Source organism: Telopea speciosissima, chromosome 6 (genome assembly GCF_018873765.1).
Source record: "Telopea speciosissima isolate NSW1024214 ecotype Mountain lineage chromosome 6, Tspe_v1, whole genome shotgun sequence".
NCBI classification, from domain to species: Eukaryota; Viridiplantae; Streptophyta; class Magnoliopsida; order Proteales; family Proteaceae; genus Telopea; species Telopea speciosissima.
In genome coordinates, this window is record NC_057921.1 from 47256650 (window position 1) to 47328434 (window position 71785).

The 71785-nt window shown below is 38.6% G+C and overlaps 4 protein-coding genes and 3 non-coding genes across 7 annotated transcripts; 6 read left to right on the forward strand and 1 right to left on the reverse strand.

Moving 5' to 3' along the window:
- The first annotated feature begins 849 nt into the window (after positions 1-849).
- LOC122665847 (endoglucanase 5) lies at positions 850-6551 on the forward strand. The gene is made up of 10 exons (XM_043861981.1): positions 850-1059; positions 1377-1589; positions 1709-1909; positions 3749-3835; positions 4189-4353; positions 4531-4654; positions 4790-4953; positions 5390-5723; positions 5901-5993; positions 6170-6551. Exons 1-10 carry the CDS (start codon positions 850-852, stop codon positions 6457-6459), a joined length of 1881 nt encoding a protein of 626 aa, XP_043717916.1. The 3' UTR covers positions 6460-6551.
- Positions 6552-11150: 4599 nt separating this feature from the next.
- LOC122664383 (nucleolin 2-like) lies at positions 11151-26793 on the reverse strand. Its single transcript, XM_043860176.1, has 22 exons — positions 26646-26793; positions 26514-26562; positions 26253-26416; positions 25983-26114; positions 25699-25784; positions 25438-25477; positions 25226-25363; positions 23915-24043; positions 23650-23766; positions 20933-21007; positions 20345-20428; positions 20130-20246; positions 19921-20019; positions 19740-19820; positions 17019-17078; positions 16835-16926; positions 16643-16757; positions 15550-15638; positions 15368-15458; positions 15198-15289; positions 12331-12647; positions 11151-11211 (listed from the first exon to the last, which is right to left on the reverse strand). The coding sequence occupies exons 1-22, from the start codon at positions 26667-26669 to the stop codon at positions 11186-11188; spliced, it is 2217 nt and encodes a 738-aa protein (XP_043716111.1). The 5' UTR covers positions 26670-26793; the 3' UTR covers positions 11151-11185.
- An 11358-nt stretch (positions 26794-38151) lies between these two features.
- On the forward strand, positions 38152-43128 carry LOC122664858 (glutamine synthetase nodule isozyme-like). Its single transcript, XM_043860885.1, has 13 exons — positions 38152-38254; positions 38335-38374; positions 38477-38580; positions 38687-38735; positions 38818-38924; positions 41010-41097; positions 41292-41420; positions 41528-41602; positions 41700-41753; positions 42074-42111; positions 42242-42401; positions 42631-42691; positions 42975-43128. Exons 1-13 carry the CDS (start codon positions 38181-38183, stop codon positions 43055-43057), a joined length of 1062 nt encoding a protein of 353 aa, XP_043716820.1. The 5' UTR covers positions 38152-38180; the 3' UTR covers positions 43058-43128.
- A 6751-nt stretch (positions 43129-49879) lies between these two features.
- Positions 49880-49951, forward strand: TRNAD-GUC. The gene has a single exon. It is a non-coding gene; the product is annotated as a tRNA-Asp (tRNA).
- Positions 49952-50676: 725 nt separating this feature from the next.
- Positions 50677-50748, forward strand: TRNAD-GUC. Its single transcript has one exon. It is a non-coding gene; the product is annotated as a tRNA-Asp (tRNA).
- A 336-nt stretch (positions 50749-51084) lies between these two features.
- TRNAD-GUC lies at positions 51085-51156 on the forward strand. Its single transcript has one exon. It is a non-coding gene; the product is annotated as a tRNA-Asp (tRNA).
- A 3666-nt stretch (positions 51157-54822) lies between these two features.
- Positions 54823-56887, forward strand: LOC122665848. Its single transcript, XM_043861982.1, has 3 exons — positions 54823-55365; positions 55474-56439; positions 56807-56887. Exons 1-3 carry the CDS (start codon positions 54823-54825, stop codon positions 56885-56887), a joined length of 1590 nt encoding a protein of 529 aa, XP_043717917.1.
- The last annotated feature ends 14898 nt before the right edge of the window (positions 56888-71785 follow it).

Sequence of the window (71785 nt, forward strand, 5' to 3'; positions counted from 1 at the left end):
TGTCTTAATTGCAATGGCTTGAATCGCACCAGATATTATTACTAATTCTCTCCATTTATATACTTTTTGAATATTACTATCCACAGCCTTCATTATCAAAGATTCATTAAAAAATTTTATAAATAAAATAATTGTTTTAGAAAAAAGAACTCTATCCGGGAATATGCACCATGGGGGCATAATGACCGTCCCTCCTATAAAATGTGCAAATGACGCTCTGTTTGATGCCCCGCATATTCTCTCATTGATCTCTACATGTACATTAGAGCCACGCTCCCTAACAGTGAGCACTTCCCCCTTTTCTTTTTAGGGGTGGATGATCGTGGGAAGCCAGGCCGGCTATGCTCCATGTAACCCAACTACTACAATTCAGAACAAACAAGAACGGTTTTTGAAGCATGAGCGGTGGTAGTGTTGGTTGTAGCTGATTTTGACAATTTTCAATCTCTTGGAAGGGCCATGTGGCCCCTTCTTTATATTTCTTGCTCCCACAATAGAGTTGGTCAACTGATCCAACGGCCATGAATTTATTAATAGGTTGACCAAGTTGTATGTTGTGTTCCTTAATACCATACAAGCTTGCAACAACCTATCTCTTCTCCCATTCATCTGAAATTAAAAAACAGAACAATACATGAAGACGTGGGTAGCTCTACTCTCTCATCTCTAGAACTGAACGTGGAAGCTACCACTCTTTGTTTCCCACTAATGGCTCTCATTTTTTTTCTTAATAATATGATTAGAGATTTCTAGTTTCTTTGTTCTCTCATATAAACCAAACCCACTTGGACAATTTCCTCTGCTACACATCCATACCTTCCAAAGGGTCACTGAGTTAAAAAACGAATCATGAAGACTCTTACAAACTTTGTCTACTTAGCCATTTTCGTCGGCCTATTGGACTCACCGGCGATCAAAATTGCGGCAGGATTCGATTATGGAGATGCCCTTGTTAAGAGTTTGATGTTCTTTGAAGCACAAAAGTCTGGTAAACTACCAGCTAATCACCAAGTCAACTGGAGAGGGGATTCTGGACTCAGTGACGGGTTTCAGCAGCAAGTGAGTCTCTCTCTCTCTCTAATGGGGGTTTCTTGGGGGAAGTTTCGAAGTTTCGAACTTTCTGGGTTAGGGTTTTCTTATATATTGCAGCTATTTTTCGAGAGATGTGAGAAAGGGTTTGTATTTTTGCTTCAAAGAAATAATAGAATCGTACTATGCTACCGTACCGTAGATGTAGCCTTCCTTCTTGAGGGTGAACCACGTATAATCTTGTCTTGTGTGTGTACGATTTCTCTTTCTCTTTACATTTCTTCTGCAAAATTGTTATTCTGTTGCGTTATTTTTCTAACAATGAGTTGGGAATGCAAAATTTGCAGGTAGATTTGGTGGGAGGGTATTATGATGCAGGTGATCATGTGAAATTTGGACTACCAATGGCTTTCACAGTAACAATGCTTGCATGGGGAGCTATTGATTTCAGCCATGAAATAGCTGGTGCCAATCAAATGGGAAACACCTTAGATGTCATCAAATGGGGAACTGAATACTTCATCAAGGCTCACTCTCAGCCTAACGTTTTATGGGCACAGGTAAGAAGAAGAGTCACCACCGAGTCACCACCGAGTTGACTCATTTGATTACATGAATGAAATATAGATTATTAGCCCAATTGGTTTAATTATAATTATATGAATTAATAATGTGTTAGGTTGGAGATGGTTATTCTGATCACTATTGTTGGGAGAGACCAGAAGACATGACGACACCAAGAACAGCTTACAAGGTAGATGAACAACATCCAGGGTCTGATGTTGCAGGAGAAACAGCGGCAGCCATGGCTGCAGCATCATTGGCTTTCAAGCTTTACAATTCTACGTATTCAAGCCTCTTGCTAGCGCATGCTAAACAGGTGCGAGTAGATCACGCATGGCATGCACGTCTAAGCAAGACGTGTGTACGTGGCATGCACCTCCTCGTTATTTGAGAATTATTCGTTCTAAAATAAATAATTCGGATGTTATTTTTAATATTTGTAGTACATGTTTATTATATAAATAATATAAAAATTGGGATAACATTTGTTTCATTAATAAAAAAATATAACAAAATATGAAAAATCATAACCAATGAGATCTCTTTGATAAAGATAAACTTTAGGGTGATATGCAATTCTTGATTATATATATATTTTTTGGGAAGTAGTTTTGAGTGTGGCCTACGCCAGCACTCCCATGAGTCTATCTCTCTCCTCCTTAAAACAAGGGGGTAGAGATGTCTTTTCACATGGGGAGGAGAGAGATAGACTCATGGGACTGCTGGCGTAGGCCACACTCCCGGACAGAGATCTTTTTCCCCTATTTTTTTTAATAAACCTTGACTATATGATTTGATTAAAACATTAGGTCATTTTTTTTTACCTAATATTCAACTTAAGACATTTTGAATTGATCATGGATATTTAATTGAGTTACGTGTGCCAAAATATTTGTTCTTAACGATTCTATGGTTCTAAACCATCAACCAAAAAAAAAATAAAAATTAAGGACCATTTTTTTGTTATCCACTTCTAAATTCTAACAAAAAATTCTAACCAAGAATTTACATTGTGGATAATTAATTTTTATCTTTTTTAAGTAGTCATTAGCTAATAGTTGTTTAATTCAATAAATAATTACCGAATCCCATAAGTTATGATGGGTTTGGATTTTGGGTTGGTTATATACCAAATTTTAATTTCAAATTCATTCATTTACTCTCCCATATATAAGTCCATGTACCTTTCTTATGCATCTGAATTTTTTTTAATGATTTACTTTGTCGTATGAATTTTTATTTTTTATTTTTATAACGTGGAACATCTGGGGACCGACCTCATGACATTGTCCTGCGTCCTTTACCAGGCGAGCTAGAGTTGGGTTCACATTCTCGTACATGAACGTATGAGAATGGGCTCCAACCATCCAGATGGCATCCACATGGTGGGACCCACACATAATGGATTCCAACTTGATGATTGGAACCCATTCTCGTACATTTACGTGACGAGAATTGGAGCCCACCTCGCCCAGCTAACACCCCAAGATATCATAGGACTAATTTTATTTGAGCTGAAACTTGATTTGTAAGCTAGGGACCTTGGATTCTAGGTTTTCTAGTTTCCCACCAAATTTCAACTATAGCAAAAATAGCTGCTCAACCAACAAGAGTATGTCCTCAAAAAAAATTTTGTTGGTGTGGGCTGCCATGGATTTGGGTTGAGCACATTGTGACCATACTTTGAAGGATTGGATCAGCATTCGTCGACCAAAATTGGAATCCACAAATCTTGGTTCCGGATTGCAATTATGCCTAGTTTTTAATGGATTTGGGTCTTTTGTAGCGCGACATAAAGTGTAGCGCACCATCTGACGGTCTAGAGTGTTTGAGCACGCAGCCCAGCACACAGGTGGGGTGTTGGGAACTAAGTGTTGGGCTGCGTGCCCAAGCACTGTGGGCCATTAGATATACGCTACACTCTCTGTCGCGTTTGAGAGGAACCCAATGTATTTTTAATCAGTCATGAATACATTTAGATCTTCAATTTTTACCATTTTTTCCCTTTCTGTTGAGTAAAATGGCAACAAAAAAATTTCAATAGAGCAAAATTATAAGAGTGATAAATCAAAACTCAAAAAATAAAAAAATTTAAGAAAATCTTTGCTTCTTCTTCCCAATTTTATATGACGATCTTGACTGAAACGCATTGCAGCTTTTCTCATTTGCTGATACTTTTCGAGGTCGGTACGATGACTCGATCACATGTGCTCGAGAGTTCTATCCCTCATCTGGTTATTCAGTAAGAAACTATTCTTTCTCCCTCCATTCTTTTTTAGTATTTTGCTTAGATTGCTTCTTGTGTGATTGTTCTATCTCTCTGCATCTGGTATATTTCAGGGTTTCCAAAAAAATTTAGTCTTTTTGGCAAAATTTAAATTTCAACAAAAATGGAAACCAACACAGATTTAGCTAATGACCTACAAGTTTATTTATTCCCTCTTTACCAGCTCCAAAGAACTAATCCTTATATAGGGTTTCAGCTAGGGTTTTAGTATTTTCAAATACATCCTTCCTCATCTTATTTGTCTAGAAATTCTCTTGCACTTTATTCAACTTTTTGTTTCTCATTAAATAAGTGCTTATCTGGTGAAGGATGAATTGTTATGGGCTGCTACCTGGCTCTTCAGAGCAACAGGAGACCAATACTATCTCAAGTATGTCTCTGATAATGCTGGTGCCTTGGGTGGCACTGGATGGGGTATGACAGAATTCTCTTGGGATAACAAATATGCTGGTGTACAGATCCTTCTTTCTAAGGTATATAAAATTACTTCTCTTCAAGATATATAATTATACTGTAATTCCTTCTTTCCATTTTGATCATTTCAAGGACTACTGTGCTTGATTTGATTCCCCCCTTGTTCTTGATAAAGGATTACTAATTCTGCATTACTTCTGGAAATAATTGATCTAAGATTCAAAGTTCTAATGCAGGTATTATTGGAAGGGGCTGGTGGCTATTACAGTTCTACTCTAAAGCAGTATAAGGCAAAAGCAGATTTTTTTGCTTGTGCCAATCTGCAAAAGAACAATGGCTATAATGTGCCTTTGACTCCAGGTACTCACTAGTTTTCTAGTACCAATGAGCCCTTTTTGATTAATTAGCCCCTTTGAATGGTGAAAGAAAAGGGTGCAAGTCTCTTGATCTTGATTTGGATATCTGATTTTCTTTTTCTTGGCTTGCTATTGTTAGGGGGCTTGGTGTATTTGCACCAGTGGAATAACTTGCAGTATGCCTCATCTGCTGCATTCCTTCTCGCAGTCTACTCTGATTATCTTTCTGCAGCAAATTCTGTGCTAAGTTGTCCAGGTGGCCAAGTCCAAGCTGATGCTCTCATGAAGTTTTCTCAATCACAGGTATTAGTAGTTCCTTCAGATTAATTTGGTCTTAGAAAGATTAACAGCATCTATCGAGAACTCGCAACAAACATACTCTCCATTGCCAATGATGTTGTGATTTGAAGATCAAGGAATGGACCTGAACTTTCAGATTCTCAACTTCTATTTCAGTTAGGATGATAAAATTTCTCCTTGAATTGAGCTTTTGTAGAGTTCCATATATAATTTCTGCCTAGAAAATTCAATTGATATGGTGCCAATGGGTTGGGAATTAAGTGAATCATCCAGAAGGTGAAAGCCAAGTTATAGAAAATTTCCCACTTAATTGATTAATAAACCCACTAACAGGAAGAAAGAAAAAATCATTCTTACTGTTAGTTCAGAAACATGATTATGGTTCATCATTTTTGTTTTAAAACTAGTGACTATATTGTATCTGCTTCCACATCCTCAGGCTGATTACATTCTTGGAAACAATCCGAAGTATATGAGTTACTTGGTTGGGTTTGGAGAGAATTATCCAGCTCATGTTCACCATAGAGGTGCTTCAATTCCTTCTCTATATTCTCTCCGATCTACCATTGGCTGTGTCCAAGGGTTTGAGGAATGGTATAATCGTCCCGAGGGAAACCCCAATGTTTTGGTTGGAGCTCTTGTGGGAGGTCCAGACAAGTCTGATGGCTTCCTTGATGAAAGGTCAAATTATGAACAAACAGAGCCTACTATTTCTGGTTCTGCTCCTCTTGTAGGCCTCTTCTCCAAGTTGCAGAGTCTCATAGGAACTTCAGGTTGGTGAACACAGTTTTGATATTCTTTGTGTTTCACTTCATTTGTTCAAAATGTCCATTACAAGCATGCATTTTCACTTTTGAGTCTCATGACAGTGCTACTAGTTAATTTAGATTCTTAATCCTCTGTTGAGATAATGGCATATTATCTAAGGCCTGCTCTCCTTAAATTTTCAGGTTCTTATCACAAGCCATCACCAGTGCCCCAACATAAACCATCGCCAGTACCCCACCACTATACAGCACCAGTACCCTACTATGGAAAATCAAGTAAGTAGTAGAATAATTTAACTCAAAGATTCTAGGAGGTTCATTAAGTGATCAAAGTCTGAACATTTCTAAGCTATTTGGTAATGTTAGGATAATTCTAATGATTCTTTACTAATTCCATTAGTTTTGTATTGGCTTGATTTTAATGGGTTTGGATATGTCATGACTTCTGGCAGAGGTACCAGTTGCATTCCTTCACTCCATAACTGCTACCTGGAGGATCGGACGAATGGCCTACTATCGCCATAAGGTTGTCATAAAAAACACATCCATGAAGCAAATCACATACCTTAAACTGGCTTTTGAAAACCTATCAGGGCCAATATGGGGCCTTTCGGCAATTGCAGAGAAGAATGTGTATGAACTTCCTCATTGGATCAAAGTATTGAAACCTGGTTCAGAGTGCATCTTTGTTTATATTCAAGGAGGACCTCAAGCCAAGATTTCAATTTTAAGCTACTATTGATCACACCTGAAGAGGATTCACACTCACATATAGTGAAAGGAAATAGAATTTTCATGGTTCTATGAGGTTCATATACTGTCAAATATATAGTTACTAGGTCTCCACATTTTAATATCAATGAACCTTATATTTTCTCTTGCTTAAATTGTGATGAAAATTTTGTTCCAAAACAATGTAAAATGTCCTCTTTTAGTTGTACTTTTTGAGTGTTCATTCCAGGTTACTTCAAAGTTGAAGGTAAGCCTCAATAGACTAAAGAGCATGACCTAATCTTTGAGTCAAATACTTGGCATTTCTAACAATTGTCTAACAATTGTCACTACATTTGGTTAAGTATTTAGGAATATTTAACTTGTTCCTTTATACAATTTATTAATTAAGTTGAACCAAACTTTCCAACTATGGCCAAGATTGAATGCAACAGTTAGTTGAAACTAGTGATGTAAGCGGATCGGATTTAGCTCGGATAGTGCTATATCCGCATCCGCATCCGCATCCGCATCCGATTAGCTTTTGGACGGATTCGGATAGTGCTAAATGGATACGGAGACGGATATGGATCGGATATTTTATCGGTTTACATGTAAATATAGCTTTTTGGATAGCTATAGCCTATCCGTATCCGCATCCGTTTAGCTTTCGGACGGATTTAGATAATGCTAAACAGATACGGACACGGATACGGAAACGGATTTCGGCTATTCATTTACAACCCAAGTTGAAACCCCTGCAAGTTGTTCCAGGTCCCAAGAGACCAATGCTTGAGACTCCTATCCTTCTTCCCCTTGACCAGGCCTTACTCCCACTCCTCTCTCTGATATTAGTGCTTCTGTGGTGGTCTTGTAACCTTAGGACTAGTTACACTTCAAACCAAGACAAAAAGAGCTGTAACAACACTTGGAGAGAAAGAAAAAAATAAACTTTACCTTAAGAACCCAGCTTGCTAGTAAGTAGGCTTCTCAAGTTAAATAGTTCTAAGCTACTCTGATTATTGAGCAAGTTCTCATTCTCCCATGGTGAAAGAGAAATTTTTTAGACATAAGATCTGGCCCTCTAATTTAACCGAGGAAGGGTATTTTAGACTTTTGTGGCTTCATAAATAAGGGCAGGAGTAAATGATTCTCTTTACTCTGGGTGGGTGACGAAAACCTTTGGCTTAAAATATTTTACAGAAATGAAAAACAATGTAAGTATTAGAAAAAGAGAATGTCTTACCAAAATACAACAACATAACCTTATCCCAACTAAATGGGGTCGGTTACATGGATCCTCACTCTCCAATCAGTACTATTCGAAATCATACATGATATGAGGCCTAAGCTCTCCATGTCTTTCCTCACCACTTCTCTAATGGTTATTTTAGGCTTGCCCCTGCCTCTTTTAGATCGTTCAATCCATAGTTAGTAAGTTCGGGAATCGTAATAATACGGGAACGGATACGTACGGCAGTCAAATGGACTGTACAGCAATAATACTTTTCAAAAAATCCAAAGCAATAAAACGCTACGGCAATAATATGGTATGTGTTTAATACGGTTATTGTGTAAAAATCCGGGAGCAAAAATACGGACATATATTCACTATGCAACAGGCATGTACACTCACTGTAATTATTATTTGTTGCTAGTGTATCTCATCATTGTTAACCTATTACTTTGTAGAAAGAATTTTTCTTGGTAGGTTTTCTATTTGACAATTCTAAAAAAGATTGTAAATGTGAAAACACCTGAAAGAACCAACAGTTCCTTGTAATGGAATTATATCCTGAGTTATGTTGAAATGCAAAGTCTGTACCTTGTAACAACAATTTATCAATAGAAAAAAAGTTAGGTTCTTTTGTTTATGGCAAATCTCTCCATTATCATCAATTTAATTGTACATGGAGCTAAAGACAATAGAGAAAGGCGTGGATAACAGCAGGTGCATCATTATATATATAAAATTTCTGACGATTGATAATTGTACATATATCAACAGCGACAAGCAGCAATTCATGGAGGAAAAGGGCAAATTTTTTAAAACAAACCTCACCACTTAACCACTCACTCACACACCCATGACCCACCCCCACGAGGAGGAGAGACATTAAGTAGTATTTCACTATTTCCGCACACCACGACTCGTATCTGTGACATTCATTGGTGAATTCTGACCAGAGATATGATCCAGTGTTTTAAAACCCAAAAAACACTCCTCAACTTAAAACTCAGAGATGGAAAAGAACGGAGGGGAAAAGGATTCTGAATAAAGTCACTCTTTACTGGAGCATCCCAACGCCTCCATTGCACATGGCCATGTCACCTCAAATGACATTCTCGTAGCTTATCATGTATTGAAACTCATAAATTTGCTCTAATATAGTCATTTCTTATTTTATCTTTCATAGTTTTGCTACACATCTCAACACCCTCATCTCCGCTGCACTCAGTTTATCTATTTGGTGCTTATGAACTACCCAACATTCAAAACCATGGTTGTTCATATGACAGTCCTATAAAATTTTCTTTTATTTAAGATTAAATACAGATACCTAAAATAATCACTTTGTGGAATCTCCCTCTCATCAATATTCACTATCTCATTAACCATCCTAGTGTGACAAAAATCACACCATATACTCTGTCTTGGTTCTACTTTATCTTTTTTTGTTCTTTTTTTTTTTTTTTTTTTTTTTTTTTTTTTTGTAATTGGTTCTACTTATCTTAGAACCTTTAGATTCCAATGTTTATCATGCAACTTGGCATTAATCCCTGCTTTTGACTCATCCACCAAAACAATATCATTAACAAAACACATACACCAAGGAAACTCATCTAGAGTGTTTATAATTAAATCTTCCATGACAAGTGCTAACAAATAAGAGCTTAAAGAAGACCCTTGATGTAATCCAATTGAAGTTGGAAATTCGCTACCTTAACCCCCCCCCTCATCCCTCACAATTCTTATGCTAGTAACCACACCATCACACATATATGTAATTATGTTCACATATTTACTTGAAACTCTTATCTTCTCCAATATATTAACTCTCAAGGGATACACTCACATGCTTTTTCTGAATCAATAAAAACCATATGGGAACCCTTCTTGCCCCCTCTAAATGCTTTTATTAGTCTCCTCAGAAAATAGCTTCCATCATGAATCTTCCTAACATAGAACTAAATTGCTTCTATGAAATAATAGTTTCTTTTCTGAAGTGGTTTCAATAACCTTCTCCCAACGTCATAGTATGACTCAATAGTTTTATACTACTATATTATTACAACTCTAAATATCATTTTTGGCAACCCAACCACAATTTGGCATCCAAACCACAATGTTTTTCCTCCATTAACATGACATTTTCCATGTACTCATAATGCAATACGATGTAAATATTTGAGAAACAACTCCATTATTTGCCACATGGGTTAGTCCATGTAAACAGAGGACCACATAAACATCTCGTTGGTACATTTCAATTTAAAATGTGTAGAAGCAATTTATATTTCATATTCATTACCATTTGATGACATTTTAATTGGGAAAAAAACAAAATCTGTTTGGGAGCATGGAAACTCTGTTTGGGAGTGTTGTCTATGACAACTGTATTTCTCTCCTCCCCATATGAAAAGAAAAAGAAAGAAATAATATTCATTTCCATTTGACGACCTTTTAAGAATTAAGAAAAAGAACTATGATTGGGTCGTGGAACTTGGGAATACTAGCGAAGGCAACACTACGGGACAGAAAACTACTTCCCCAATAAGCAAATTTAAACTTAGAAACGAGATGTACGTGGGATCATTATCAAAAAGACATTTTATTTCAAACAAGTTTAATTTTTATTATTAAAATAAAACAGAACGAAAATGACCATCTGCCTCAAATCTAAACTAGACATGAAACAGAACGTAAGTCATTGATCCAGAAGATAAAACACACAGCTTCCGCTAATCTCAGTTAAAAGGGCATCGTAATGGACCACGAAGGTCAGCGAATGTCTTTATTTCAGTCCCAATTACGTTCAATCCAAATTACTATACAAACCAATTCTTTCCCTTTGGGCCTTTGAAGCCTTTTACTAATAATATTAGTCAGGTCAAAAAGCATTTTTATGTAAAGATTCTCCATTTTTTTTAGATGGGAGCACCGAAACTAAACTAGCTTTTGAAGCTCTATATATCTACCAGTAGTTCAAAATGATTAAACCATGGGAGAGGGTTCTCCTACCTAACAGCATATGGGAGAGTATCATGCCCTTTTGGGGGTAGAAGCCAGTGTACCATACCCAGTGTCTCAGAAAACCTTTTCCCTTGAACTATATTTCATTTAATGGGAAAAAAAAAGTGTGCAGGAATGTAGCCTACAGCACTTCAATGAGTCTGGAGTAAGGAGTCTGGACAGAGTTCTAGATCAACTCATCATATTCAACAAAACAGATTATGCATCAACATCTTACCAAAAGATGGGCAAAAGGAATAATCTAATACAAAAAGGAGGTAACACGATTCAAAATCCTCCTTATTCTCTACTCATCATCAAATGTTTTTTACTTCCCTGCATTAGAATCTATAGCTCATTTAATTAATTTTATAAAAAAAAACCCTCATTCAATCAAATCACGTTTAACAAAGCATGGCTCTGATCACTTGTAATAGATAAATAAAAAGAGAACATATCTATCTAATCTAAATCTAACAAAAGTCGGAAAGGAGGCAAGACACTTCAAAATCCCCCATATTCTCTAATCATCAAATGTTGTTTTCTTCCCTGCATTAGAATCACATAATGAGAACCGATTAGGAAAATAGGCATCAAGTAACACCAAAGGAACTTTTGATAACAGGTTGAAAGGGGCATCTAACGATATAGATATTAACAGGCCCACTGGTATGAATAGCCGATTCGATGAACAATAAAACATCATGAGCTAGACATGATCACTTCTAGAATTTGGTGAAAACTCTATTTTTGAACAAGATCATAAAGTGGGAGAAGGAAAAAACACGATTAAAAAAAACAAATCACACCTTTTTTGGTTTTTCATTTATTATAATCAAGTTATACTGATTTATACCATAGTAATATATAATCCAAACTCGTCTCAAAGAGATCTGTCTCCCCCCCCCCCCCTCTTCTTATCCTCTGCGATACCCTATTCTGCCATTATCAGTCCCTTCCTGCCACAGATACTGCCGAAGGTTATCTGGCATTCAGGTTTTGTCTCCACCACAAGATAGTGACATTAATTATATTCTGTTACTAAAAAAAATCACCTGCTGATATATTTCTGTTTTTCTGCTCTATGGAAATATCTCCCTCAGAATTTAGATTTGAAAACCTGTTCTCTTTTCAACTCGCTGCTATACTTTAGATGTGTTGAGAACCTATTATCTCTGTTTCTGGTTTCATTCCTTGTTACTCAGACTTGAATTTATTTATTTTGTTATCTGTTACTCGAACCAGATTTGATTCTCTATTAAGTTTACTATTCCATTTCTCTATTTAAACCTGCTTTGTCATAAAGCCTGCTGTTAGCCATCGTATATATCAGTACATCTTTGGGCTATTTTCATCTGACATCCATATAACCAAAGAGCGTGAAGAAGTGAATACAAATGAGTTGGTCAAAGAATTAGACAACCTCATGGACATATAAAAACACAAATAGGAAATGAGAAAAAACATTAGCAGTGGTATGAGAGCATAATCAAATTTAGGAACACAACCACAACTAGCAAAGGAAGAGAGACCAGCACAAGGACAAAGGTAGAGGGGGGAAAATTAATTAGCATCAGCTAAGCTCAGACCAGCACTACATGTCGCAACAGGTTCCAAAAGGTTCCAAGACATGTTTTAGAATCTAAGATGCAATTAAGAATATCTAACCTGTGCCAGCAGCTGCCAAGTTTGGCTTATTATACGGTGTGCCACGTCCTCTGCCACCACCTCCTGAACGGCCACCACTTCGGCCACCTCCACGAAAACCTCCAAATCGACCACCACCATCTCTACCACCACTCCTTCCGCCACCATCTCTACCACCACTCCTGCCGAAACCACCTCTTCCGCTGCCACCACCATCACGGTTATCAGCCCTTGGCCTTGCTTCTTCCACTACCAAGGAATAACCTTCAATCTCAAATCCATTCAGTTCTAGAGCTTTGGAGAAACTATCCTCATTAGGGAAGTCAATATAAGCAATCCTGCACATGAAAGTTTTGGACAAATTATAGTACAAATTCAGAACATAGCATTTTTTCGTATGCAAAGAACCACACCCAGTACAAAAGCCCCACTACAAATACTAACTACCAAATTAAAATACTAATGCCGTATACCCCCATTGGACTAAAATTTGGGCCTTATAATTGAACCCATTACAAATAAAAAAATTTAAAACAAAAGCCCATACCCAAGTACTATCAGGTCCTAATGTTAAACCAAAACAGCATTAGGTATTTAGATTTGTTGTGGATTAAGTGGCTATCGGAAGGGATTTATCAGGTTACACTTCGTGAATTCAATGAGTGCTCACAGGTGAATTCCTACCTCAATCTTCTCTTCTACTTTCTTTCATATTTTCTCCATTATCGGGCCAATCTCAATATAATGGGTTCCTAAAAGCCTTTAGATGATAGATTTCAGAAATCTAGAAATATCCAGCACAGCAGTGACATAAAGAACCAGAATTCAGGAGGAAATTAATATAACATTCAAACAAAAATTCTAACCTGTACAGAAAGCTTGTCGAAGATCACCCTAACAGGTAGGATTAACAAAGGATCAATCTACTAAAATATGATGGTCAGATCTGGAGTTATGTGTGTATCCTATTGACAATAGATCAATAGGATTCTTGAAGTTGGGGTTCAAGCAAAGCAACGAAATCAGAGTTTTAAAGGTCCAGAGCAGGAATTAATAAAGGATCAATAATAGGAGAAGAATATCAATCTGAACAATAAACAAAATTTGATCTATAAATAGGCTGAAATTGAGATTGCTACATGAAGATTGATTCTAAGATAGCAAAATTTGATCTACAAATAGATCACTAAAGCATGAGGTGTGGTTATTGTACGTATGATCAGGTTTGCACTCCATGGAGAATTGATGGAGAAATACAAAATCTGGAATAAATTAAAGGGTAAAAGAACACTGCCTGGTCGTGCAGCCCCTGCATCCAGAAACAAGAGCGTGCATAATTACCGCCCAATCCCCAATGAAATAAAAAACAACCACCTATGTTGATGCCCCTGCGCACTGATTGTCCTCCACACTGGTACAGAGGCTATGCGACTCTTGTTCTGAAATAAAACAGGATAGACCGAACAAAAAATAATATATATATATATATATATATATATATATATATATATATATATATTCACCTGACCAGTTGATAAAAGTAAAGTGCAGAAAATTGAAATCATGAATCCACCTGACACATCTAAATGCACAGATCCAACACTCAGAAATCCACTGAGCCAGCCTAAAATCTACACCAATTGGGCTGAAAGTTGCTTCTTCATTCAAATTCATGTAGCCCATGTAGCCCTTAACAAACTTATATAAAAGGCTAAAAAATACTAAAAACATAAAGAAAGGCAGCCCTAAACCAGTCCTGCATGAGTAAGGTACCATGACTGACTAGGAACTGACCTAAATAAGGACTAAATTAATGTAGTAGATCTTGCATTCCTACCTCCTATCCATATTTTAGGCGCATTAAAACGACCCATTACAATGATACCCATTACAATGATACCCATTAACATGTACAAAACCCAACACATGGCTTATTTCCACTTTGCACTGAAATAAGCACCATTCTGTTTTCTGCCAATTTTCCAGATCATTTTCTACTTTATATGAACCAACCCTGCATAAATTCACTTCAATTTGGTACACTTTCCATTACTGCCGTCTGCTCTGTTTCCCAGTGTCACAAGGTCTGCACACCTGAAATCTGATATCAGATTCCTGAGATCATTCATAGATCAGTAGAGTTCCCTGAACACTTGACCAGATTATTGGCCCATTTTGACTTTTTAATATGCTGCTATAATATTCTCTCAGCTGTAATTGCTCTAGTTCATTCGGTACTGATGATCCTGTGTTTCTACAAGTCTCCTCTAGTCCTCGTTGGGACTAGTTTTTGCATTACTTCCCCAAACCCCTTTTACCAGATTCAAGAAACCATCCATCAGCAATTCCAATCCAAAGGCCCCAAGCCCTATTACAGTATTACCCTGATCAGCCACCCATAACATGATTACTTTTTAACAGAATTTCCATTTCTGAAATCAAATTGCCTCAGCTTCTTAGAATCCTGCCCTTATTTAAAATCATATATTGGTATATCCCACACTTTTACTGCTACCATAACCTAGCCATAAACCCATGCCTACCACCCTTTAATAAAACTAGCTCTATCTGGAAAGTAATAGCATAACAAGCCTAGCACAACTCAACTCAGAAAATCATAGAATTTTTGTTTTCTCCAAGGAGGAAAAAGCATTATGAGGATTGCTATACATTATCTAACACCATAGTCATACTTCTACAGCAGAACGGCAGAACCACCTCAAATCATTACGGTCTATGATCTCATGTGCCTATTTATTATGAACAAGCCCAGCCCTTTGAGTTGCCTTGCAAATTCCCAAGCCCAACCGCAAGATGGAAAGTCAAATCAAAACTGAACCGAGCAAGTAGTTGGACGGAAAAATGGATAAATGGAAATATGAGCATACCCCTTGGGAGCACCAGATTCATAATCTTTCGGAATAGACACCCTTGTAAGTTCTCCGCAAGACCCAAAATGCTCTTCCAGTGTGCTCCGAATCTACAGTTTGCAATAGAATGAGAGAAAGCCAACTCATCCAATAAAAAAGGCTGGAGGTAATGTGCTACATGATTTTACCTGATCCTCTCCAACAGATGTATCAAAACCTCGTACAAATACAGTCCGACCCTGACCTTTACCTCCTTTCTGGTATGAGTTGCTTTCTCTGCTGTCATATGATAAGGTCAAGTAAAATTGAGATAATAGTAAAACAGTCTACCTAGTAAAGAGACGGTGGGGGTATAAAGAGACAGCAGTACCTGTTATGTGGGGTATAGGAGCCCCTCTCAAAAGCTATGTCAAGTCTTACAGGTCGACCCAACAAATCTTGACCATTCAGTTCAAGAGCCTATAAAGGCAAAGAAAATGTTGCCAAAATTAACATGTAGAAATTAATTATTTATTTTGAAATAGATAGAATGCATTAAATGCACAACATAATAAAACCACGTGCAAATGGTTGAAGATAGCAGACATTCGTTAGGCAATGTTCAAACATGGTAAGCAATTGAAGAAGAGATATTCGATCATTTTTCAAGGACAACAGTTTTGAGAATTTCCAAGTTGCTAGCATGTTTCAATTCATCATTTCACACCTTACTTCTTTCTGAAGGCCTTTTTACTCAACAACCAATTCTGGGCAGAGGAGCACAATACCAATAAATACCAATTCTTTACCCCATTATGACTTCTGCTACCTGATTGGCTTCAGACTTCAACATAAGAACACTGATAGCTTATCTTTCTTTTGCAGGAAAGTTGAGGCATGAATCGCTTAAGCTTCAGTTTCTCGTTGAAGGCTCTGATTCTTCCTCTGCTGAAACCAAAATATTTTGGTGAAATTTCAGTCCATTCAAGGCTGCAATTTCGGTAGTTGTTTCGTTTTGATTTTGCTTGAAACTCACATATTTAGCAAAATTTCGGTTATTTCAACGCAATTTCACACATTAAATGTTTGACCACTGATCTACAGCAACCAAGCAATTTTAGACACAACAAGACTGTGCAAACCAGAAAAAGACTTTGCCACAGCAAAGATGGTGGCCAAAAGCACAAACCTAAGTCACCAACCAAATTACAAAATAGAAATGGGTGAAATACCATAGCAAGGCTCAAACTCCCGCGAACACAGAAAATTGAGAACAGCTATAAAATAATAGAGTAAGATTTGGGGCCCCACCACCTCACATACACATGCAAAACACCATTAGACATTTATTCTGAGAGTTAAATAAAATGAACCTAAACTATAAGGTAATAATGACTGGCCATGAGATACAATTACATGGTTGAAAAGGTTTACCATAATCAACTTAGGCCCTTCTAGGTGGGGAGAGGAAGAGGGACACTGACCTTCTTTGCTGCTGCTTCAGTGGCAAATTCAACATGGCCATATCCCCTAAATTGATCTTCTTTAATTGCAAAACGCACATCAACAACTTCCCCAACATCTTTGAAGAACTCTTCCCTTTAAAAAAAGAAGGTGAATATATGAAAAGAAGATACAGAAAACAAGCATCCTATTCAGAATTAAAAGATACATACACGTCAGCTCGTTCAATACTGAATGATAGGTTCCCTGCAAAGAGTGTTTTTGACCCAGTTGTTTCAACATTGGGGGTAGTTGGAGTTTTTAGCTGCACAAAATTCAGAAAGAGTTTAGTCCAGATTATATAGAATATCTCAAGATGGCTTACAAAAAGTATGCAAGTAAATTATTTATGTATACCACTTTCTTCTCCTTGGGTGTTACAGCATCTATCATCGGTTCATCAGTGTTTTGCTTGATCTACATAAGGTCATTCATTAGTCAGCAGGCTAAACACTAAAAGCATGAAGCAGTCCAACTGTACAATTAATCAAATGAGGCTCAACAGGACCCAAAATAACAAAACCTAGTTTTCTTCCTAGGGAAGGCCATGGGTTTTTGCAGCATAGCACTTCTATTTCTTTTTTTTTTTTTCCTTTTTTTACAGAAAATTTTGATTAAACAGAAGACCATACCACAGATTACAATTAAAAGAAGAGCCAGTTCAAAGTGCATGACATCGGAACATCAAGTTGATGCAGTTAAATCACCTAAATGGTCTTATTTGGAAATAAGTTTTGGGTAGGGTTATGTATGGGTTGGGCCTTAGATCCCATGTGTTGCGTTGTAATGGACGACTTCAATGGACCAATAATATGGGTAGAGGCTAGGCATACGGGATTAGTTAAGTGACTTTAAGCTAGGCTGGATTAGGATTCTACAAATCCAGTCCTGTTTTGAGTCAGTTTGATGTATTTCAAGGTTCCATGTGCAGCTGCAGGAACAAACCCCAAAACCAGCCGAGTGTAGTTGTAGGATTCAACAGCTGTGAGAGGCAGCCTGATCTGATGATGTGGCAGGTTTTTGTTGGCTTGATGAAGCATCACATAAGATAGTCCCAGCCCAGAGAGAAGCTTGAAGATTCTAGAAAACTGAAGATTGCCCTTGAAGACGCTGGAAGAACCTAGGATCCGATTAAAGATTATAAGTAAGTGTATGTGGCTGATCAGAAAATGGAGGAGATTGAAAATAGAGAGATTTGGGTTGAAGCTGTGAGAGACAGCTCCGTGGGTGAGAGGATGATAGGCTGGGAAAGCTGATCCTATTCCCCCTTCTTCACATGTACTAGAAAAACAGCAATAAAAAAAAAGAAGAGTTTCAGTTTAGTTAATTTGGTTCCTTTTATTGTATTGATCCTACCGCAATTGATCTCCCGCCGGTTTCCCTAGTTCGAGGTCGAGTTCTGCATTACGGTTTCCTTTATTATTTTTTTTTCATAGTCAGTTTAGGTTACCTTATTAGTTAAGGATTGGGTTAGGCCTTTCCTTTTTAGGGTCAGTCTGTTTTTGAGTTTTCAATACAAGTTTGTAAGAGGTTTGAGCATTGTATACGAATTCGATTAATGAAAAGTTGTCTTCGTTGCTCTTCTTTTCCGTTGGTGAAGAACCTTGTGTTTGATCAAGGCAGGTAGATGTTTATCCTTCCAACCACCTTGCGGTGTAAAGCCCGGATGTTTTCTCTTGCTATTGTTCTTCTTTCTCCATTTCTTCTACATTAAAGCAAGTGTTCTTTTGAAATTCCCTGCAATTCCTAGTCTGATTGGGCATTCATATACAAGGGTTGTGACAAGAATTTCAATTGAGAGAATCAGGCCAATAGATCCACATCATATTTTAATCAGTTGTTCTTCAACCTGAAGAAACACTTCGATCAGAGTCTGGTCCAGATCAGACCTGCCGATCTGAAGTTTTACTGAAATCCCTACTCTGCCGACATCTATTTATTGAATTCTGCCATTCAAATACTGAGTCAATTTACTGGTTTTATTATTTTTCATTGTTGAGATTATTAATATAAACTCAAGATCGATTGATCAACATACTCCTCTCTTCTGAATTCGGTTTCAAGTGGTGAAATTACTGATTTACCCCTCTTAGCACAACTAGGACTTCCTCATTTTTTGATCCAGACCTTGGATCAACCTAAGAATTATTTTCCTCGTTTATTGAACTCTATTTGAGTTTGGAGACTATCTGAGGTATTGATTGTGATCAATTTGACTTCTCCTAATGGATTTTTTGTGTTTGTACTCTGTTTTGGTACTGTTTTGATCATTCAATTACAATTCTACATTATAAGTACATCAATGATGGCTGTAACTTCAAATTCTATCTATTTATTCGGCACATCATAAGTTTCAACTGCCCTTATCAAAAAATTTCAGCATTAAATTACAGTCCTTCCCATTTGGAGTAATCATTCAGCTATAAAATCCAGAACCCTTCCTTCAAGAAACTGTCCAAAAAATTTGACCTCTTGGGGAAAGAAATAATAAGTAAGAACGCAAATAAGCCTCATCAAATCCACTGACTCAACCAACCTCCAGGCATATAATCTAAAAGTCTTCCAATCTCCAATCAAAGTTATCTAGAACTTTGGAGACTGCAAAATGATTTCCTATCAGACCCAGGCAAGAACATTGAAGATCAACATGCAAACTGTCACAAATGCTGTGAAACACATGTCCTATATTCAAGTTTGTCTATCTTTCGCCTTCCAATTGGAACTACAAACCACATGTTGATAGGTGTCATCTCGATAAGACCATAAACATGGATTAGATGAGATCCATCATTCAAGTCTGTCCTTACACTACTTGGGAGACAAAAGCATAAGGGCAGACTTGAATGATGGATTAGATGAAGTATTGGCAAAGAATAATGTTTGGATGTAGGAATGACAAGGGACGATGTTTGGATGAATGAATGGCAAAGCATGATCAGATCATAAGCAGTGTGGAATTTTTAGTGAAAACCAAGACTATTGGATTCACCATTCCTTTTACTTCCCATATTTTGGAGGGAAATTTTCTTATTGAAATTTCTGTAGTAAGTGCAGAATTACGGTAAAAACACTGCTTACATTGTTCTTTGGAGTCTTAACAGGTTGTTCCTCCTCACTTTCCTCTTCAGAACTGCTGCTATCCTTAGATGGTTTTGATGGCTGGTGCATATGAGGTTGTAATGTCAAAAAAAATCTCACTGATGAGTTCACAAATTTAAAATATCATTTTGGTAAAACATTACTTTACACGCTCCCTCACCTTCTTCAGTGGAGTTTTGGCAGGTTCTTCCTCCTCACTTTCCTCCTCAGATGAATCATCCTCAGAACTGCTGCTTTCCTTTGTTGCCTTGGCAAGCTGCTGGAAAGACAGGAGGCAATAGTAACATAAGGTTTGTGAAGCGCAACAGTAATGACATCTTCTAAATTAAAATAATATTTCATATGCTTGCACTATCAAGATTCTCTAACCTTTTTTACTACTTGTGCCTTTGAAGGCTCATCATCAGAACTTTCCTCTGAGCTCTCATCACTGCTGCTTGCCTTCTTTAAAGGCTTTGCATTGGGCTTCACCACATTCCCAGTGGGCTGCATAACAGAGCATAAATACATAATCACTTTACAAGGATTAAAGGAACGAAGTGACATAAAAGAAGTGATCAAGATTTAAAAATCTGGCAACATACCGGAACTTTCACTTTTTTCTTTTGAGGTTCTTCATCACTGTCTTCAGAGCTCTCATCCTCACTCTCATCTTCCTTGGAGGCAGTCTTTATTATTTACCCCAATTTGTGGTTTGAAACATGCAAAGTTGGGATATTTCATTATAGCATCAAAATAGCACCAAAATGATTGAAACAACCAACAAATTAAAGTAACCTAAAACAGAAAAAAAAAAAAAACTACAGTTTTTCATATGAAGCACGTGTTTTTATATGAAGCACTTCCCAGGTTCTACTCTTAATCACAATATGAAGTTTGATAAACTAAGGAAAATATTTTTTTATTTTCCTTTTTGGGTGGGGGACACCGGTACCATTTTATGATGACGAACATTGATAGAAGCATTGCACATACTAGACAACGTAGTTTCATGACTTTCATGCACAATTTAACAAACTATTTTTTCCCAGGATTCAGGCACTAGGTAGCAGCAAGTTACATATTAGAAGATAACTACCCGCCCAGTGAAACATATGAACGGAAACTTACTTAAATTTATGCAAAGATCAAGCTAAATTTCTCAAGTTCAAGAAACCAGGCCTGTATTTTACCTTCTTTGATGCTTTTGTATCAGTGGTCACAGACTGTCTCTTTGCAGGAACAGAAACCTTGGCAGGAGGTGCCTCCTACATAAAAATTGACCAAACTTAACTGAGAGACCTTATAAACAGGAACGCATGAACCAGAAACAGAAAATGGAAGCAAGGATGCCTTCTTTTGCCTTAAAACATTATGGGAAAGATTTACATTTTGGCTTCATCTACCATTAATATACTAAGAGAAGTGGTCCCACGAACTTAAAATGTAACCGTCGTTTAAGACACTAGCAGATAAAGCGCATGTAGAGGCTGACATTAGGGCCAATGGGATCACAAAAGGAAAAATAACCATATCCAAGATCTGGGAATAGACCATTCACATTTCGAATATGGGAATTCATAATGCACAAGTCTAGTAAATAAGCTCAAGGTGCAAAAACCATGCACTCTTAATAGAGTTTCATAGGTATAAGGGCAGGAAAATATCCTCCAAAAAGTGTTCAGCATGTGTATAGAAGGCAGCTTTCCAACTAATCATTCATCTTTACCCCTGTAAAAAGCATTTCATTCACTAGACACTGTTACTCGGTTACTCCATTAACCTTCATGCATTAACTTGTAACAAAATTTTCCTTACATGGTTTCATGCTGCATTAAGATCAGTGCTAAGTTCAAACTCTCAGCAGTACCTATTCAAGGAAACCTGCCCCAAGAACCCCATACAATGTATACATGTTACTAGCACAATGATCAATAAAAACTTCTGGCCATAAACATAACAACAAAAAAAAAATAGAAAAGAGAATACACATCCTCTTCCTCAGAGTTACTTTCTGAATCTCTCACTGGATTCTTCTCTGTTTTTTGCTGCAGCTTTTGACAAAGATGGAGAAGCAGCTTTGACCATGTCTTGTATTCAGACACCAATATTACTCAAAGCAAATAAGGAACCCAAAAGCTGCCACTAGGTGATGTAGATCGATGGAGAAGAACCAGCCACACCAATAGCCTACCTGCCAGGCCATATCGAGCAGCCCATGGTCCACTTTAGTGGCTAGATTTAAGACCATATTTTCCAGATTGGGTGCTGTCTATGTATCCATCGATCAGCACCAATTCTGGTTTTTATTTTTAAAGTTTTAGTGGGCCTGGGCCTGGGCCTGGGCCCATAGCCAGCTTGCAGGTAGAAGAACTGTGGAAGATTTACAGATTTGGTGGAACTACTTCTGGCCTTGTATGAATAATTTTTGGGTGACAGCTGACTTGCATGGAAGATCTCTTCAAGAAGATTTCAACTGGCTTTTATTTTAATTTTAGGAGGCTATTTAGTTCATATTTTCTGTAACTAGATTCTGCAAGCAATGTAGATTAGTTTCTATTTTCATGAGATCATATCTTGTAATGAACCTTCCCCACGCAGGAGGGTTTTTCAGTATATTAATAAAGGAGGAGCTCTTTAAGAAACACTACCCTTGTTCCCTCCTCTTCCCCTCTTTATTTTCTTTTATTCTCAGCTTCTACTTTCATAATTTGTATCTGGGTGATAGTGTGAGTCTGTCAAGAACCCTTTGAGGTCTGTTTGATCTGCTGTTGACACTCTTAGGGTTCTAATGTATCAAAACTACCAAGAAGATCACTTCTGCTGCTCATTGAAATTGTCAAGTTAGAAATCAAGTCTCAGCTGCTGCAACCATGCCTGCAGTTTCTCTGTTTTAAGGTAAAGTCCAGCAATCAAACTTCAGGCATACCTCATCATCTAGCCATCGGATTGGGCTGAAATTTTGGAGGTTTAAAAAACTACACTTGTGCTATCATCAACCTTACTTATAGTCTGATCTTATCTGTGATTAGAAAGTTCCCAATAGTTACTAATTCTGCTACACAGTTCCTATTTATGTTCTGCTGCTGTATTGAAGAACACAGTCATCTGATTGTGGTGAGTTTTTTAAGTTTCAACTCCTGGTACCAACCTCTCTTTGACTGGAATTTAGGGAGCATTTTGCCTTATAGAAGAGACATACTGGTAACCTCTAAATCTGGACTTTAGTTTCTATTTTGTGTATTACTGATCTGGAACATCTGGCCATTGGAATGAATTGTTTTTCACATATGCTGATAGACTCATGGAGTAGTATTTCTGTCCATATTCTGGTGCTAATCTGTATTGTGGGTGGGAAGATTTATTGCTTTCTAAATTTGGTACTTAATTTGTAATTTCATCTTGTGGCTATAACTTGGAATCCAACCATGGATTCTCATCTTCTTTTTTGAGGGATTGAAGTCTTGTACCACTGTTAATTACCTACATGTCACCTAAGTTTGTTGTTGTTCTGACCACTACATTGGGAATTTCTTTTGGTGGTTATCCTGCTGGTTCTGAGAGCCTTCCGATTCTGTAATTGGGTTCTGATCTCTGTGGTAGTATTAACTTGAATCCCATCACTAGGATCATTCTAGTTACCATGCCTTTGACAAAAAAATAATTGTCAACCACACCTACCTCATCCTCTGAAGAATCACTGAACTTCCAGTAGATTCTTCTTTTTTTCATCGTTGTTGTTGGCCCAGGCTTACCTTTCACTGGAAATGGTTTCTTAAGACCTTGGGCAACACGTTTCTGCTACCATTTGCATTATGGTTGTTAGACAGCAAACAATCACTACATGGTCCAAATCAGACAGAAGGTATTCAACATAGCAACTGTAAAGTGATTCAAGAGAGAAAATAACCTCATCCTCATCAGAATCACTCTCCGAGGAACTGCTACTCATATCTGCTTTCTTTTTAGAAGCTGGGGCAGACACTCCTGATTTCTTTGTTTGCGCTGTGATCTTGGCTTTAGTTTTCTGTTTATGCAAAGAAAATTAAAATTGAAAATTGAAAAAAAAAATTGCAGGAATAAATCAGATATCATTAAAGACCTAGGTGAAAAAAAGAATACAGCTTTAGAACAATATGATTTATCCAAAAAGGATAAAAAGCATGAAATCAGACCTCATCTTCCTCAGAATCACTCTCTGAGGAACTATCACTTGATTCAGGTTTCTTCTTGGGGGCCACTGCTGGGGTACTCTTTAGAGCAGGAGTTGGCTTACTGGCTTGCTTAGCAACCTTTGGAGCTTTCTACACACACAAAAATATAAAAATCCAAGTCAGTAAACATACAGATACGTGCTTCAGCATCAGGTATAGACCAGAACAACCAAGGGAAGAACCCCAGTGCCAGGCCTTACACTGCTGTATGTTAGGCAGTCATCCGGTGTTGTGTAACAGTACTAGGCCTATGGATGATGGTCAAGATGATCATTTGCCAGAAGTCACATAGTTTCGAATCGCACAGTTGACATAACTATTGATTAATATAAATGCACACATACCTCATATTTATAAATACATACAACTCACTTTGGTGTAACCAATAGGAAATTTTAGATTAATACCAGCAAATTTGAGAAATTCATGCTAGACCTAAACTCAACCTCCAATAACAAATTTTACATGTCAAATGTCAAGGCTATATAAATCTATAAACAGATTAAAAAGACTGTCTAAGTAATAAAACAGGTGTATTGTCTATCTTTGCCTAGGAGATTTGACTACACTAATGTGGACTAAAGATGTCCGACATGCAGGATATAAGCAAGACTAGGACATTCCAATGCATTGTAAAGCTTCGAGTTTTAACACTGGTTTTTGCATGATACAATAATGCTACCAGTACATACAGCAGGAAGAAAAATACAGGATAGTCATTTTCCTTGTCCACTATCCATAAATTAAAGAAAGAAAGAGAAGACTTGTTACACAGCACTAATTTCATAAGCTCTATAGAAATGTGTTTTATAATTTTAACAGCAACATATTATGTTCATCTTCCTCCTGAGGATCTGAACTATCACTTAATTCATCGTTCTTGCCAGGAACAACAGCGAAGCCATTATTAACAGCAGCTGCTGGCAATTTATTAGAAAAATACAGGGTAGTCATTTTCCTTTTCCACTATCCATAAATTAAAGAAAGAAAGAAAACTTGTTACACAGAACTAATTTCATAAGCTCTATAGAAATGTATTCATTATTTTAACAGCAACACACTATTTACATCTTCCTCATGAGAATCTGAACTATCACTTAATTCATTGTTCTTCTCGGGAACAACAACTGAACCCTTATTAACAGCAGCTGCTGGCAATTTCTTTGTTTGGGGCGTAATTTCACCCAAGTTTTTCTGGGCACATCCAACCAGCTCTAAGTTTAATAAATTAAAACAGATAAATTCAGAGGGAAGAAAAACAGAAACACTCACATCGTCCTCATCTGAGCTGCTATCTGAATCAGAACTGTCACTTGATTCATCTTTCTTCTTCAAGCCAGCTGCAAGGCCATTCTTAGCCACAGCAGCAGGCAGTTTCTTAGTTTGGGGCGCAATCTTAGCCCCTTTCTTCTGCACGTGCAAACCAGAAGAAGCTTAAGAAATCAAATCATTCAGACAAAACATATTCAATTAGAGACACTCACATCATCCTCATCTGAGCTGCTATCTGAATCAGAACTGTCACTTGATTCAACTTTCTTTTTCAAGCCAGCAGCAGTGCCATTCTTAGCCACAGCAGCAGGAGGAGGTTTCTTTGTTTGGGTCGCAACCTTAGTCACCTTCTTCTGCACGAGCAAACCAGAAGTAACTAAGCTTAAGAAATTAAATCATTCATACAAATTATATTCAATTAAAAACACACATCATCATCCTCATCTGAACTGCTATATGAATCAGAATTGGACCTTGATTCCTCTTTCTTCTTGGAGACTACTGCATGGACATTCTTAACCTTAGCAGCAGGCAATTTTTTTGCCTTTGCTTCAGTTACCTAATATAATTATGTAATTATATTGCATAATACAAGCTTGCTTAAAACTATAATATAATAATAAAACAAAAAAAAAACGCATGAAATAAAATATATAACAGTCATTCTCCATATTGTGACTAATGGTATCTATTTAAATTTAAAACATTAAAAGAGACAAACTTTAGGGGGAGAAAACAGAACCAGTGAAATACTCACATCATCCTCATCAGAGCTGCTATCTGAATCAGAACTTTCACTCTCACTGGATTCCGGTTTCTTCTTGGGAGCTGCCGCAGGGCCATTCTTAGCGGCAACAGCTGGCAATTTTTTGGCCTTCACATTGGGTTTCTGAGATCACATTAGTTAAATACGATAGCAAATTAACAAAATGACAATAAATAAAAAACTACGATGGTTACCACAAAGAAAACACAGAAAAAGAAACAGATATAACAAAACCCAAAGAAGAAAAAGACCAGAACAAACCTCGTCTTCGGATTCAGATGAAGAGTCATCAGAGCTGCTTGTTTCCTGCTTCTTCTTCTTCGTCTTAACCTCAGTCTTCTTTTTCTTTAGAAGCTCTTCCTCAGCTATCTTCTGCTTCTTGGCACTTACATGTTTCTCCAGGGTTTCCTCAGCATCCCTCTTACCTAATAACGAAAAATAAATAAAAGACCCAAACATAAACTCATCAACATTAAACGATTCAGAAACAACAAAAGTGGTTATCAGATGAAACATTCATACCTTTCTTAGCTGATTTCACAGGTGGGGAAACAGAGACAGCTGTAGCAACCTGCGAGTAACCATTACGTTAGCAATCACCAATCGGCAAAACACAATCATAAGACATTACGAACAGGACACCGAAACTATAACCTGTTTAGCGGATTTCTTCCCCATTTCGAACTATTGCAGAGAAGTAGAAGCTTCAGTGGTTCGACAAAGACTGAAGCTGCTCTTAGGTTTTAGGGTTTTAGAAGAGAAAAAGAGAGACGAGAGAAACAAACTCTGCCCCGCCTTTTTATATACGGCGAGATGGTAGAGTTTTAGGGTTCGCATTTCTCGTCCCTTTAAATGGAATAATAAAAGCGTGATGAGTTCTTAGACCTTACGTGTAAGGAGTGAAGAGCGGGTGAAAGATAATGGGGCATTTGACGCTAAACCCAAGTGCTCGCATAGGAACGCATGGTTGAGGGCCTGACGGCTGAGGCATAGTAATTGGCCACGGCTGGTGGACATGGGCTAGAGACCTAGAGTCTGGACTGTGGCTTTGGCTGTGGCTGGTCCATAGTTAGCGAAAACAGGAACATCGTGAAAAAACGAACGATACAGGTTTTAAACTTGTAGATTAACAAAAAAAAAAAAAAAAAGGCAATATACTCATAATTGAGAGAGTATTACCTAGATGCATACATCTTATGTTTAAAACAACCATAGCATCCAACATTAATACATATATATATTTCATAACCCATTATGAGTGTCAAGAACCGATGTTGGAAGGAAGAAGGGGATCCAACTTGGCGATCCAACTTGGCCTTTTTGCTAGAGAAGATCGTCAAGTCTGGGGTGCCTGACAAATGGTCTTTACTCAATGAAGAGAGCCTATCATCTTTAATGTAACCAATAGGATTCAGTGAGGAATTCCATGGCTTTGTCATCGGCACATAGAAAGTGGAAAAACACCCTCGATTCGACATGGAGGAAAATATGGTCGAGCCCCACCATGCCAAAAATAAGGAGTTTCCGGTGGCGAGCATATTCAGAAGGCCTAGCAACAAAGACGGCCTACATCGCAAGCAAGTGCTTGTGGAACTATTGTGTCAGCGATGCGGGAAGAGTAACAAAAGTGTTAATCGCATTATTTTAGACTGTCCTTTTGCGCGAGCAGTTTGGTTTGGGTCTAGCCCATCTTAGAGGCCACCTCTTCAAGAGCCTATACTCTCCGAATAGTTGGGGTTCAGACAAGGATATCGGTAAGCAACAAGCGCAAGCTATTGTAGGCCTAGCGTCATACGTATGCTGGTTTCTTTGGTTGGCCCGTAACAACCTCATTTTTAAAGGTAAATAATGGTCTCCTAGTGAAGTTATTCAGAGGGCTCACACCAATTTTAGAGAGTTTTGTAATGCGATCATTGTGGAAAAGCATTCTTGCACTCCAGAGGGCCCTAGAAGAACCACCCAAGCTCATTGGTGTCCTCCCCCCCCCCCTCCCCAATGACTATTTTAAACTCTATGTAGATGCATCACTCAAAGGTAGTACTGGGGGTCTGGGCATTATTCAAGATTGCCATGGTCGGATTTTGGTTGCAATTTCTGAGCCTGTAGAGTTCTCATGTATTGTTCAGGGTGAAGCTATGGTTTTAAGAGCAGGTCTCCTTCACTCTATATCAGAAGGTATCGACAATCTCATAGTGGAATCGGACAACCAAGAGTTGGTGCTATCCCACAAGTTCCCATCCTCAACCGAGGCTTGAGATCTCCAACATCATCCATAACATAACCTCCTTTTTTATTACATGTTCCTTCCACCATATTCCCAGATAGAAAAACAGTGTGGTTGACTCCCTGGCTAGGAAAGCTTTGTCCACCACGTGCAGGACATCTTGGCCACTTTCCTCCTTCTGGCTTTCTGAGATTTGTAATCCAGATTCCTTGCGAACGTCACACTCTAATAAATAGTCTTTTTTTAACCAAAAAAAAAAAGTTTAAAGATATATCATCCAATATCATCCAACGTCAATTCCAACATACATCATTCAAAATATATCATCCAAATCGATTCCAAATTAATACAACATAACAAAAAAACATGTCCGAAATCCAAAGTCCATGTATATCATTCAAGATGTCAAAAGAACTTTAACTATCATTATAACATGCCCAAGGTCAATAATAAAGCTTCAAACTATTAGAAGTAGACCCTCCAGCAGCGCTAATGTTAGGGGTGTCAATGGGTCGGGTTGGGCCGGGCCTGCCTAAACCACGACCCGACCCTAGAGGCCTTAACCCGACCGACCTTGTCGTGGTCAAGAAACTCTCACCCGACCCGACCACGCCGGGTCGGGCCGGCTCGGGTTGGTCCTGATTTATGGCACGATCCACGTGTCTCATTAAACCATGTTTTTGTAACATAGGATCTCAACCTATGGGACAACTAATAAATATGTTGAAAAAAATGGCGTGTGTATAAACTCTCTCTCTACAATTGTAACGGTGTCCCCTCAATAGGCCTGGAAGCTTATAGGGGCTACAACTAAATAACAATCATGTCAATGACTCTTTTTATGGTCCTGATCAAAATAGTAGATGATCTACTCTTTTGATGGGTTCCCACTTCATGATGATGACAAAGCTATAGTTATCTCTCGTACAATTCCTTCTCTTTTTTTTGTCAAGAGGATCTAAACCGACCGCGACGCCGGGTCGACTATAACTAAACCCAAACCGCCTGGGTCAAAAATCGGGTGTGCTTTATTGACACCCTAGCTAGTGTTAGGTGGATGTGGATCAAGTTCTTCATGTGTCAGTTCAAGCATCTCGGTCTCCAACTCAATGTTTTACTCAACTAAGTCACCACGTTTTTCTAAACCAATGGGCCTCACATCTTTAAATACTTGGCTTTCACACTTATTCCTCATCATAGAGTTCCTCTTGATGTACACCAAATCTTCTAGCATTTATGGGGCCAATCTATTTGTATTATTTGGTTGTACTGCATCCCAAGCACTCCAATTATGCTCACAATGAAACAAGCTACAAGAATGGCTCAAGATTCTACAAGCAACATTTCGAAAGCATAGAAAATTCACCATCAACAAATTGCCACCAAATCCATACAAATCATCACAGATAAACAAATATAATGATGTTATATTTAATAGAAAATAACATTAAACTAATTAACTAAGACAACTACTTGGATGGTTAGTTTTCAACATTGCATGCCCTGTTAAATTGAACAACTTTGGGCTCTTCATGCGATAATCAACTACTTTATACATGAATTGTGCACGATCTTCTTGAGGAAACATGGTGTCCAAAACAAAATCATGTGCATCCAAAAATATAGATGCATCAATACCATCATACATAATAGAAGGATATAAAATTGCAGCAAACACATGAACATGGTGAATGGTGTTCTTCTCCAACCTAACTTTAAACAAGTCCATTATGGTTACGTAATTCACTCCATTCTTCTCCATAAATTTCTTTAATGTTTATTTTGCCCTTTTTGTTGCTTCATATAAATAACCTACAGTAGAACCCTTTGAATCAACAAGGTGAATAATCCGAATAAATGATTCCATTAGAGCAACAACTTCCTTTGCCACCTCCAAAAATGTATATGATTGAATAATCCTAATAGTTCTCAGTGCCATTTCAGCTCTGTTGAACTGAAAAACTCTCCATTTAGAAGATGCAACTAAAAGCCTCAACTCATTCTTAACTACAATAAGAGATTGAAGTATCAAAAAACATGTAGCAAACCTTGTCTTGCAAGGTTGCTTGATCTCTCTATTATTGGTGAATTGCTTCATCAATGCTATAATATCTATGTGCCTATGAATATAATCCCCTACGAGTTTCTCATCTTCAATAATTTCCTTCACCCATCTAACGTGCATGTGAATATCGTTGAAATTAAAGCAAATTAATCCTATGTGCAACACAATTTGTTCTATATATGATGCCATTTTCTTGTCAACATATCACCACAACAGGAAAAAATTAGCACAACTATCTGAAACAAACTGCACAACGTTTTTTGGCCAATTGTTTCAATGACATCATAAATTTCATTTAAAAGAATGTTGAAGTCAATCTATTTATACCGCATGCAATCGATACATTTTTGAAACACAGCACCCTAGTGAGTATGTAATCACATTGACCTAAGACCTCTTCTTATGTCACCTTGAGCCATTTGATCGGTTTCAAACGATCAAGAGGATTGATAGGCGTCGATTCGGCATTTGACCCACAGAATGCGGGTGTGACATAGGCCAATGGAACTGAATCTTATCCGCAGCTGAAGCGTTCGTGCATTGCATGGGATCGTGAATTTGCTCCGTTGTGGTGCAATCTACACGTTTTTATGTGTCCACCTAATAAAATCCCTTGCGTTAGAATCAATACTGTTGCGCTTTGCGTGCTTCAACTATGCCCTTCAGAAAAAAATCTTGCAATGTGGCCACTTTCTAAGATATTCATTTGGCATAAAAATTTATTGTAAATTTACATTTAAAGCTATAAACTTTATGATATTATGTTTGATCCCGCAATGTGGCTGCTTTTATATTACAAAAATGCCTTATATACCCTTCTTTTTTTTTGGGTGGGGGAATTATCAGCGCCACCCTCTGAGCTATCCTATTATATTAATGCAACCCCAGTAAGTACCAAAATATCAATTCTGGCCCAAAAACTAACGGGGTTAACTGAGCGCAATAAAATGACTAAACTACCCTTTACACTAAAAACATAAAAAAACTCAACCCCAACTAAATTCGTACCGTTTGAATTCATGTGAAGGAATTAGGGCACTGGAGCTCCATCTTCCATCTTTGCGACCAGCACACCGGAGAACTTGCAACCACAGGTTCAAACCCTGCCTTAATGATCTCCATTCTGCCTTAATACACCCACATACACACACTGACACACCTTAAAATCCCTTGTTGTACCTAAGAACACCCACCCACACAACCCTTGCTCTGCCCCTTGCTTTACCTGAGAACATACTCCTATTGGATTGTGAATGGTGCATTAGGTTTTTTTGGATGCTTGTGATGATTGAAGTTTGCTGTAAGGGCAAACTTGAAAAGGAGTTGCAGATGTGAAAGGGGAAAAGGATCTCAAGATTGTTGAATGGATGTGTTTCCTAAGGGGTTGATCATCACATCACCACCTTCAAAGTAAATTACTCCCTTTCCTTTAACAGATTGTCATCATGGAGGTGAGATCTCAATGTCCAGGTTCTGAAAGGAATTGCCACTAGTCCTTCCAAAATAAGCAACAATTCTTCTCGGTTGGGCAAAGAAAAACCCCAAAGAAAAACCCTTGATTATCAAGAAAGGGAGGGGGAGGGCAAAAAAAGGAAAATTTACGAATACCCCCTGTGATATGGACTTATTGTCGATGCATCCATCTGTACGAGTTTAATGTGAGTTCATTTCCACAGCACCACTGCCTCAACTTGAATGAATGAGTTTTTCATTGTCTTCTTCAACGAAGAACAAAGAACCGATTCCTCTCTCATGGGAATGATAAAATAAAAAAAGAGAATCGATTCATCAGTTATAGTGGTCAATAAAAAATGTAATCTCTCCCTCATCTCTAGCTAACTCCGCTGTTGACCTTTCTAGGGTTTCTACTTTCTAGAAGTTTAGCGGTGTCCCTCTATTGAGTATTGATCAGGTAGTCTTCGATCTCCCATCCTTGGAAGGATTTGGAATTGCAGAAGAAGAAAATGTTTATTCGATCTGGGCATTACCGCCTGAAGACGTGAGCCAGAGGTTAAAGGCGATGATGAAGGATTTGGAATCGGAGTTCAGAGGTCCTGAGTTTGAGCCACACATCACTGTCGTCGGAGCTATTCGCCTCACCAAGGCCGACGCCCTTCAAAAATTTAATTCCACCTGTGAAGGTCTGAAATCTTATACAGCTCAAGTTGATTCAGTGGCTATGGGTACTTTCTTCTCTCAGTGCGTCTTCCTTCTCCTCCACACCACTCCTGAGTACTTTCTTCAGACACATGCTTGAGTTCATCTCGTATGATATCCATAGAGGTCATTAATTGAAATTCTTCTTCTCTGATTCGTGCTAATTCTTTCTTTGCAGCATCCAATTCTCCAGTAATTGGCTATAATAACCTTGAAGTTTGTGGTTCCTCTTCCCTTCCTTTATGGGCTTCAATATCACCTGGTTTTTTATTCTCAACCCTTTCTTTCATTGCCTTTAACTAGTTTCAATTCATTTTGTAAGACATCAACATCTGAAATAGTAATGGCCAGTTCGCTCTCCAGTTCCTTTGCATGGTCTAGTTCTTGGGTTATATCCTTGATTCTATTTCTGATTCCTTCCGATTTCTCTAACAACTGAAGAGTCCTTTACTTCTCTTTGGGCTTCAATTGTTCCAAGTTCTTTTACTGCTTCTATCCTAGCTAGCTGAACAAGTACTTGCTCTTCATTAATTTCGTCAATCTCTTTCATTAATGCTTCCACACTACTTGAATGTGAGCTCAATCTCGAAAATGAGTCTTCAAAGTCCTTGTCTACCCGCAATTTTGCTTCCATGACAGAATCCCTCTCAAGCTTAACCCTACTCAATTTTTGATTTCATGATTCTATTTCTGATTCCTTCCAATTTTACTGTTATTTCCTGTTTCATGCGAAACCCTGTTCCAGAGAGATGTAACAATCCCTTGCATCTTGAGTTCGATCTCCCTCCTCACGTCTCCTTTTGGCCTGAGAATTGGGTCAAAGGAAGCCTTTCCTTGGGTGACCAATCCCTAGAATCTCCACCTATAAGGTCTCCTCTATTGTGAGAACTCCAACCAGTTGCAGGTCTGCATCTGCAAGTACCGTCAGTGAAGATTTCAGAGGTTCTCTACTCTGCCAGTAAGGTGAATTTGTGGGTATGCTAATACCTGAGTTTTAGAGAACCCTTGGTTGTGATTCAAACCTCAAAGCCCCAAGTCGATTTGGGGTTGAGGAGTGAGCATTTACACATAGGCGTTACAAGTTTGAGGGTTCATTCTCCCTTCATTAAGATTGCTGGCAAGGAGAAGATGAGCTACCTAATCTTAGCAGGAAGGACAATATGGTCAGTTTAGTTAAAATTCTAACGTTTTTGTCCAAAGTTAATGGTTTGGACTAACTTATCAATTAATATAAAAAGTGGGGGAGGTACGAGTAAAGAGTGTGTACAGATGGATGCATCGGTAATAAGTCTATATCACAAGGGGTATTTGTAAATTTCTCAAAAAAAAAAAGATTAATCTTTAAGTTATGGACTTCTATTTTTCTTTTATTTGCTTTTAAGGAACCTCGAAACAATGGGCATAACCGCGTGAATCTATTGTCTCTCACAGAAACTCAGAGGTAGAAAGAAACAAAAAGTACAACTGAGAGAAGAAGAGGAAATATTCAGTTGTTCTCATTTGGGTACAGCCTGAAATTATGAACAAATTCGAATCCACACACAAATACACGATATTAAGAAAGAAACAAACTTTCCCAATTTGATTTGATAGAGAACAAAGGAAATCCGCCCATTGTCTTCCCCAACTCACTTCTTTATGGATTCAAATCTCAAGAGTCCATATATAAATAATCAAATGGATAGGAAGGGTTGTGTGGGTGGGTGCATGGAGCAGAATTGCAGAGGTGAGTGTGGGCAGTTGCAGAGGTGAGAGGTGATCAAGTGAGTGTGTGCAAGGGTGCAGAGATTAGAGATGGGCAGTGGTGACTAGTTGCGGAGATGGGAAGTCTTCTTCGTTCGACTGAGGAAGAAGAAGACTAAGTTCAATTGTTTTAATGGGAAGAGCCAAATAGTCTTAAAAGAAACAAACTAACCTGCTGACATCACTAATTAATAGTAGAGGTGTCAATTTTGGACCAGAACCGGTTATTGGACTGAAACCGTCCCGCTAGGAACCAGAACTGACCCCCTATATAGCTTATTGGTCCGGATCTGGTCTTAGTGATAAGTTATTGGTCCGGATCTGGTCTGGTCCCTGGAACCGTTGGAACTGAAAGAAATGCATATACTTGAACTTCTCTTGCACCATTTTGTCTGATTTAAAATGTTAAAAGATGATCTTTGCTATTTTGACATACAATTAAAGTGACTTTTATTAAACAGTTGTTGTCCAATTGCTATTAGAACATGACCCAAGACTAAGCAAGACACTTGGCCCCTCAAATTCTAGTATTCTACCCCTTTCATATCTGTTGCACATAGAGGACACACACCGTAGTTAATGAATTGCTTTTGAAAGATTCTAGCTTGCTTGAGATTTCTAGTTCCAATGGAGAAAATGCTTTACATTTGGCTACTCAACAAGGGCATGTTTGGATCCGTTTAGGAACCAGAATCGGACCACCCATTAGTTAATGGTCCTGGATATCAGATTTGGAACCGGTGAGCTTATTGGTCTGGGTTTGCTATTGACACCTTAGAACCGGAACCGCTAGAGAAACGGACCGATAGCCCAGAACCGGACCAGTTGACACCCCTAATTAACAGTTAAAAGACTAACCCCGTTAATTTTGGGGCCAAAATTAATATTTTGGTGCTTAGTAGGGTTGCATTAATATAACGGGATAGCTCAGGAGGTGGCGCTGATAATTTCCCTTTTGGTTTTTTTACCATGTGATGTGATTATTTGAGCCTGCCAACTCACCAGTGATATAATTGTTGCTCTTTATTATTGAGGTTGATTCTCGTAGATTTCATAATTCGTGACAAGGATACAACCCAATATACCATACTTACCATGACACAAAATCCCTAATGAGAAACCAATCATGCCCTTCACAGAAAGGCCAAATTTGTTTAGAGGGGACTTAGGTGGGGTAGGAGATTTGGGGAGAGAAACTGTGCTGATGTGACACTTCAAAATCCCACCCCAACCTTTTTTGGTTAATTTGGGATGGTAAACTTGCAAAAACTCAGAGGACATCATTAATTGTTTTGTCTACTGATGTGACACTTCAAAATCACACTTCTTTGCTATCCAAAGTCCCACCAAATTGTTGGGACATTGTTCACCGTTCATTGGAAAAGTAACTTTTCCTCAACATTTTTATCCAACAAAACCCCACCAACATGTGGGTCCCATCTTTTCAACAATCCCACCCCACCTTCCCCTCTCAACAAACGGGGCCAAAGGGAGTCAACTTGGAAAACCATATGGAAAATTATTGTATCATCCACCATGTGATAACTTACCCAATCAACTCCATGGACAAGAAAATTATATAATCTTGATGTTCTCTGCACTACAGTGCAGGCAGCACCCAGACACATGGGGACAACATTTCCACTATTAAGGGGGCGTGCAGTCATTTCACTCACCCTCATGTATTTGGGCGCAACCTACGCCCTCGGCACAGAGAACATTTTCCCTAAATTTATCTTGCAAAAATAACCATAAAACCTTTTCCCACCATTGGATAGAAATGTTGAGTTACAAGGGTCCATCCATGGGGTCTAGACTTGGAAACTACTGTGATTAGGGCTGCAATAGGGTCGGGTTGGGCTGGGCCTTTTAAAACCCCAACCCAACCCTAAATCCCCTTAGCTGGGCCCAAGCCTAACCCGGCCCTGTCTCAAGGCCAGCAAAATCCAACCTGACCCACCCTTAGGGTCGGGCCAGCCTGACCTTGTTTGGCCCTAATCTAGGGAGGAAGGGAGATGCACGGGCTGTCCAATCTAGGAAAAGTGAGATAAATGGGCTAGCCAGGTTGGGAGAAGGAGATGCATGGGCTAGCCAGGCTTGGAAGAAGAAGAAGAATAAGAGAGAGAAGAAAAAAAAAAAAGGAAGAGGAAGAAGAAGAAGACAGGGTCGGATTGGGCTCAACCCGAAGCCTCAACCCCGACCCAGCCCGACCCTGATTTAGGGCAGATAATTCCTAACTCTGACCCACCCTTAGGGCCAAGATATCTCAACCCATACCCTATTTGGGCTCAGGGCGGGCTCGGGCTGTGGTCAAACTTGCACCCCTAATTGTGATACGCATTAACCCATGAACCTCAAAATCCCTATTTTGATACATAATCTATGATAAATGATTGAGAATTTAAAAATCCACCACCCCAATACACAACATACAATATAGATGGCCAAGTCTCCAACTATTTAAAAGTCATGTACCACTGAGTTGAGAAGAAGGGTTATGAATAAAAAAATTGATAACCAGAGACCATTCTGTCCTAATACAACCATGCACACACATAAATGGAAGACTAATAACTGTACTAATATATTAGAACTACCATTAAAACCAGATAGTTGGCCATTCTGTCCTAATACAACTATGTACGCATAAATGGAGGACTCACGCAAGTGTAGGGCATTTATATGCGATAAATCTCCATGTGAGCTGAGATTTATATTAACTTTAGGGCCTAATGTGGGCATTAATAACAATAGAATCTTCAAAGCACATCAGAAATAGTTGATAGAAACATGAAGAAACATGACAAAATCCAAAAACCTATCGGATAAGACAGAGAAAGGAGAAAGGGATCCATGTCAAAGCATGAGCTAATGTTAAAACAAATCAATCAGGTTAGAGGAGCAGGAAGCCGACAACAAGTGCAGGGGGGGTTCAATCTAAGTGGGATCAGAGGAAAGAGAGAGAGAGAGAGAGAGAGAGAGAGAGAGAGAGAGTCGATGATTGAGGGAAAGCTAGGGTAGCGAAGAGAAAATCTGGAGGAGTTGGGTGCGGATAAATCAGAAAGGGAGACAATAGAGAAAATAAAATAAAATGAATTAAAATCGGTGGGTTTGGGTAGGAGAGATCAGGGATTCGTGTTGGTGTTTGGTGCTGAGTTTGAGTTCAGGCGATGGGGTAAGAGAGACAGTCGAAGGGTAAAGGAAATCGATGGGTAAAAGAAATCATTGGGTAGAGTCTGATGAAGAGGCCTTACAGAGAGAGAGAGAGAGAGTTGGTGGGCGTACAGGAAGAATTCGACGATGAGTTTGGAGAGTACTCGGTTCAGACAAGGAGATCCAACGATGGGTTTGGGGTAGGAGAGATAACGGAGAGAGCCGAGAGGAGCCGTGGGGTGAAGGTAGTGGATGAAATAGGGGGTATACTTACCTGTGAGGGACCTCACCGACCGCCGCTACCTGAGGAGATGGGGGAGGGAGTCGACTGTTGGCGAGCTTGAGAAGAGAAGACGATGGAGCTCTCTTGTTTTAAAAAAGATCAGGCACAAGTCTATCACTTTTCCCAAATTTGTTTCATTTGAAGTGTTTCAGAAGTGAAGAAACAAGGTTTTACATGTTTCGACATTTTCTGTTTTTTGTGTTTTTTTTGACTGGTTTGTTTCACTAGCACAGAAAAACATACCGGTGCATCCAAACGGTAATTTCACTGGCACAGAAAAACACAAAAAACAAGAAACAAAAGTGTTACCAAACGGGCTCCCTATCCATCCAATCAAACACTAATTTAAGCAAATTAACTTTCGCAAGTCCGGGACCGCATCTTCTCCCCACCAATAATTTCTGCCCTTTTCCTATTCAAATTCATTATTTTTCGCAGTAGTTTTAGGTTTCTTCCATTCCCTCTTTAATTCACTCTTTCCCTACTTCTTTTTCTCCTCTATCCATAGAAAAATTCCCCCCTACGAAAGCCCTTGCCATTCTCTCTCTCTCTCTCTCTGTCGCCATGTCTCTCCTCAATGATCTCATCAACCTCAACCTCTCTGACACTACTAAGGAAATCATTGCTGAGTACATATGGTAAATATATCTGTATTCTCTTTCTTCTTCTTATTTCTCTCTGTTTGATCTTTCTGACATTTTCTTCTATTTTCTTGCAGGATTGGAGGCTCTGGTATGGATTTGAGAAGCAAAGCAAGGGTGGGTCTCTTCCTCTGTTCTTCAAGTTTTAATCTTTTTCTGGTTTTAATCCATTTGGGTTTTTAGTAATGTATTAAGTTTTGTTGGTTATTATGATTACAGACACTGCCGGAGCCGGTGAATGACCCAGCGAAGCTTCCAAAATGGAATTACGATGGATCAAGCACCGACCAAGCTCCCGGAGACGACAGCGAAGTCATCTTATAGTAAGTCAATCTTTCCTTTTTTCTTTCTGGTCAATCAATCGGACGGTGCTTGTACTCTTGGTTAGATAATGATCTGATTTGATTCGTTGGCGTTGTATTGGATCAGTCCTCAGGCGATCTTCCGTGATCCATTCAGGAGAGGAAAGAATATCATGGTAAAGATTCTTCCTATACAAGAGATTGTAATTTTGAGAAGATTTTAGGAGTATTATTGTCTTTTGATGTGTTTGGAAATAGGTCATGTGCGATGCGTATACACCGGCGGGTGAACCGATTCCTACGAACAAACGGTTTAATGCTGCCAAGATCTTCAGTAATCCCGCTGTTATTGCCGAGGAGCCCTGGTAAAGTAAAAGCCTTTTATGTATCTTATTATTCCTAAAACACCCTTTATTAAATTGATATGGTCATTTGGTGGTGGGTGCTTTTCTGGTCATTTCGCATTTACTAAGTTAACTATAGTAGATCTTAATAATCTTTAGGGCTCATGTTCTCTGTGCCGCAGCGCAGGCTGCGCGTAGACACATGGGCCTGTCACTCAGGGGGGCAGGGTGGTCATTGCGCCCACCCCCATGTGTCTGGGCACAGCCTGCACCCCGGCATAGAGAACTTTCCTAAAATGTCCCTTATTTTTTGAAAACTTACTTTGTTTGGTGGGGCTATTCTGGTCATTTGAATTTAGCATGTGACCTGATTCTAAACTCCAATGTGTTTGCTATAGTTTAAAAGCATGGGTATACTAGGCAGAAAACTGCTTGATTGGAATCTTTGTTGTGGATTCTTTGATACAAAAGATTTTCAATTTAATAATATTTTTTCTCTCAGAGATCTGATCAGAGGATGTTATCCTCTACAATTCGTAAAGTGCGGCATTCGGCAGTGCTAGGTGGAGATGTTGACACTTGACAACTATCGCATCCAACTGTCCGAGCTCATTCATATGGACGGTTGGATGCAATAGCTGCCAGGTGTCGACATCTCCACCTAACTGCCGCATTGCCACACTTTTGAAGAGGATAATTTTCCCTGATTAGATCCTTAGTTGTGGAAATGTTCAAGTCAAATGTCCATGTCCTCAAAACTAACACTGCCTGGTTTGGTCTGATTCATTAGAATTTAAAAAGGGCAAATTGCATACTTAGATAAGAAAAAGGTTTACTAAACAAGTAGGTTGAACTACTTTTCTTGTAATCTTTCTTGTTTTGTAATTTTTTTTCCTATTCTAGTAGATCTAGGAAATTGTCCCCAAAAAAAAAAAAAGATTTACGGGATCTAAGAAGGGTCATATGTATGTCTAGGCTTACTCTCACTTGGCAGAGAGACTGTTTCCCAACTTGAACTTGAAACCACTAGGTCTCAATGGAGCAATCTTACCGTTATGCTAAGGTCTGCCCTCTTTGATCCATAAGAGTCTAGTATTTTTTTTCATGAGTATAATAAGGTTGTGTTTAATTATCTTAAATAATAATGGAAAAGGAAAAGAAAGAAAAATGTAATGGGTCGATTTTCCTTTTCCTACGGAGCCTTGAATGACATGCAGAGGGTATCGGGAACAATATAGGAGAAGTATCCACCCTGTACTATAGGGTGGGGGCAAACATTTATGGCCATTGATTATTGTACTTTTATGTACCCACGGTTTAGGAAAACTTTTTTCTTAAATGTATTTCCCTTCAAATCAATTGAATTTGATTGCAAATAAAATGAATTTTAATAACTAATTTTGATATGTTTTGGAGTAAGTTACATAATCATGTAAGATAATGATTAAAAAAAAATATCCATTTTATGGGTCGATGTTCTCTGCGTCCAGACACATTGGGGCGACATTTCCACCATTTAGGGTGACAGAGTGGTCATTTTGCCCACCCACCAGCCTGCGCCCCCAGCACAGAGAACATTTTCCCTTATTTTTTGATGAAATTAATAACGAAATCAAATATGAGGGCGGGCCTTGGTGCAACGGTAAAGGTTGCTTCATTGAGATCAAGTGGTCACAAACTCACGGGTTCGAGTCTGGAAACAGCCTCTCTATGAAAGCAAGGGTAAGGCAACGGTGAAGGTTGCTTCACTATGATCAAGTGGTTATGGATTCGATCCTGGAAACAACCTCTTTGTGAAAGCAGGGGTAACGCTGTGTATTATGATCCTCCCCAGTCCCCACAGTGACGGGAGCCTCGTGCACTGGGTATGCCCTTTTCAACCCCAAGTCTTGCAGCTTTCAACCCCATTTTGAGCAAGTTAAGACCAGCTCCCAAAACACTTAAATTAGCATAAAAAAGAGTCCAATAGAGCACCAGTTGAACATATATGTTCTAATCATTTTAAAGAATTTTTGTGAGAACATAATGGTTATTAGAAGGAGCTTTGTTTGAAAGCAGGTTTAAAATTCTATTGCCCCTAACAGTTGCCTTAACCTGCTTTTATAGGTATGGCATTGAACAGGAGTACACTCTCCTCCAAAAGGATACAAACTGGCCCCTTGGATGGCCAATTGGTGGCTTCCCTGGACCTCAGGTATCAATATGTGAACTACTCTATTCTTTGACAATAGTTCAAGTTGTTCATTTACTCAAGTTTTAGTTTATTAAACTTATTGGGTGAATCCACAAACAGGGTATTTTAACTTGTTGCAGTTGGGGTGGGTTTCCAGTTCTTGAGGGTATTAATAAACTGTAATACCATCATAAGCTTCTGTTGGTTCTGTGTAGGGACCTTACTACTGTGGTACTGGAGCTGACAAAGCATTTGGGAGAGACATTGTAGATGCCCACTACAAAGCATGTCTCTATGCCGGAATTAGCATCAGTGGAATCAATGGTGAAGTCATGCCTGGACAGGTTAAGACCCAGCCTCTTTACTTTGGCAATTTCTCTTTCTTTATATTTTAGAACTTCAATTTGTCCTGTAAATTATGCATAATAATGGTATATTTGGGCCTGAACAGTGGGAATTCCAAGTTGGACCAGTTCTTGGGATTTCTTCTGGTGATCAACTATGGATGGCTCGCTACATTCTCGAGGTTTGTTAAATAAGTTCACTAATATTTTATTTTTATCAATGATTATGTGTTCTTCTCTAATTTTCATATTTATTTTCCTATTTGCTTTGTAAAACAGAGGATCACTGAAATTGCAGGAGTTGTTCTTTCATTTGACCCAAAACCAATCAAGGTCTGGCTTTTATCTTCTTTAAAAATTTTAACACCATAGATAATCACTGCATCATGTGTTCTTCAATCACCCCAGAGATTCTTTTCCATATTTTGAGAACTTAGTAGAGTTCTAAGAAGTCTTTGATTAGAAATATTTGAGATTACACACACACACACTCACTCTCTCTCTCTCTCTCTGTGTGTTTGTGTTCATATCTATAACCCAAAGGTCTATAGAGCTGGACATGGACTCAATCAACCATAACCCACCTTTCATTTGGGATTGATTCCATTGTTTTTATTTTTTATTCTGATTCTTATTATAAATATGATAATTAGGGAGACTGGAATGGTGCTGGTGCACACACAAACTACAGGTAAATGATTTTTGCCATTTTGTGTATAGGAATGTACTATCTAAAAACTGTTCTACTTCTAAAGTGCTAGATAAATTTTGAATTCTGAGTGAATTTTCTTGATTTTGTTTGTGAAATTCACTTTGATCAGCACAAAATCAATGAGAAATGATGGTGGAATTGAAGTGATAAAGAAGGCTATTGAGAAGCTGGGTCTGCGACACAAGGAACATATCGCTGCTTATGGAGAGGGTAATGAGAGAAGATTGACAGGTCGCCATGAGACTGCTGATATCAATAAATTCTCTTGGGTAAGTGTTTTCTCTGATAAAATCACTTTATATTTCAGTAACAAGGAAAATTAACTTCAATAAGCCATTTAACTTGGCTGATTCTTTCATGTGATGTCCCTAAATTGTCAAGAACACATTTTAAAAAGAACACAAGTGATGTTACATACAGTAGTTGTGATTATATATGACATTCTCTGTTTCAAAAATTTCTGCTAATTTATTTGAATCTTTATTTGCCAAAATGCAGGGTGTTGCAAACAGAGGTGCTTCTATCCGTATCGGTCGTGATACCGAAAAAGCTGGGAAAGGTATAATGTTGTCATTTGGTCTTTTAAGTAGAAATGATGATAATGTGGAGAAATTTGAAAGATTCCTTCATAAGAAGGTCTAGTGGAGCTCATTATTTTTGCCTTTTTTGAAGAGCTGGCTTAGTCCCAAATTGATCTACCCAAGTGATAAGAACACAAAATATTTATGAGATTGATGAAACTTGAATTTGCTCCTTGTTTTTTTTTAAAACTAATAAGTACTAATCAAAAGAAAAAACTATCAAATGTTTGATATGAGTTTTTGTATTATCTGTTGTTGCAGGATATTTTGAGGATAGAAGGCCTTCATCAAACATGGATCCCTATGTGGTTACCTCCATGATTGCTGAAACCACCATTCTTTGAAGGCTTTGGAATGAAATAGAAATTTATGAGAGGGAGGTGTGTTGAAGGTCCCTTAGTTTATAATGCATGAACTGGTTTTATTTTAATTCTTTAAGACAGGTTATTTGAATTCATCCATGAATGTGTGTCATGGTTGAGGTTTTTTTTTCCAATTGGATAGAAGTTTGGATATTATATATAATTCAAGCAAAGTTGAAGATGCATTTCTCAAACTCAGCCTTGACATTCTTGAAATAGAAAATAACTAAAAAAGAAAGAAGAACGTTGCATGGTCGTATGGCTCCTACTTTCAAACGCAAGAGTGTATGAAATTACCGTTTAGCCCCTCTTGAAACAAAAAATTCAGTCCGTGTTGATGCCCTTATGTGTGCTCTCATTGGCCTCGATGCTAGTGCATGGGTTACATGACCAAACAGTGATCTCTTGCCTAAAAATTTTCTTTTTACTGTATTCTGAACTCTTTTTTTATTTTTATTTTAAGTAATAAACTCGATTATTCACCGGTCTAATCTTTCTAATTATGACCAATTACATTTCCTTTTTAAGAAAGGGAGAGGGATATCTCAAACATGGGGCGCGTGCAATGACTGCCTTACCCCCTCTAGGGCAAGGTGCTCGGGCAGGGGTAAGGCGGTCATTGCACGAGCTCATGTGTTTGCACTGCTCAGGCCGCTACGGGTAGCGCACCATATATTATCTGAATTGGGGACTTTCACACTTCTTTTTGGTTTCAACACATTTATGTGTTCAACCCTAAATTACTAATTACACGTTGAGATATCCCTCTCCCTTTTTCAGGCAAGGCACTCTGGCAAGGGTAAGGTGGTTAATGTGCGCGCCGAATGCGTCTACGCCCGCTCAGGCCACTACGGGCAGCGTGCCATAGAAGATTTGGATCCGAAAGTCCCTATTAGGCTGGCAAGCAAGTTTGTATAACCATGAAACCTCTATGCTCATTTAACTTATCTGATGGCTCAATTTGATTTTATCCAATGGTTCTGTTTTCTTTAGTTTTTGTTTCCTTCTTTTGGGTAAAATTTTTCACATTTCAAATTCCATAGAAAATTATTTGAACAAATCAACCAAATATGCGCAAAAGAGTACTACTTTGAAAAAATCAACCTAATTGCAAAAGCATACACCAGTTTTAATGAAGAAAAACCTTCCAAGGGGAAATGGCAAAAAACCATAGGACGTTGTTAGGTAAGAACTTCCACTATAATACTAATGGGGTTACAAGATCATCTCCCTAAATACTATTAGATGCTAAAAAAACATCTAGAATAAATATCTCTTAGATTACAAAGCAACTCACCAAATAAAAGTAGATTCACAAGATTACAATACTCTCACATCAAAATCTGTCGTGATAAGTACGGAAGAAATTACAATATCTTCCCTTCTTCCCTTGGGAGAAATGTTATGCCACAATGCAATAGAGAGAGCACATAACTTTCATCCATAGAAAACCCCGAGCTGGAAAAGATCTCACTAGAAGTCTTTGATTGACGGAGTCGGAACTCAAAATGGATTTTCCTTTATACGTCCAAAATGCCTCTCACTCTCCCTCTTTATATAAACAAAAAGTATAAGCTGTGACATAAGGCCCCATTTGTTTAGCGGAATAGTTTGCAAGGGGTGGGAAAGTTGTGGTAAAATGCTGACATGACATTGCAACAATCCTACCCCTGGCTGTTTGTTTGCAAGGGGTGGGAATGTTGAGATAATGGAGGGAACATAATCATTTCCATTGTCTGCTGACATGGCATTGCAAATCCCATAATTTTTCCACCACTTGACTTTACCAAGTCCCATGAAATACATGGGATTTTGCAACTTTCCCATGAAATGCTACAATAATCCATCAACTCTTTGATTCCCCAAACACATGGGATTCATCCATCGGTAATCACACAACTCTCCCACCCCCATAAATCTCCCTAAACAAATGGGGCCTAAGAGTATATAACTTAAATGCCTCTCTCTCACCATGTCACCACTTATTGCCTTAACTCTTTATGGTGATAACGTGCTACAACACGCCTCCCAAATGTACCCCCATTATTGTGCAATACCCTAAGCACATTGATCAAATCCATTGACCTTGGTTAAAATGGTTTGAGGTATATGTATCGGATTGTCGAAACTGCACAATTTTGAAGGTGATCAATATCGATACCTATTTGATACTGTATCAAGAATAAATTTATCTGATAAAGCCAATCTATGTCAATATCGTATCGATTTTGAAGGTGATCCCCAATTGGATAGCGTCCACTAAAACCATGCCAAAGGAAAACTCGAATCTTTTTACAATAAAAAAATGTACAAAGGAAGAAATGATGAAGCAAACCAGAAAGGCATTGGAAATGAGTGCTTGTGGGACTGCTTCTCCCTTAATCATCGGAAATGAATTACGTACCAAGAAAGATCACCTCACGTCATTTCTCATCAATTCTTAAGAGTTTGTCTAAACAAGAGATTATGGCACAGCAGGGGAGAGTAACACGGGCAGGGTTTGCCGATCCTGTGCTTTGACCCCTTGTTCATGGGTCAAACCTACATAGTAAGCCAATCCCGGGTCATGCTGTTATTACCATAAAAATATAATGGGAGAGAGAATGCCATCCGGTCATGTAGTGTACGTTGCCTTTGTACCAAAATACAGGGATGAGTGAAATGACCACTGCACCCCTGGTCATATCCATGAGATGGATCAATGTTAATTTATTTATAATTAGGCTTAGGCACCCGCAGGCCGCAGTGCATGGTTGATGGTTGTTCTAAAGGTTTTTTTTTTTTAAATGTTAAGAAATAATATAAAAAGTTTTAACTTTACATAATCCTATTAATAGTTTAGTAATTTATAGAATTACAAAAACCAAATTGATCAAATTTGCTCTTGGAAATAGAAGAATAATATGGTAAGACTACTATATATTAAAATTTGCATTTATAAAATAATGTTACTCAAAATAATCCGTGTTTAAAACTTAAAAAATGGTAAAAATAAAAAAATTATTTCAGTTATTTTAAAAACTAGTATTTAAATTTATAATTAAAACCCAACATGTGATGAGAATTAAATAAAGAATACTGAAATTATGAACTCTAGACTTAAAATATGTAAATGGGAGAGTTTTCATACACGGCCGTGCATGTGCACGGTTGTGCTTTTAACTGTTGGATGGACATGATCGTGTATAGTATACGGTTCCTCATCCCCATCCAACAGTTGCAGGCATGGTCGTGCACCTTACACAACTGTGCCCAAAACCTTTTGCCATATGTAAAAATAAAAAACTAATATAATTTGATAATTGATATCAAAATTTTCATTTTAAATTTTATATGACAAGAAAATTACACTAAAGTTTAGCACTAATAAATATTTTCTTAGCAACATTGTAAAAAAGATAGGGTCAACTATGTCCTTTTTATATACTTATTTTTTTTTTAAAAAGTCATTTTTGTGAGGAATGAATAAATGAATTTAAAATATAATAATGATATAAAATTATAAATTATAAATGTAATTTAATCAGTCATTAATAAGTGTGAGAACAATGATCCAATTTTGTTTTTTTTTTTTTTTTTTTTTTTTGGTTCGTTTTTCAAAAGAGAACGACACATGTTATCAATACAGGGCTGAGCGCGGCCCTGTATTAATATATATGTAAAGTGTGAAGTTACGGTGAGCCCAAGACCACCATCTAGTCAAAAGAAAGCCCAAGTTAAGTTTAAAGTGTTTATGTATTGCCATATTGCCTTCAAAGTAAGTCCAAGTATATATATATATATATATATATATATATATATATATATATATATATATATGTATGTATATACACCCCAAGTTCCTTGACTTAGAAAATCTCAAAACCTACTGTATGAGCTACTTTTTGCACTAGAGGGCCAATCAGGGCCGGGCCAGACTCTTGTAAACCCTGCCAAGACCGGGCGGATTGAGGGTTTGTTAAGCCCTGGCATGGCCACGCTAGACTTGGGTTTAGATTAAGGCCCCTAGGGTTGGCTAGGGTTTAGGGCAAGCCCCACTCAGCCCGGCCCGTGGACACCCCTAATATTCAACCTCTTTTATATAGGATTGTTGGTCCGTTCCAAAGCACTTTTATTTTCGAACGTCAAATCATTGATAACTCCATTGTACCTCAAGAAGCAATAGGATGTGTTGCTGCCGAGATCTTCCCCAAGCGGTCTGGTTCAAACCTACACACAAGACAATTGGGAGATAGAGCGGATAAGTGGCCCGAAGCTGGTTTCGGGAATGACTCTCCGATGCCTAAGTCATATCTCAAAGTAAAACAACAGTTAATGGGGCCGGAGACAGAAAGCTGATATTAGAGCTAGAAGATGAAATCCTATCCCAAAATACTCAAGGAATGAGGTTTAGTCCTTAGAGTCCTCACCTGCTCAGATCGAGGGTGGCTTCCTTATATTTTATGTCGTCTCCAAATGTCCTCCCTATCCTCAAAGTTGCGTGTTCCTTAAGTTTATTGGGGGTCAAGGTAGGAACCATTAACTGAATTTGTCAGTAGCTGAGTTGGCATTGTCAGCGATCGTGCTTTTTGTAAGCCACGTTTAAAGTTCCTCACACATGACTCTGGCGTGTAGTTACGGTTGAGGGTCCAACTGGATTGATTGGTTCGTGTCTGTGAACCGTATCTTGGGTGTAGAAGATGAAATGTGCTTTTGCTTTCAAGTTAAATTTATTAAAAACTTTTGATAGAGTCAAATGGTTATTCTTGGTTGAGGATTTAGGGTGATATGGGTTTTCTGTAGAGTGTTATCTATATGATTTGAGGAATACGTAAATAGATCATCTTTTTCTACTATTCTAATTAATGGCTAGAGCTGTGATTAGTTGTTTATACTCAAAAGGAAAGTCTTAAAGCATTGGTATCATCTTACACCTTACCTTTTTTATATTAGCAATAAGATTTCTTTCCAGGTTGATTGTTAATAAAATAATTAACGAATGATGGGTCTTTTAAACGGTTTGGATATGGCTTTATTGGCTTACCAATTATAATCTGACCAATTAATATTGATATGGATATGCCAAAAATAAATCGGATCATATACGATATTAGCTTATATATATTTTTTTGGTAGAAAATGAATTTATTGATGAGAAAAGCATGAGTCACTCGGTGCTTCACTCTCGCAGAGGTGAAGCAACCAAGGAGTAGAAATAGGTCAAACTGTCATACATGCAATCGACAGAGCCTTCTTTGAATAAATTGGAGCTCAATTCCAGATAATAAATATCATTTTCTTTAATTACAACTACATCAAAACCTTCCATACTTGAAAGAGAATCTCAAACACGAGACCAATTAATACACAGTGGTGATGTCGCCAGCCAATGAAGCAAGGAGCTATTGACAACTAAGCTGTATCTTTTAAACAATTGGCACATTAATTAGAGCTATATATTCAATGAATCGACTTGTCAAAAAGAGGAAAAGAGAAAAAATAAGAGAGAGATCATCGGCAAATGCTAAATGAGCTAATTACCCTTTTGCAGCTTAGAATTAATTCTCTATGAGTTATCCGAATGAAACTCCATTAAAGGTGAGATTCTACATAATAAATAGGGTAAATTACATTTGAGGTGTTCAATTTTTGATAAAAAATCGTTTGAGGTGTCTCAAGTTTTAAAAGGAGCGTTTGGGGTTCATTGTGGTTTACTTTGATCATATATTAAATATATTTTCACATTTATCCTTCGTCTCCACTCCAATCCTCTCTGCAGCCCTGCCCACCATGCCACAATGGTCCTTCCTCCGATAACCTACAACACCCTCTCCCCTCCCCTCCCCTTACCTTACCCCATCCTTCCTTGCAACACTGCCCACCATGCTCCCCTACCCTTCACCTCACCCGGCTCTGCAAAGCCCACCGCCCACCGCACACCACACCCTCATCCCCGCCCGACCACCCCAACCCACTCCTTTTCTAAGTGTGTGCACCCCCTATTGCAACCCCTTAATCTCAACCCCTACTCTTCCATGCCTGCCCACGACGCCCCCGATTGTTTTGGTTTGTATTTTATAGGTTGGTCGGTTATGGGTCCTGCAATCAAGAAAAACACTAGAAGAAATATAAGAGAATTGAAAGGTTGTGAAAGTGAAAGGTGTTACAACCCTTGAAGCGACTCTTTTTTCTTCATTTTTCCCTTCTCCGTTCCTTGATTTCCTTGTTCATTCACGGAATTTGCTGGAGGAAAGACCACCGATGAGTGTGTCAGCGTGCAACCCTGCGTGAGGGATTAGAGTGGGGATAAGAGGGGTAAAACCACTGAATTCAAATTTTTTTTTGCCAAAACCCAATTATGGCATTGAACAACATTGAGCATTGAGCACTGAGCATGAGAATCACAAGGATCATGAACGTAGGGGTGTTGCAAGTTCCCGGGGGAGTAGAGGTCAGATTGGGTGGGGTTGGATGAAATATTAAAAGGGTAATTTAGTAAATTGACTTAATTTGGGATAAAACTAAAGCTCAAAAGAACCTCGAATGTTCCTTTTAGAAGTCAAGGCATCTCAAACGGTTGTTTTTTTATCAAATATTGGGTATCTTAAATGTAATTTATCGTAATAAATATATCAACTTTTTGTTGAAAACAAATAAAACTTTTCTCATTTGTGTGTAAAAATTAATGGAGATATACAAAAAAGATGTATGGGCAAAGCTAATAAAGCAAATAAATTAAATCACATCAATGACAAAGTAATATATTAGAATTTTTTTAACGTAAAAAACCGTTATAAGGGAAAAGGAAAAACTGATGAACAACTTGTCGTTGTAGTATAGTGGTAAGTATTCCCGCCTGTCACGCGGGTGACCCGGGTTCGATCCCCGGCAACGGCGATTTCATTTTATAATTTGAATGGCCACCCCATGAAAAGTTAAATTCTTTTACTATTCATCCTTTTGTGTATACTCCCATTGACCCGCATTAACACATCACCACTCTCCCAAACTCAAAACTCTTTGTTATCCTATTAAATATATCAACTTTTTGTTGAAAACAAATAAAACTTTTCTCATTTGTGTGTAAAAATTAATGGAGATATACAAAAAAGATGTATGGGCAAAGCTAATAAAGCAAATAAATTAAATCACATCAATGACAAAGTAATATATTAGAATTTTTTAACGTAAAAACCGTTATAAGGAAAAGGAAAACTGATGAACAACTGTCGTGTAGTATAGTGGTAAGTATTCCGCCTGTCACGGTGACCGGTTCGATCCCGCACGGCGATTTCATTTATAATTTGAATGGCCACCCCATGAAAAGTTAAATTCTTTACTATTCATCCTTTTGTATACTCCCATTGACCCGCATTAACACATCACCACTCTCCCAAACTCAAAACTCTTTGTTATCCTATTAAATATATCAACTTTTTGTTGAAAACAAATAAAACTTTTCTCATTTGTGTGTAAAAATTAATGGAGATATACAAAAAAGATGTATGGGCAAAGCTAATAAAGCAAATAAATTAAATCACATCAATGACAAAGTAATATATTAGAATTTTTTTAACGTAAAAAACCGTTATAAGGGAAAAGGAAAAACTGATGAACAACTTGTCGTTGTAGTATAGTGGTAAGTATTCCCGCCTGTCACGCGGGTGACCCGGGTTCGATCCCCGGCAACGGCGATTTCATTTTATAATTTGAATGGCCACCCCATGAAAAGTTAAATTCTTTTACTATTCATCCTTTTGTGTATACTCCCACTGACCCGCATTAACACATCACCACTCTCCCAAACTCAAAACTCTTTGTTATCCTATTAAATATATCAACTTTTTGTTGAAAACAAATAAAACTTTTCTCATTTCTGTGTAAAAATTAATGGAGATATACAAAAAAAATGTATGAGCAAAGCTAATAAAACAAATAAATTAAATCACATCAATGACAAAGTAATATATTAGAATTTTTTTAACGTAAAAAACTGTTATAAGGGAAAAGGAAAAACTGATGAACAACTTGTCGTTGTAGTATAGTGGTAAGTATTCCCGCCTGTCACGCGGGTGACCCGGGTTTGATCCCCGGCAACGGCGATTTAATTTTAAAATTTGAATGGCCACCCTATGAAAAGTTAAATTTTTTTACTAATGATTCTTTTGTGTATACTCCCATTGACCCTTTCTAACACATCACCACTCTCCCAAACTCAAAACTCTCCCCTTTCATAAACTAAGGGAGATAGGGTAAAATCAATCACTAATTGGTATGGCCATATTTTTCCTTTTCCTTTTGTTATGCGTCACATGGATTTGGTGGCTAAATTTGGTTGCGCTTAATGGTAGAGGTATTTTTTTGTTTTTTCACATTTGAACTGTGGAATCATTCACTCAATCACATATTTAGTGGAAGAAGTAGACTCAAAAAACAGTTTCATTTCTATGGAATATGAGGTGGATAAATCAGGTCTCCACTCATTTAAAGCTTGGTACAACATTAGTCATGCCAGTTAGGTTATTTGAGTACAACAATATACTTGTACATGGAGAATCAAGCCAGTGTGCCGGCCACCTAACAACAAATCTTGAAATAATTCATGGCATTAGGGAATTATGTTCACTACTCAAGGTCTTAGTGGCTCTCGAATCCTTTTGGTGGCCCTTGATTTTTAAAGGATAAAGTTTTCCTTCATAGTTCGATGAAGGTTCACCCCATCATCCTAGGGTTCACAAATCTTTATAAAATTTTAGTATAAATTCAAAAATAGCTTCTCAATACTTTCTTCTACGTCATTTGAAAACTCGTGGTGAATGAATTTCCATTCACCCGTGCTGAAGGAAAACCCAATCCATTTTTAAATGTTTCATTTTGCCATTTGATAAACTTCTTTTCAATCAAAATGGAATTCTAAGTGACAAATAAAGATTTGAAAATCTAACAGAAAAATAAAACTTGGGAGACTATTTTCCAATTACAATGCGCACTGAAGCATCTTGGGGGTGTGATTTCTACATTTCATAGGGGATAGGGTGGGGTGGACGGTCATTTCGCCCCTACTGTGTCTAGATGTGGGCGGTACATTTCCCCATAAAGAACTTTTCTCCATAACACTTATTCAAAAGAATTGTTTAATTGAAAATGCAACTACGTAGGAAGGTATAAGATTGAATTTGAATCAAAGATTTGATAACTCACCATTACCAAAAGTATTCCTTAGATATCCTAATGATGGGAGTTGCATTTTCATCTTTTCATATGGCACAACATGTGGACAGCCCATAATCCATATTTTACCCCTAAACAAAGAAATTTTACTTAGAAAGTGATATATTGCCAGATCTTTCATTTTTGCCCCTTTAATAGTGATATATAGCATGCATGCTCATGTATGCTCATGCATGTCTTACTCCAACAACTAGTGTGTACTTTTTCATGGTCTTGGATATTTTTTTAAGCTCTATTTAGCCTCAGAAAATTCTGATTAGGCTAAAACTTTCCACATATGCAAGGGATTATGGTCAAATTACCCACATCGCCCTCTCGATGATAGAATTTAGGGTAAATTACATATACCTCCCTTGTACTTTGGCCTAATTACACGTTCCTCCCCTTGGTTTTCTCACCTTACATTCGATCCCCCTATAGTTTTCCAAAAATTACTAATTCCTCCCCTGCCGTTAGCATCTGTTTGTTATGTGCTGACATGGCGTAGTTAGATTTTTTTAAATACCCAAATTACCCCTTGGCCATTGTGAGATGACCCATTTACCCTTTTGATGAAAATAACAAGGGAAAGGGAGAAAGACACTTCCAATTCCAAACTTCGTCTTCAACCTCTGACCCATGAACTCTCCGGCGACGATACACCAAACCATCTGCCAGTCGTTTGATGATCTGTGGCTAGAGAAGAAAGGCGCGGAGAAGGTATGTGTGAAACCCTAATTTCCTCTTTTGATTTCAACCATTTTTGCTTTCAAACTCAATCTTCTTCCTACATGACCTAAAATTTCTTCCATACACAGGTAGCTATGGCTAATGCTGGTTTGGAGAATGAGATGGGAAGTTAATTCCTCTTCTTCCATACATCGACAACCTTGCCCTAATTCCTCTCCTTCAATCGATTTGAAGTGTACCATACCGACAGCTTACTTGCCCTAATTCCTCTCCTTCAATCGATTTGAGGTATAGCCCTAATTCCTTTGTTATACTTTTGTTGATGTAATACAACCAGAACTTGTGTTTGTAAATCCATACATACATATGAATAACTATACAATAGGCTGAGGCATAGACCCAAGTTTTACATGCTATAAATCCAAGAATTGTCATCAGATTTATTTGATATTTTGTTTAGCAGAAATCCTTAAGTTTATTAGTCTCTTAATTTTACACTTGGATGCTATTTATTTAGATAATTCTTTTAGCAAGTTTTTAAATATCTGTTGACCCATATCATCAATGTTGAATTTTTTTGTTTATGCACAACCCTAGTAATGGATGTAATATGCAATATTGAATTTACTTGGCAAGATAAATGGGCACAGAAGAAGGTTGATCTAGATAGGTATGGCTACCTGGACATGCTATGTGACATATACAATACAGTGCTTAAAGAAGTCCCTGTGGGTCGTTCAGTGAACTTCAAGACTAACTGTGTAACCCCAAATAGACAAGTGATTGAAGTGAATGATGATTACACAGTGTACAAGATGTTTTCACTATGTAAAAAGTCTGCTTCAGTGAATGTTCATGTCCATAGTCTTGTTGTGAATGAAGAAGTTAATGAGAATTATACAATCAATGGCTACAGCAACTCAGTAGTGAGCAGAGAAGAAAATGTTGAAGAGAGTGAGGTTTATTCTGTAATTGATAGAGATGTTCCAGTTGTAGGTCATTTTACTCGGCAAAAAGTGGTAAAGCACACTCCTAGAAGAGGTGGTGTGGGTTGTAATTCAAAATGTACATCTTTAGGTATTGGCACTGGTACTGGTACTGGCACAGTTATTGCACATGCTGCTTCTAATGCTAATGCTAATGCTGGTGAAAGAGAAAGGGATACTAGAAGTTCAGCTATGGGAAAGGCTACTGGAACAACTGCTACTACAAGATCCAGTGGCAAATCAATTGGTGAGAAAGCCAAGGCTAATTCTGATGCCTCTGCTAGAGAGAGAGAGAGTAGTAGCAGATCAGATGCATCTGCAAGCCAAGGCATTTCTGGTAACACTTCACCCATTGCAAAAACTAGAAGCTTGGGCATTGCAACCAGTAGGGAGACACCCATTGGTACAAGAACCAGGGCAACTAGCAAGAGTTATGGAGGATGTGAACCAATAGAAAATGCAACTGATGAAGACAGTACTGATGATGAATGGGTCTATAAAAGTGAGGATGAGAGAGTTGATGTGAGTGATAACAGTGGAAGTGATAGTGAGTATGAAGAAGAAGCTGATGTGCTTGATGTGGAAGGACAGACAAATGAGGATACAGTTATGGATGAGAAGGATGAGTTGTCTGACTATGACCCTAATGAGTCCCATGGATACAAACTTCAAGGTGATGATGGTTTTGATGAAAGACAAAGAATAGGTTTGGTGTATGATGATGTGAATCATTTCAGAAAAGTACTGTATGAATATGTGGTTCAAGAGGGTTTCTAGCTTTTAAAACAGAAAAATGAAAAGTCAAGAGTCACAGCAAGATGTGCAGGTAATGGTTGTACTTGGAGAATTCATGCTTCTCCAGATGGTGATGGTAAGGCATATATGATAAAGACTCTTAACCCACAACATACATGTGTCAGAGATTCAAACGAAATCAATGTTTCATACAAGTGGGTTGCTGAGAAACTCTGTGAAGAGCTCAAGGCTGACCCAGGAATGTCAAGAGAAGCCATGTCAGCTATTTTGCTAAAAAGATTTGGACTTCAAGTTTCATACATGAAGCTGTGGAGGGCACGCAAGGTTGCCCATGAATGGAATGAAGGTAATCATGCAGATTCTTATGCAATGTTACCTAGCTATGCAAGGTTGGTTGTGCAAACAAATCCTGGTAGCATGTTCATACTTCAATATGAGGACAGACTAGTGGATATGTCAACTAATCCAATCTTCAAGAGATGTTTTGTATGTTACAAAGCATGTAGAGATGTAGCAGTTGATGGGAATAACTCTATATTCCCACTTGCATTTGGAGTGGTGGAAATTGAAAAAAAATCCAGTTGGAGGTTTTTTTTGGATTGTTTACATGATGCTCTAGGGGATGCAAGTGATGACAACACATTAACTTTTATGTCAGATAACCAGAAGGTATGTCTGATTTAGTATGCTATAATTATTCTTTGAAAATTTATAAGTTTTGAATTGATATAGTTTAAGTGGTACTTAATTTCTATGTTTTGCATTTGATTTATGTAGGGATTGGCAGAGATTATTGGTGACCTCTTCCCGTATTCTAATATTAGATGTTGTAGTAGACATCTATACCAGAACTTCAAGGCAAAGTTCCCTGGATCTATATTGAGAAGATATTATTGGGCAGCTTCTGAAGCATCTACTTTGGTTCTATTTCAAAAGGCAATGGATACCATTAAATCCATTGACAATGCAGCCTATGAGTGGTTGAATAGGAAACCACATACATTGTGGTCTAGGCATGCATTTGATTTGAGATGTAAGAATGATTCTATTACAAACAATGTCACTGAGAGTTTTAACAGTTGGGTTGGATCTTTGAGAAGCAAGCCAATATTGAGTTTACTTGACTCCATCAGGATTAAGGTGATGGAGAGGTTATACAATAGGTACCAAAAGGGTTGCACATATGAAAGTATGATCACCCCTAAGGTGTTGCACAAAATAGCAACTGTTAAAGAACAGTCCAGACATTGTCATGTCTATGCATTTTCTCCATATGAATTTGAAGTTGCAGAAAAGTTTGTGAGAAAGTTTGTGGTTGATTTGGAAAAGAGAAGTTGTATATGTAGAGTATGGGAGTGTACTGGGGTGCCATGTAAGCATGCAGCTGCAGCAATCTCATACAAGAGACAGATTGTTGAAGATTACTGTGATGGATGTTACAGTAAGCAGAGGTACTTGGTGACATATGCGAATATGATCCATCCCCTCCCAAATATACAAGATTTGAGTAAAGAAGGTCCACAAGGTGTTGTGCAGCCTCCAAAACTGAAGAGATTACCAGGTAGACCTCATAAAAACAGGAGGAGGGAACCTAGTGAGGGAGCTCCAGCAGATTTTAGAAAGAGAAGTAGGACTGTGAGATGTGAAAAGTGTAAAGAACTTGGACATAACAAGAGGAGGTGCGAGAGAGCTCCAGTTAAGGAGAAGGGGGCATCTTCTTCTAATACTTCAAGGCCTAGAAAGGTAATTCCATCAAATTTTTACATCTGTTATATGTAGTGTAACTATATTGTAAGCTCATTCTAACTTTTTTTTTGTTTTATGTTTATGAAACAGAAGAAAAGAAATGAGGAAGAAGATGAGGTGCGTATGTCACAGATTGTAACTAGATCACAAGCTTCTACTACTACTACAGCTGAGACTCCACAAGAGAGGATTAGATCCCAATTGGTAGTTAAACGGGCAAAACAAAAGGGAACAAGCAACAAAAAGTAGCTGAGCAGCTTGGAAACTTTAAAGGGAAGCAAGTGTCAGATGGTGTTAGTTGCAGACTTGGATTTTTTTGGATCTTTTATGACTGTTATGAACTTGTTTTGTAATATTGACCCAGGTTGTATATGGGTCTTCAAACAATGTCATGTGTTTTGAAGTTTTCGTACTTTGTGGAAGTAGGTTGATTGGAACAATTTAGGGATGTTTGAAAGTTTAAGTGTTGGATGGTTGAATTATGTGGAACATATGTAATGTTGTGTGGTTGATTTGATGTGACTTATTATGGATCCCCATATGGGTTTTATTAGATGTTTACTATTATCCTTGCTTACAGGTTGTAAATTTTGTCCTGTTTTAGAGGAGATGCTGTCCATATGGTTTTTATTACATGTTTACATATTATCCTTGCATACAGGTTGTAAATTTTGTCCTGTTTTAGGGGAGATGTTGTCCATTTGGAACTAGGACACTTCACATATGATCAGGTCCATATAGGTTGTAAATTTGTGTCATGTTTTAGTGGAGATGCTGCCCATTTGGAACTAGGACAACTTCACATATGATCAAGGTCCATACATGTTGTCAATTTTTCTCATGTTTTAATGGAGATGCTGCCCATTTGGAACTAGGACAACTTTACAGATTATCAGTCCCTTTTACCTACTAAAATATGGGAAATGTTGCCACTTTGAAGATTATAACAAATCATAACAAACACAACAGTTAAAAAAAATTGTTCATTTCATTGCTAAATAGTACTTGATTACAATACTTCATCAACTTATCTTTTACAATTTTTTAACAATAAAGGCTAAAACAACTACAACAACAAAGCAAAATAAAACTTGCCCAACAAGCTCCCACCGACCTAGTCTAACCTCCATCTGCGCTTGTCTAAGCTCCATCTGCCCTAATCTGAGTTTCAAATTGGACATCTCTTCCACCACATCTGGAGGACTGGGGTTTGGTACACTTTGCATCTCTTCATTCAACACCATCCTATCACCAATTATCTCTTCATTATATGGATCACACCAGGAGAAAAACCTGCACTTGTCCTGTTTATTCTTTGCTCCACAAACACAATAAAGTTTGTCCGGATTCTGCTTAGACTCAGATATCTTTACTTCTGCTCTAAACCCACAATAACACTTCATGTTTTTGAACTTCAATCCAGGATGGTTGCTGCCATTCACACTGGATGTAGACATTGGCTCTGCAAACAAGAAACTAGATTAGTTGGTATTAGAAAATCTATTAATCTGATCCAAACTGAGTTTAATTAACATGGATATAAAAGCACAATTTATAAATAAACTAGATCAGCCAAGTTTATTTTGCTAAATCAACATATGGTATTACAATCTACATACATTCTGCCCTAATTCGTTTGAACATGATTTTGCCCTAATTCGAATTACAACCTACATACATTCTACCCTAATTCGTTTGAAAATGATTTTGCTCTAATTTTTTGAACATAGGGGTGGGATTGAAAGCTATTTCGCTAAATGAGCATATGGTATTACACTATGAGAGGATGAAATGAAAAAAGAAGAAGCAACTAACCTTTGTCGGAGATGGAGATGCTTGGAGGTGACTGTCGCCGGAGTTGCTTGAAGGTTGTTGTCGCCGAAGAAGCTTGGAGGTGGCTGTCGCTGGATAAGGTTGGAGGTGGGTGAAAATGAAAACCTAGTCGATTTTAGAGATGATGAAAAGGGTAGAATTGGAAATGCAATTTTTATTTGTTAGTAAAGGGTAAAATAGTCTTTTTAAACCATTAACTAACAGCACCCTAACACCGTCAGCCATAAGGGGTCAAAATGTAAGATGGAAAAACTAAGGGGAAGAACGTGTAATTAGGCCAAAGTACAGGGGAGGTATATGTAATTTACCCTAGAATTTATACTGCCTACCTAGAGATTCTCTCTAGATGTGCCAACTAGTATAACTCCGGTTAAAAATTCGTAAAAATAACAAAGGTGAAAGTTTGCATACACTGATGTTGAAGGGTCAGCCACCATCCTAGGGTCGTCAAACATCCTCCCATTGGATGAAGTTGATAATACCCTAGATATCCTCTCCTGCCCATCGGAAGGTCTGAAGGAAAAGAGATCTTATCAGACTTGGGGCATAGTTAGTACTTATTAAGTTCACGTATTGTACGTATATAATACGTGAATCCGAACATATTTATGCGTGATTTTTAAAGGTCGAACGAAGTCTTATACACAAATAAAACGCGTATTATATTTTTACGTTTTTATAAAAATAAAACTTAATTGATAAGGAAAAGGAACCCGAACCTACGAAATCTCCCAACCTTCACGACCTCGCCCTTCAGAGTTCAGAATATGAAACCAAGCACCTGGAGTTGGAACCCTAGCTCCTTGCCCCTTCTTCTCCGACTCCGTTCTCGTATGATTTCAGTGGCTGCCGGCGATTGAAGCTCTTGGATCTTGATTCAATAGTCAATAGACTCAAATACCTCCCTGCTCCCTTCCTCTTCTACATTTCTTGTCCCATTGATTGCAGAAAACTCCATCAACAATTGCAAAACAACAGGAGGCGGACTTGCTGTTCCTCTTCTACGGTGAGTCACCATCTCAGGCTTTTGAGTTGAGCCCCTACCCCGGTGCCCCCTTCTTCTTTTCCTTCTTCAGAGTCAACGAGAATCTCTCCTCTCTAAGTTTTTCTTATAGTGAAATGGATGCATTTCTCTCTCTCTCTTTTCTCTGTAAATTTTCTCTCATCATTGTTTGACAAAGCAATCATCTCAAACATTGTGTAACTGCTTAGAGTCCCAGTGGATTGAAGAAATACCAATTTCATTCAAGTTATTCTCTGATTCCTGCTGTGGGTTTAGATTTTGTTTCCCAAATGTATACATATTTTGCCAAAGTTACTAAAACACAGAGAGAGAGAGAGAGCGAGAGAGAGAGAGAGAGAGAGGCCTTCAAGTTGGTTCTGTTGAATAATACATATTTTGTTATAAAATGAATGGAGGAAGGAACCTTTGGAAACTTGAAATGGGAATCCTGGCCAACCACTTTCCCATCCTATGCTAAGGTTGAAGACAGTCCAGAGTAAATCCCCAACTCATAACAGAATCAGATACCAATTGTGTTTTACCTATGAACAGTGATGGAGTATAGAGGCTTTCATGAGTTGTTTGAGTAGTTAGGAAATGGGTTTTTTGAATTGTGCTACATCTGTGGCCTAGAAATAGCATCATCAGGTCCCATCCCATAGATTGGATAGTCACTGACGGACTCGGCTCCTGTCAATCCAGGCAGCAGTGCTGCTAGTGCAGCACCTGAGATGAGGTGGTGCGCATTTATCGCCTTACCCCTGTCCAAACGCCTTGCCCGAGCAGGAGTAAGGAAGTCAATGCGCACCGCCTCATCTCAGGTGCTGCACATGGCTGCACACTGCCCGGAATTGACAGGATCTTTTGGCGTCCCAGGGACCGACTCGGCTCCTGTCAATCCGAGTAGCAGTGCTGCATGTGCAGCACCTGAGATGAGGCGGTGCGCATTTACTGCCTTACCCCTGCCCAAACGCCTTGCTCGAACAGGGGTAAGGCGGTCAATGCGCACCGCTTTACTCAGGTGCTGCACATGGCTGCATGCTGCCCGGATTGACAGGATCTTTTTTGCCCAGGGACTCATGAACCTACTTATGTTGTGGACAGGTGAAGGCCTTTTTCATTCACTTTGAGTACTAAAGTGAAAGGCATGTCCTCCAAAATCTTGGTGGCCTGCTGTCTACATCACATATCCTGCTAGGTAGGTTTCAGATCAATTGAGCTCCTCTCCAGGGGCATATCCAACCGTTGGGCTGTGCTGAACACATTCTTAGGTGTGCGTCGAGATATGTGCGGTACAACCCAACCCTTGGATGGCCCCTAGGCGCTGAGCTCCCTGGAGAGGAGCTGGATCTGTTTCAGATACATCAGATAAGCTTAACTTCCTGTGTATAGGAAGATATAGAGGAAATAAAAAGCATACCTGTAAATAAAAGTAACAGAATTTTGTTTGATATACTCTCTTGAAAAGAATGACTAAGCTAGCTTATATAATGTTTGCTTTTGTAACTTCCTGTGTATAGGAAGTTATAGAGGAAATAAAAGCATACCTATAAATAAAAGTAACAGAATTTTGTTTGGTATACTCTCTTGAAAAGAATGACTAAGCTAGCTTATATAATGTTTGCTTTTGTTTAACTTAAGTAATGTTTTTCTTTTGATTGGCTTAAATAATGTTTTCTTTTGGACTTCAATAGGAATTTGAGCAATATTCATTAAAATTGTAATGTAGTATTCTATCCAATTCCTTTCAAGGTGAAATGAAATGCAACAAATTGATGGGATGAATATCACCAAGTTGATAATGCAGTTTAAGCCATACGTTCAAATTTGTAATGTGTTATAATGTGCATCAATATTAAAATTTTAATTCAATTTCACATCATGTGTCTCAATCCCTTTTGATGGCCATTCCAAGCTCCAATCAAACTATAAATTTAGGCATATAAGCAAATGCTATTATTGTGTTTATTAGGTGTACAAGCCTATTGAAAGTTGTAATTGAATGCAAGCAGGGTCCCCCCGGAATATTATTCTCTCCAATTCCTAAAGTGTGGCAGTGCGGTAGTGCTAGGTGGAGATGTCGACACCTGCAACTGCTGCATCCAACGGTCCATATCAATGAGATCGGATCGTTAGATGCAACAGCTGCCAGGTGTTGACATCTCCATCTAGCACTGCCACACTACCACACTTTAAAGAATTGGAGATGATAATTTTCTGATCCGGCTCTCCCTTCCGTTCAGTTAAGGTAAGAATCTCTCAGGTTTGGTGTGGTGGGGAATGAAGTGATCATGTGAATAATTGCACAATGACACTAATTAATAGGGCCACTACTTCACCTTACACTCATAGAAGTCAGTTTGGCTTCCTTCCACTTTACTGTGAAAGCATTCATTTAAGTAATGGAGGTAAGTGAAATGAAATGAAACTCTATCTTTAATGTCAAAGTATAATTTTTTTTGCAAGGCGAAAGCTATAGCTTCACCTTAAGCAGGAAGGGGAAATTAGAAAACGTATTGCAGATGGGTTCCTTTGGTAGTCACCATCACTATCAGGGTATTAAAATTTTGATCTTTTTTAAATTTTTACTTTGAAGCGACTGCGAGTCTGAGTTCTCTGTATGAAGCGTGGCCCCAGTGCGTACACAGGAGTAAATGGGAGTGCCTGCAGAGGCATCAACATGGTAGTCATTGTATAAAACGAAACCTAACACAATGCAGAAAAGAATGGAAATCACAAACAACAATCACACAATGATTTACGTAGTTCGACAAGATTGCTTACGTCCACGGTGAGATGAGATCTATTTCACTATCAATGGAGAATAGGGTTGCAACCGCTCGTCCTCACACCTCTCTCAAATTGCTTTACAGAGGAAGAACCCTCACTACATATTTATAGCAAAATTCTATATAAGAATTTTACTAAAAAAAACTTCGATTTCTTAACAGGCCTTCAAAATCAACCCACAAATCAAGCGACAGAATACAAGACATCGTACCCCCAACAATTATTACCACCTTTAATAGGAGGCAGGAGTGTTCATTTTACCCCCTGTGTGTGTGTGGCATAGGCGCACACAACCCCACAGAGAACTTTATCCCCAAAAATATTCTTTAATGGGAACTATAAGTGGTTTGTGGCTTTGTGCAATTGAACAATTATTTGCAGCTATAATAATATTCTTTCCAAATCAAACTAAGAAAGGACCCACCATCAGTTGTATCCAATTCGATTGTTCGGTCTGATCTTGTTTTTAAACCAAATCTGTATCCATCGATGATGGAAACATCTATGTCGAGGTGAGAAAAACCAAGTGGGATTTATTAAAACGAGAATAGGAAAGGAAATGACTAAGAGGGTGAGGGATACCTGACCCTGCAACCGAGGAAGACGATGACGATGTAATAAGAGAACATTTATAATCCTTTAAATAACTCGAGGGCTGCCGATTTCGTTGTGGTCGGGTGGTAGCACTGGGTATCAATAACAGAGGGGTTGGGGTGATATCGGGTGGTGTAGGGGCTGGTTGTGTAGTGGGTGTGGTCGATGGAGGTATGACCAATGGAGTGTCAGTGGTAATGGGATCGATAGGAGGTGTATCAAGAGTGTCGGGTTGGGGAAGAGGTAGAACAGGGGTTCTACTTGGAATTGCGTTGGATAAAAAGGGCATAAGGAAAAATATTTTCATGAATGGTAACATCACGGCTCATATAAATCTTTTTAGAAATGAGGTCTAGTACACGGTAGCCTTTCTGGCCATGGGTGTACCCAATAAAAACACCCAGGAATGCATGTTTATCAAACTTATGAAGAATAATTGGATTTCTCCCAAAAACAAGACAACCAAAAACCCAGAGATGATCAAGACGAGGGGTTTTGTTAAAAAGGATTTCAAAGGGAGTTTGCCCATGTAGAACACGAGTGGGAAGACGGTTAATTAAATATGTAATGGTGATGACACATTTACCCCAAAAGTCCAATGGTAAATTGGATTGAAAGCGCAAAGCCTGGGCAACATCTAGAAGATGCCAATGCTTGCGTTCCACTACCCCATTTTGTTGGGGGGGGGTATGAACACAACTAGATTGTTGGATAACTCCCAATTGTTGAAAAAAATCATGAGTTTGGGTATTAAAAAATTTCAGCGCATTGTCAGATCTGATGCATTTAATGGAGGTGTTGAATTGTGTTTTAATCATGGTAAAAAATTGAGGAATTAATTTGTTAACCTCAGATTTGGAAGCCATTAAAAAAAGCCATGTATTACGGGAAAAATCATCAACAATGGTGAGAAAACAACGTGCACCAGACAATGATGTAGTTCTATAGGGACCCCAAATATCAACATGAATCAAATCAAAACAAAGTGTACTAGTAATCATACTTGAAGAAAATGGAAACCGTGAATGTTTGGCTAAAGGACAAGCCGTGCAAATGCACTTCTTAGAAATAGAAATAGTAGAGTCTATATATGTTATGTAAATGAGGTTGGGAAAAAGAACCAGGGTGTCCCAAATGCCAATGCCAAAGATCGAAGTGTGCCCCTCGAGAAACCGCAGAAACGAATGGAGTTGCCCGAGAAATTTTAAGGAAATAAAGTGTTACACCCGCACCCCAAATATACCCTTATGCCCCGGGGTAATTTAGACCTTGCTCAAAGGGCAAAGCCAGGGTGGCAATGGTCAACATTTATGGCCTAGAACTTAAAATATTTTTATAACTTTCCCCTCGAAGTCCTGAAAGTGTGGGTCAAAGTCCCGTAACTTTTCTCGAAGTTTGGGCCCTGACAGTAGCACCGGAGTCACGAACGGACTCACTCGAACTGAATCCGCTTGAGAATCCGCCCGTGTTGTTACCTGCCCTTTTGGTAATTTTCCTGTGGGACCCACACCCCTGTGTCCTGGACACCCTAATTAGACCCTTGACCATGTGGGCCCTTGCCCTTACCATTGATTGGTTGAATGAACCATGAAAGTGGGCCCACAAAGCCCAACTTAAAGGAATGATAGGTTTCATACCCTAAACCTAAACCAAACAGACCCTAGAGGACAATTAAGTCCTATGGACTTAGGGTGCACCCCAAACAGACCCTACCTAACTAAATGGACCTAATGGTCTATGACTTGGACCAAACATGACCTAAGGCCTAAACCAAAACCCATTTAAAGCCTAAGGGTTAATTACATTCTAAGGACCCCTAACCAAACACTACCTAAGGCCTCTTCTAATCCTTAAAAGGATAAGAGAATCTTTATTCCCTTATCTCTCCCCCTCCCAAGCAAACTGTGGAGGAGAAGAGACAAGAGAAGAAGGAGGAGGAGGAAGGGAAGAAGAAGAAGTAGAAGTAGGAGAGGAATGAGAGGGGAAGGGAAGAAGATGGAGACCATGCCAAGATGGTTGGCTGCCCTACATCTCCTTCTCTTGTTGGCCGGACATAGGGAGAAGAAGAAGGTGAAGGAGAAGAGGTGGAAAGGAAGGGAGGAGTGCAATGGGGCTCACCTAGCCTTGGGTTTTGCTTCTCCATTGGAGGTGAGTGAATCTTCCATTTCTCCCTCTGTGTTTCCTTGTTTACTAGCTTAGGGTTTTGAATCTTAAGGTTGGGATTTGCTTGGGTTCCACTTGGGGCCCAATGCCCTCGTTAGAGAGATGATTTTAGTCTCTTTGGGATGCCTTTGCATACCCTTGCACCTCTCTTTGAAGTGCCATTCAACCTAAGCCATGAAACCTAACCCTTGGACCAATTTGAGACCAAACCCTTGTGGGATCTTGGATTCATGATGTGAGCCTAGGTTCTAGTGACCCTAGGGAGGCTTAGACACCCCCTCCATGACCCTGAAGTGCTAGGGTGCTCCAAGCTTCAAGCTGGAGCAAAAACCCTTTGAAATCTCGGAAGAGACTGTCGATGGACGCACGATCGGATCCACCAATCGTGGTACCGCCTGTTAGTCCGCTCAGTGTAATCCCTGTGGAATGACCTAAACGGATGAAGGAACGGACTCAAGTCTATTGCATCCGCCCGGGGTCAGTTCACTCTCGGGTATGTCTCAAGGATCGATCGGATGCAGGGGCGGACTAAGGAAACACATCTGCCTGTGGGTCCGCTCGTGCCATCTTGGTTGAAACTTGATTTTAACCTTGGGGGCCTAGCATGGGACCCTTCTATACATGTTTTAATGGTTGCTTTTATATGTTTAGGCTACCCAACTCGATGGATAGCTGATGCACCGATGAGATTCATGTCAACCACGCCGGGTGACACCATAGTTCGGTGACTGGGTTCTGGGTGACTTTGTTGGGTTTGAATATATGTATTTGACAATCTTAAGCATGCTATTATATAAGTATAAGTATGGTGCGCATTGCATTGTTATTCATATGTGAATTGTTATGAATGTGATAGTATGCTCACCATTGCATCGGACTACGGTGCCGGATGTGCCGGTACCGGAGCTCCAATTTGTTTAATTATGAAAACTGTTATATGCCATCCGGATCTGTATGTGTCGTGCTGTGCTGGTACCCGAGTACTAGATGGAATGGGACATTGATGCACCCGGAATACCTCTCGAGATGATAGGATTTACATATAGTATATCTGCAGCTAGGATGCTTGTTCCCTTATGCTACGACCCTTGCCAATAGGGGTTTATGTGTTGGATAGTCTGACCACCTGATGTCTGTGGAGGCGGGAGAAGCTAGGTCAGGGATAGTGATGGCTATCGGGGTTTGCCACTGGGTGGTCATGATGGCTTTTACCGGCGTAGGTCCCCTCGTGATAATTGAGGTTTCACTGGGGCGATAGGATAAGTGACCCTCAGTGTCTCCCGAGTTATCACAGCAGCATACACTTGACCGATAGAATTGTGTGATAGGTGAAAAATGAATCTAACATTAACATGCATCATTTTGCTAATATTGATTGTATGATGTATGTGCATTCCCCTTTGCTCCCTCACTAGCTAGTGTAGCTAACCCCATTGCGTCACCCCTTTTTAGTTTATATGCTGGAGGTACTACTCTTGATGAGCACTGTCGGATGCGAATCAAGTGGAGTCACTAAATGTAACTTGGATGTAGATGTTCACCCAATAATGGTGCCCTTGGGGCAATTAATTATTATTTAATTTCTGTATTCATTCCACAATCATGTATAAACTGTATGTTTGATTATAGGAGAAATTGAATGGTTACAAACATTGATATTGTATTATATGTTATCATTAGGAAACCGATGCTCTATAATTTCACATGTTTTAAATTGAATTTTGCTTCCGCTAACTCTGTGATTGGAACGATTTATTCCACTTTGGTACGTTCCTTCTTTTACCAATATGTGATGACAGGGTGGATTATGGCTCGGGACACTGTACCTGTGATCCTGGTAAGTATTGGGATGATGTGTATTGTCCTAGTCACCCCCTATGTGATATAATATCTTACATCGGGATGGGGGCGTGATATAAAGTTCACCATGTCTCTTACCTCTCGCTAAAATCTTCTTCAATTGAGGGTCCTGAAAGACATAGGAATCACAAGTAAAGGTAGTGAGAAATTTAGAATTAACATTCAACTTGCTAATGGAAAGGAGATTATAGCGAAAGGATGGAACAAGTAAGACATTATCTAAAAAAATTTCAGAACTCAAGGAAATATCGTCTATATGGGATATAGGGGCTTGAGAACTATCAGGTAATGAGATCGGCAAACAAGCATTATGAGCATGAAATTGGGTAAATAAAGAAGAATAAAAAATAATGTGATTTGTAGCCCCAGAGTCCAATATCCAAGTGGAAGAAGAGTTCAAACAAAACTGGTTACTTGCCATGTTGACTAGAGGGTGGTTACCTGATGGAATGAGAGCCAGAAGTTGTTGAAGTTGTGTCGTTGTGAGGGTGGGAACTGAAACCGAACTAGGACGAGCAGACTTTGAACCACTATCCGGGCTGTTATCTCCATCAAGGAGAGGAGTAACCAAAGAAGAACCAGGTTGATTGGAAGAATGTAAGAAGTAAGGTGAAGAAGCAAGAACCACTGAAATTGGAGAATCGCCCATGGCAGCAACAATGGAGGATTGGAAATCTCCCATGAAAGAAACCTAGACTGATACCATGTTAAATATGGCAATGCCAAAATATGGAGGTATATTGGCTTGATTTTATTAAATGTCTATGGCTGAATATATATACAAGTTGCAAGCAAGAATCAATTAGAATAAATTATTCCCTAATCTACAACTATGATTGAGATTGTACACATATACATGGCAAATATAGATACAAAGAGATGAGGATGGGAGGTGGCATGCATGGGTATGATAAACATGTGCTAATGATATTTATATAAAAACTATGAAAATATGTTATTTTTTAATAGATTTCGGGTTATTATCGATTTCTTATTAGGGTAGATCGATTTGGTTTCAATTTCGACTCGAGTTTTGAATCGATTTCGATATTGGATTCTTTTGGTTTCCGGTGTGGTTCGATTCAGTAATGAAGTTGTAATACCCCAATCCGATACCTGTCCAATAACCTGTCAGTGCGGTTTAATTCAAGCTGATTTGCCTGGGTCGCTCTCAATTTTGAGACCCCTACTCGCTTACAATTTTAAAGCTTTTAGGTGAAACAATAACAAAACATTCTAACAGACAAAAAAAAGAAAAAGTTAAATATGCATACCCCCCCTACAATGCACCCAATATTCCTCATGCCCCCCTAAGGTTCTGACAAGTCCACACGCACCCCCTGAAAATTCCACGTACCACCCCTACTTTACCCCCCTAAAGCAATTTAAGTCCAAAATGTTAAAAAATGACCAAACTACCCTTTCTTCTATCCTTTCTAAAATTTGAAAAGACCTAATTGCCCTAACCTATTTGCTAAAATTTAAAAAGACCAGAATGCCCTCATCTTCCCCAAATCATCACCACCACCACCACCATTAACACCATCACCACCGTGAAGCCCCACCTCCAGCACCACCTTCAACTCCTCTTCAGCAAAAGCAAAGAGACAGCAAGCAATGAAGGGGGAGTTTGGTCATTTTTAGCATTTAAAGATTATTTTGCGATGGTTGGTTTAGATGGGAATCTCAAGTGGAAGGCAAGCTCGCATTACACCGTGTTACGCATTCACAGTCACAATGCTATAATGCCAAACTAAACTGTAATTGAACTAGAACGACGACAATTGGGTTTGGCCAGTCCTCCCTGTAAGGGTATTTATGTAATATCCCTTCATATGTTCTAATATAATCCTACTTGTATTAATACTCAGGCTGTGAGGGGCAATCTAGTAATTAGCCCATCTGACCTAAACCCTAGTTTTCCTATAAATACAGTCTGAGTATTCCAAACTAGATACTCAGGGTTTAATGCTTTAAGCAACCTTGTGCTTAAACCCTAAACCCTAACACTCCCTTCAACCAGTTGGTGGTGGGCCGTGGTTCGAGCAAAGACTCACTCCTCCCAAGTTCCACCATAACCTTCCAATTGTTGTTGTTGCAAGTTGCAATTGCCATTAGTGTTACAATCCAGCTTTAAAATCCCGGAATCGAACACATATGGATTCAAATTGGAATGGAATCATGTATATATACCAACACAGATAAGATTACAGATGATGAGATGAAATCAAAAATCAATGCAACATCGATAATACTTAGAGCAGCCTCTGTTTTGAGAATTTGAAGGAGGTAGTTGACAACTGTCGGTTTTAGTATAAGCTTCGCCACTTGCACCTCCACCACAGACGGGCTGGTTTGGTTTTACAGCTCCATAAGAGATGTATTTCTGCCTTTCTTGGAGAAACCTTCCAGCTATCTCTGACCCCATCAACAACTCCTCCTCTTCATTGCACTCTGCAATGGAACCGTTGCATTGTAGGTAGGCATCATTGGTAGTAATTGGAGTAACAGAGAAGACCACTAGTAGAAGAATGAGGAGGAGCAGAGGGAAGAGGAGATGGCAAGATCTACCTCAACTGGCCGCAGATTTTAGGAGTAGGTTTCCTCTTCTTCTTCTTCTTCGCCATTGTCTGATTTCATGAAGTTTTTGCACAGTTTTGAGGGGATTTTTGCTTTGGCTGAAGAGGAGTTGGAGGTGGTGGTGGTGAGTTGGGGAAGATGAGGGTATTTTGGTCTTTTCAAATTATAGCAAATAGGTTAGGGCAATTAGGTCTTTTCAAATTTTAGAAAGGATAGAAGAAACGGTAGTTTGGTCATTTTTAGCATTTTGGACTTAAATGGCTTTAGGCGGTAAAGTAGGGGATTTTTATCTACTGCTGTACTGACATGCTCCATTTTGCTGCTGTACCAGCTTAGATGCTTGACACGTGTACTGACATAATCCAACGGTCATAAAACAGGTAAGTAAAAATTTGATTTTTCTTTTTTTCACTTTTGCTTTTACCCTTTTTTTATTTTACTTTTTCATTTTTTGATTTTTCCCATTTCCCTCTCATTCTCTCTCCCCTTTCACGAAGGACCTTCCTTTGTTTCTCTTTGGTCTCCGACCACTCTAAAGCTCCGCCAGTGATGGACCACTGTGAAGAGCTAAAGTCTTCGCCGTGAGCGCTCTGGTCTCCGACCACTCTGAAGAATCTCCGCCAGTGATGGAGCACTGTGAAGAATCTCCGTCGTTTCTCTCTGGTCTCCGACCACTCTGAAGCTCTTCCCTTCCACGAAACCTTCCTTCGTTTATCTCTGGTCACCAAGAGAAACCTTCCTTCGTTTCTTTCGTGACAGTCTGAAGAATCACTGGTCCAATCTCTGGTAAAGTCTTCGCCGTGAGCGCGACTAGAGATCTGGTTTCTTGTACCCTGAATCGGTGAGTTATCCAGTTATCGCAACATCAACACTTGTGTTTTATTTTTCTTTTATTTGTAAGTGAGATCAATGGATTTGCCCTCCTCCCATAGATCTGATTTATTCCTTTAACAGTGAAGTTACTCACTTGATGGGTAGCGTTCTTAATAGTTTAGATAATAGCGTATTTTATTGTTGTAGGAGTTAGTCAACTTGGAGAGAGTCAGAGCAAGTTTGGAAGGGGAAATAGGGCAAGCTGTCAGCTATAGTCGTTGGGTAGAAGGGGCTTGATGAGAAGGTGCTGCAGCAGCGTTTACCCCCAGCCCAAACTAATGGACCACTTTTATTTCTTCTGTTTCTCTATTTGACTCTGTGGGATGATAAGTTTATTTTTCCCTTTCTTTGAGTAATGGTGATGACCTTGGGTTTGCTGTTGAATCACCACAGTAGCTTGCATTTCATGAGAGAACTCACAATGTTTTTTTTCTTCCAAAATGGTGGGGTATAGATGCCCCTTGCTTGTATTTATAGATTCAGAGGTTGTGTTACAAGAACAGCAAGTCTTGGCTGCCAAGTAGCTTACATACACCAGCAACTCAATTAATATTGCCACTTTCAATTAACAGCAAGTCTTGCTAGCTCTATTTATCAGTTTCAGTCCCTATATGGGAGGTGCTATCATATTACTTGGTTTACTAATATAAATGTGATTGAAGTATGTGGAATTCTCTTGATCATACTTACTCTTGAATGGATAATGGACTTATTAGAAGAAGGGGAAAAAAGGAGGGGAACCTTTGTTTTGGAAGATGGAAACCTGAGATAGGCCCCCATATATGCCTCTTTCTCTCTCCAGTGCCTATTAATCTATTGGAATTTTATTTGGTATTTCTACCAGTTCAAGTGTTCAAGTGTTCAATACATTTTGACAGCTAATGTACCTAGTCATTTTGAACTGGGAGAGATTGTGAGATTCATTCATTATCAGCCTAGAACTATATGTTAAGTATTGATTTCTCTGTGTTTGGTTGTTTTATTCATTGTTTTGGGTTTTAAAGGCTATGGTGAGATATGGTAATCTTGGTGCTCTGTGACTCAGAGAGAGACCACTTGAGGAATAGCCATGGTAATTAAGACACTTGAAACCTTTTTTACTAAACCACATAAAATCCTAACTTATTTTATTAAACATACTAGCAAAATGAGGTAACACAGATTTCTTCTCACCAAAGCAGAAAAAGGAGCACATCCAAAAAAAGAAAGGCTATCTTTTTTTCTTGCTGTATTTTCTCTACAAGCAGCATGTTCTTTTCTTGCTGTATTTTCTCTTCATAATTTATTGTTTTAGAGATGCCCTTGTAATGGTCAAACACTACTGGTCCTTGTTTCCGGATTGGGATTGGGTGGTGAAGCTCTCTCTCGCACACACATATCCATCTTCCCTGTTTTTCCTTAGACCACCATTGAAGAGTCTCAACCTATGATATATAATGCATATCACATTTCCTTTCAAGGGCATACCAGTATACCCGTTTCGTGTCCACAAAACCATTTGCTTACTTAGTCCTTGTAATTGGGCATCCTCCTTGCAACTTATCCTGGAATATGTTTTGATTGATTAAGGCTATCTAGTTATGGAAATGAGAAATGTTGGATAACAAAGTTTAGTTTCAGGTGAATATATCTAAGTCAACCCGTAAT

Coding starts and splice junctions, on each gene's coding strand:
- LOC122665847 (XM_043861981.1), top strand. CDS start 850: ATGAAGACTCTTACAAACTTTGTCTACTTAGCCATTTTCGTCGGCCTA. Junction 5,724..5,900: donor GAGTCTCATAGGAACTTCAG/GTTGGTGAACAC, acceptor TTAAATTTTCAG/GTTCTTATCACAAGCCATCA. Junction 5,994..6,169: donor ACCCTACTATGGAAAATCAA/GTAAGTAGTAGA, acceptor GACTTCTGGCAG/AGGTACCAGTTGCATTCCTT.
- LOC122664383 (XM_043860176.1), bottom strand. CDS start 26,669: ATGGGGAAGAAATCCGCTAAACAG. Junction 26,115..26,252: donor CATCTGAATCCGAAGACGAG/GTTTGTTCTGGT, acceptor ATGTGATCTCAG/AAACCCAATGTGAAGGCCAA. Junction 11,212..12,330: donor CTTGGCAGCTGCTGGCACAG/GTTAGATATTCT, acceptor ATTCTAATGCAG/GGAAGAAAACAACATTTGAT.
- LOC122664858 (XM_043860885.1), top strand. CDS start 38,181: ATGTCTCTCCTCAATGATCTCATCAACCTCAACCTCTCTGACACTACT. Junction 38,255..38,334: donor ATCATTGCTGAGTACATATG/GTAAATATATCT, acceptor ATTTTCTTGCAG/GATTGGAGGCTCTGGTATGG. Junction 41,754..42,073: donor TTGACCCAAAACCAATCAAG/GTCTGGCTTTTA, acceptor TATGATAATTAG/GGAGACTGGAATGGTGCTGG.
- LOC122665848 (XM_043861982.1), top strand. CDS start 54,823: ATGATAAAGACTCTTAACCCACAACATACATGTGTCAGAGATTCAAAC. Junction 55,366..55,473: donor TTATGTCAGATAACCAGAAG/GTATGTCTGATT, acceptor TGATTTATGTAG/GGATTGGCAGAGATTATTGG. Junction 56,440..56,806: donor ATACTTCAAGGCCTAGAAAG/GTAATTCCATCA, acceptor ATATTGACCCAG/GTTGTATATGGGTCTTCAAA.